At 34.4% G+C, this 72,089-nt stretch overlaps 5 protein-coding genes and 1 long non-coding RNA gene across 8 annotated transcripts in view; 1 reads left to right on the forward strand and 5 right to left on the reverse strand.

Moving 5' to 3' along the window:
• Nucleotides 1-3,641: 3,641 nt before the first annotated feature.
• Nucleotides 3,642-21,586, forward strand: LOC126914797 (clarin-2). Its single transcript, XM_050719223.1, has 6 exons — nucleotides 3,642-4,624; nucleotides 4,696-7,119; nucleotides 10,085-10,351; nucleotides 19,008-19,196; nucleotides 19,372-19,507; nucleotides 20,219-21,586. The coding sequence occupies exons 3-6, from the start codon at nucleotides 10,129-10,131 to the stop codon at nucleotides 20,355-20,357; spliced, it is 687 nt and encodes a 228-aa protein (XP_050575180.1). The 5' UTR covers nucleotides 3,642-4,624; nucleotides 4,696-7,119; nucleotides 10,085-10,128; the 3' UTR covers nucleotides 20,358-21,586.
• On the reverse strand, nucleotides 10,562-15,617 carry LOC126915049 (uncharacterized). 2 transcript variants are annotated; one of them, XR_007710006.1, is made up of 3 exons: nucleotides 14,030-15,617; nucleotides 12,453-12,575; nucleotides 10,562-12,377 (listed from the first exon to the last, which is right to left on the reverse strand). It is a non-coding gene; the product is annotated as an uncharacterized LOC126915049 (long non-coding RNA). The 2 variants fall into 2 exon arrangements; XR_007710005.1 differs by lacking the exon at nucleotides 14,030-15,617 and having other exon boundaries at nucleotides 10,562-11,334; nucleotides 12,170-12,377; nucleotides 12,453-12,865.
• On the reverse strand, nucleotides 21,492-26,784 carry LOC126914378 (eukaryotic translation initiation factor 3 subunit A). The gene is made up of 5 exons (XM_050718244.1): nucleotides 26,581-26,784; nucleotides 23,256-25,925; nucleotides 22,949-23,172; nucleotides 22,653-22,867; nucleotides 21,492-22,565 (listed from the first exon to the last, which is right to left on the reverse strand). Exons 1-5 carry the CDS (start codon nucleotides 26,627-26,629, stop codon nucleotides 22,469-22,471), a joined length of 3,255 nt encoding a protein of 1,084 aa, XP_050574201.1. The 5' UTR covers nucleotides 26,630-26,784; the 3' UTR covers nucleotides 21,492-22,468.
• Nucleotides 26,785-27,089: 305 nt separating this feature from the next.
• Nucleotides 27,090-28,746, reverse strand: LOC126914672 (DENN domain-containing protein 10-like). Of its 2 annotated transcripts, none has more exons than XM_050718924.1 (4): nucleotides 28,193-28,746; nucleotides 27,674-28,105; nucleotides 27,487-27,604; nucleotides 27,090-27,424 (listed from the first exon to the last, which is right to left on the reverse strand). In XM_050718924.1, exons 1-4 carry the CDS (start codon nucleotides 28,427-28,429, stop codon nucleotides 27,153-27,155), a joined length of 1,059 nt encoding a protein of 352 aa, XP_050574881.1. In that variant the 5' UTR covers nucleotides 28,430-28,746; the 3' UTR covers nucleotides 27,090-27,152. The 2 variants fall into 2 exon arrangements, with proteins under 2 accessions (XP_050574881.1, XP_050574871.1); XM_050718914.1 differs by having other exon boundaries at nucleotides 27,674-28,120.
• Nucleotides 28,747-28,870: 124 nt separating this feature from the next.
• Nucleotides 28,871-52,464, reverse strand: LOC126914414 (zwittermicin A synthase ZmaJ). Its single transcript, XM_050718351.1, has 13 exons — nucleotides 51,386-52,464; nucleotides 45,872-46,007; nucleotides 44,917-45,192; nucleotides 43,519-43,674; nucleotides 42,856-43,082; nucleotides 40,500-40,562; nucleotides 37,651-37,861; nucleotides 37,241-37,408; nucleotides 32,773-32,969; nucleotides 32,344-32,539; nucleotides 31,049-31,409; nucleotides 30,168-30,618; nucleotides 28,871-29,600 (listed from the first exon to the last, which is right to left on the reverse strand). The coding sequence occupies exons 2-13, from the start codon at nucleotides 46,005-46,007 to the stop codon at nucleotides 29,460-29,462; spliced, it is 2,583 nt and encodes an 860-aa protein (XP_050574308.1). The 5' UTR covers nucleotides 51,386-52,464; the 3' UTR covers nucleotides 28,871-29,459.
• Nucleotides 52,465-65,140: 12,676 nt separating this feature from the next.
• The window catches only part of LOC126914545 (uncharacterized), a 16,912-nt gene continuing 9,963 nt past the window's right edge, over nucleotides 65,141-72,089 (reverse strand). Inside the window, exons 6-8 of the mRNA XM_050718621.1 lie at nucleotides 71,060-71,209; nucleotides 69,453-69,891; nucleotides 65,141-68,989 (exon numbers count right to left, since the gene is read on the reverse strand). Coding sequence (XP_050574578.1) covers nucleotides 68,753-68,989; nucleotides 69,453-69,891; nucleotides 71,060-71,209 — 826 coding nt within the window. The 3' untranslated portion in view covers nucleotides 65,141-68,752. The remainder of the gene's footprint in view (nucleotides 68,990-69,452; nucleotides 69,892-71,059; nucleotides 71,210-72,089) is intronic.

Genomic DNA, 72,089 nt, shown 5'->3' on the forward strand with positions numbered 1-72,089 from the left:
TATAAGTATCTCGTGAGAAGAATTTCGTAATGGAATTATATCTCGAAGAACCGTACAGAAATTACATATACTACACGTACATACTCGCAACTACCTTTCTCTCATCGTTCCCCTCTCTCCTCTTTTTTTATCCTAACAAGATGGTTGTCCTCTGGTCTAGTCAAACGGATCTCATCGAATCACGATAAGAGAAACCTTAAGCCATGTATTATTCGTCTATTTTCATTCGATCGAATTAAGGACCTACGTTTCGGGTAAAATTGAGCATATTTTATGGTTATTCCTGTTATGCTACCATGAAGTATTTTACGCCGTATAATCAAGAAAATATGTGTTTATCGCTCGAGGATAAAGTATAAGTACTGAAACTTCCTTAAGCATCCTTCCTCTACAATATATTTATGCTAATTTATACATGTAAATTTTACATTAAGATACGTGAGAAAAACTAGCCTCAATTATAGATATTTTTCAAACGTGCCTATAAATTAAGAATAAAAATAAATGGATTGTCATGTGAATCGGTCGATGGCCGTAATTTCATTATCTACGTACAAAGTCATGTTACGCGAGTTGCTAGTGAACAGGACAAGAAACACTGGCCAGTTGTCGGAGATGGTGGGGGGATGGTTACGTGTCCTAGTTTCGCGGACTACGGTGGACCACGATGCATCTTTGTCCGATGCCCCGAAGCAAATGGTCGGTATATGTCGAAAGAGTTACGTCAGGCGGGAAGAAAAATCCGCGAACCGGACCGGTTGTAACGACGAGTCAATCTGTTGGAGAGGAAAAAAATTCCAAGATATCGTGCGCGAGATAGAATCGCGTTACGTTCAGAAAGACATACCGAAGATAGCTATCTCGAACCTTGTTCGATGTGTACGTCAGTAAAAAGAGAAATTCTTCTGGCAGAAAGAACGGGTTACTGAGAAAATACCGTACGGACACGCAATTACGTGCGCGTGAAATTCGACGAACGATAATTAAAAGATATTTCATTTTTTTCTACTATTTTGATATTATATTCTATCTACATTTTTAATGTAGCGTATTTATGCTTAATAATTCCTATGATTTATTATAATTTACTATAGCTATTATGGTTTTTTAAAAATTTTGTTTTTGAACGTTATAACTGAATATCCGTCAGAACGTAATCTCTGCACTTTCTCCTTTGCTCTGATTATTTTGTCTATAAACACGGTTAAGGTATGTGCAAGAAGAACATCTGCCATTTATTTCTCTCTAAAGTTGTCTATATACACTCTGGTGCTGTTCGGTTAATGAAAGTGTTAAAAAAGGAACGAGAGAAAGTAGAATGAAAATATCGAGGCGGTGTTTTTCTCTAACCATTTCGTCTCCAACTTGTACATTTTATCTCTTTCTTTTCCTTTTTTATTTTTATGTTTGCGAAGAAACGATCGAAAACAATGTCTCAATACGAAGCAGCGCTGGGCATTGTCACAATAGAATTACACTCTGATCCGTTCCATCTCATGCAAGACTGTCACGACCAGACAGATTCGGATCGTCGGCGACTCTCTCTTTGTTAAGTCTTTCTCTATTTTTCTCTGCTTTTCGTTTGTTCCTTTCCTACGAGCGATGATATTTCACACGAGGCTATGTATACGTAGTCATGTAGCTGCATCAACGACACGGTCTAACGGCATTCAGTCGACCTCATCATCCCGCTTCTCCACATTCAGTCGCACACATTCTTGCATTTTTCTTTGCTCTTATATTACTTTTACCAATTTCTGCTTCTTTTCTCTCCGTTCCATCCGCATTCCCTTTGTTCTCTCGCTTTTTTGCCACTTTTCGCTCTTCTTTCCTGTCAGCTTTTCTCTGATCGTTCCTTTCTCTCTCTTTTTCTCCCAAAGTTCGCTATTTTCCTCTCATATCCGCGATCCCTTCGTCCGCTCCGTCTATTTTCTCTTTGTACGCTTGGTTCTTCCATATTTCTGCCCGCGACAGAAACTAAGGGCATCCATTAAACCTGACTGGTCTTTCAATAACGGAGATTAATTTCGATTGTTTCATCTTCTCGGTCACGTGGTTAATCACCTGAAGTCTCTCCAGTGATGTACCGACGTATTGTCCAATTAGTGCGTTTAAAGACCGATTGGCGACGCGCGAGTAGACCCACACTAGATTTCAGAGGGGCAAATATCTGTTAAGGAATTTATTACTTGTGTTCTTGCAAACCGCAAATGACATTTATGCCATATTCTGTGACATTAATGCTTATGCAAATTATTACTATGTATGCAGAAGCGCTAGATCCATTTAATAGTTACAATCTTAATATTTCACGACCGAGGGCACATTAAGGATATTTATGAAAATTTATATTTTTATGAAAACGAGCAAAGTAGTAAGCAAAGATTTATTTGACGTACCGCGAGTATTATGACAAGTGCTTTGTTTTAGATACCGTATGTATGTAGCATGTGTGTTCTATGCATTCTTGCATCTTCAAATTTCCTATGAATTTATTTATTTTATTTGTGATACAATGGAAGGAAGACGTACTAGAAGGATGCATTAATCGTCACGTAATTACGTACGTTTTCCCGTCGATGAAAAGGAAAACGTCCATCGAAGTATTCATTTATCCTTGTTAATATATCTCCTATTACCCGCTCTTAAGATAGATTCTGCGGGTCGTTATCGTTTTTCATTAACATAACAGGTACATATTAATGTCAGCGATGTCGCGTCAAGGTTCCGATTACGAAAATCACCGTGGCCAATGATCATCGAGACCAGTTTCAACGTAACTTGTTTTCCTTTACAGCTGTGGAAACACCGTTTGGTAATCCACGGATTCTCCAGAAATTTATCTGCGTTTTTCGTTGTTTAGTCTCGTACAGGCAATCAACATGATATTGTTATAATTTATATGTCGATAGGCTATGAATTTTTGAGTTTGATTATTAAAGATTTTCTGTTTTAAAGATTTGCAATTTTTATTTAAAAAAAGCTAAAAAGAGGAAGGTTTATGCTGCGTTTATTAGCGTTATCTCACAAATACAGAGATGATATGAATTTCGAAAGGAAAGTCGCCACCATGTGGATTACGTGTTTGACAGGTTTAAGAGGGAAATCTTTTGTGGTGGAAATAACACAAAACAATTAAAAAGTTTTTCACACATCTTTTGTTAAAAAAATATTAGAATATTAAAAATTCCTTACGACTTCTTCGCTTGGAATTTTTCTACTATTTTGATAATTGTATTCTTGATAGTTAAATTTGAATCTGCATCCGAAAATTTGAATGTGAATTTAAATTTAGGATAATCGTATGCTCTACTCTATTTCGTAGGTAGAGCTTGTCGCTCTAAATGGTAGATGGCACAACGAAACCTCTAATTTTTTCCACGATCAGTATGTCAGAACACGTGACACGAAATCTCACAAGGTGTCAGATTTATCTTATATCTCGTCTACTAATGATTCGCGTGCAAATAACGAACAACGCAAGTCGATATCGCATCACTCGTGTGCGTTCGGCCTTGAACGAATCACTACCGGTTTTTTGTTGACGATCGCGCACGATTCTGCGCGAATTAATTGGAACAATCTCCGAGTCCGACCGCTGTACGTACATAATTTTGGCGGGACAGGAACGGACGGTAATGGAGGAACCCTTAAACAATTTGTAAAAAACGATGCGCGGACGTGTGAATGTAATATATTACGTTCGTGCAACTGCTGCTCCAGTTACGTCAAGAGCGTTACCCGACGGCGTTGTTCATGAATGCCAACGTAAACTCATTTTGAGAACATTGAAAAATAACTGAGAGAATGAAGAGAGTGGGGAAAACGCGACATGATTAAGCAATGCTCGGACATTGGAAATGGATCGTGTGTTTGTTTGTTGAAACTTTTCTTTTTTTTTTTGCGGATTTACTGCTGAGGAATTGCTTGAAATTTTTAGCGAAAGAATTATTATACTGTAATAGGCGAATTACGCTATTTAACGAAATTCATTATTTGACTATAGGAAATACAGAATTTCATTTTGTAGCATTATGTACAGAGGTCGACACTAAGTTCCGGTAGAAGAAATCTTTGATCGGAGAAAATTTCAGGAGTCTTAGGACTTTCAGGAGGTTTGGAACGTAAATGTTAAGCTAGGTTAGGATAAGATAAGTTACAGAATGAAACAGGGATGGATGATTCAATATTTAAGAGGGAAAGCGGAAACAAAAATATTTAAAGAATAAGATGACATGGAAGTTGGTAAATTATACAACACGGAAGAGTTCATGCAGCAAAATTCTCTGTTCTAATTATCTTCTCTTTTAGGTCGTAAAAAGAGGAATAAGACCACGGTACAATGAAAAGATACATGCAATGCAATTTAAATTTAAAGAATCCTAACTTATTGTTAGTTTTATTAGAGATTTAAGATAAAGGGATTTGGAAGGAAAAATTTCTGTTTGAAACTTTTGGTTTACAAAAAAAAAAAAAAGAACAAGATTGGAATACGATAGAAAAAAATGTTCATACGAAATTTTTAATCGTAAAGGACTTAAATGCAAGATTCTAATTTAGATATACTTAAGATTCAAGACGAAAGAATTTGCAGGGAAAAATCTCTCTTTTGTCCGTCTCCATTGTATGTATATATATATATATATACATGTTGTTTTCGAGCGCGCGACTTACGTGGAACCGCATTGTTTACAGTTGACACAACGTGAAACGGTGAGAGGAAGAAAAGATCACGCTGCACGTCGTCGCCGTCGAGAAATCTGGACTCCGAGCGGTATTCGAGAAGAATTCCGAAGCATCGTGGATACAAAATCGCTTGACATTCTGCACAATAACTTGCGGTAAAAAAAAAAGAAAAAAAGAAAAAAACGAAAGAAATAAAAAGAGAAAAGAAAGAAACAATTCGGTCTAAAACGTGAAACACGATATATGGCTTGACAAAATTTCAGACTCGTACATGTGCTGATCGTCTGTCGCAGATTTATTACAAGATCGAAGAAACGACCAGAGTCCAGAGTCTCGGAGTGTTTTCCCCTCTCTTCTAATTCCGGCATAGTCCTTAGCTTATCTGCGAGTCTGTACTTATTGCCACTCGTGGCACCTCTCTGATGCAAGAAGTGTATCGGATAAACGGAGAGAGAAAGAGAGAAAGAAAGAGAGAAAGAGAAAGAGGCGTTTGTTAAGCTTTTTACGATTTTCACCGGAACGAACGTGGTCCAATTAATGCGATTACTATGCGCCGGAAGCTTCGCGTTGTCGTAACGGGCACGTTCAAATTTTAATTCGAAAAGAGAATCTTAATAGCTCTTTGGGATTTTAACCTCGTGCTTGGTAAAGAACGCTTCGTGTAGCTAAGTGGTCGTTAAAAGATAGAAAGGTAGAGGAAAGAAAAGGAAAAAGGAAGGGGATCGAGGGAGGAGAGCGAAGGATTCAAGGATATGACATGAAAAGCAGCGCGAGAATATTCATGAAAAAAGAGGATACTAAGGGACCGTTAACTTTAGAAGGATCTCCCTTTACTATTCAAAGCAGCTTGGAGGGAAACATACGCGGGAAAACAACGGCAACGCCACGCTTCACTCTTACATGCAAATTACAACGTTTCTAAGTTAACTGGAAACTGACGGTGGTCAGAGGGTTGGAAACTTTCAGACACGTATATGCGAGCACACTTAATTGACAATTAAGCGGCAAAGAAGCGGAGAGGGGGCGACTTTCTCATTTGGAATACCCGCAGCGTGGAGCAGAGGATCTTACGGGAAAACAATCTCTCCCGCACACGGAACGGACGGTCCCAGTGAAAAATTCAATTGCTGGCTTGAATCACGTCCCTTGATAAAGAATCGCCGGAAAGGAATTTCCGTTCGGGCGCCAGAAGGGTTCCTTTTTATCCCTCTCCCTCTCTCTCTCTCTCTTTCTCTTTCTCTTTCTTACTTCTCTTTCTTCGACTGCTGAAAGAATAACCAGCTCCAGTTTCCTTCATCCGACGAAACGGATCCACCTAAAATTTTTATCGATAGACCATCGAATATCTCTTTGTTCAAAAGAAAAGTAATCTCGATCTTGAAGAACGTTTGAAGAAACCAAGAAAGCGATCGATCATTCAGACACTTGTTACGCGGTTCATCAAAAGGTTAACAACTGTGGCGAGAGAGAAGTCACGAAGAGCTAGAAAGAAACGCAACTAAGTTCCACTTCGATCTTGCGAGGAATTATAGAAAAACTAGCTGTTACAGTACTGTCCTTGTATAATTTAGAAAAAAAAAGAGGAAAAGGAAAGGACTGTGTCTAGTAACAAGACTAGTAATAGACAAGTAGTAAACAGAGTATGAGACACTAGCTTATTAATTATCAAACAGCAAAATTGAATCGAGCAACAAATCTAGCGACGATCGTCGAACAATTTAAAAAATATTAAGATTCTGCCCATCAAAGTACTTCCTCTAATAACAGAACTAACAGCAGTTAAATAGTAAACGAAGTATAAGATGATATTTCATTAATTTAGTACGATAGTCGATAGAGAAATTCAGTCGAGCAACGACTCTAGAGAACTCGTTGAAGAATTTTAATAACGTAACGATCCTGTCGTAGTCGACTAGTAGACGAAATATAAGAAACTATTTCATTAGTACTTAATCAACCGTATACTGGATAGAGGAATTGAATTGTACAGCAGGTATATCGACGTTTGTCGACGAGTTTTATTAAGTTAAGGACAGTGTCCGACGAAAGGGACACTTTTTTTCAAAACGGTGGAAAGGAAGTCACGAAACACGGCGAACCACTACGGTATCCACTACACGGGCTCGTACGCTTATAGCAACGGAGCACCGAGCGTGTACAACAGCTATCCGACGAACGGCGGGTTCGTGCAGTCTCATCTCCATGAAGACTATCGGCCGATTTACTTTTACGTAGCACAGCCCTATACTATCCCGTACACGTTCGCCAAGAGACCGAGGCCATCGTCGCTGCTGAGGCCAGGCAAACCTCGGAGCAACTGTCGCGTCAAGTTTTCCAAGAGGCTCGGCAACGGCGACTTCTCGCAGAAGGTCAAGCAGGGCGAGTTCTCGAGAAGCCTCAGCCAGGTGCACTTTGTCGAGAGCCAGGGGCAAGGTATTTATCATCGTATTTTTCTTCATCTAGATATATACATCGTAGGTGACATTTAGAGAATCAATAACGAGAGTCAAAAGTGAGCGATACACCGTAGAAAAATGATGTTCGTGTAATACTGGTTTACGTATGATCTTTTTTACTATTAATTTGTAATCCTGCGTACTGTACATCCGATCTGTTAATCCATTTTCAATTTATGTGTGCCACGTTCATGTGTTTCTAACTTATCAAATTTTATTTATAATAAAAGTTTTTAAATAAATTTTATGCCTTCAAGGTGCATGTCGAACCTTTGGCTCTCGCTGCACATCGCACGTGTGTTTTGAAAATATCGCACAACTTAGGATAATTCTGTTCTATCCTAAGACGTATAGACTAAGAGAGCGATTCTCCGTTCTCTCCTCATTTTGCTAAAATTTAAGGTACGTGTCCTTTTTACCAGAACGATGTGTTTAATACAAGTCACTTTTGCGACGTTTCCAGATAGGTTTCCGCTTTTCTCGAAAAGCGCGTTTCAGCTGATTTGTGTTTGAAATACACGCGCGAATGTAACGCGTTAACATTTCGTTGTTCGACTTAATTGAATATTGTACCGTGTTTTATCGCGTCACTCGATAGATTATATTCAAAAGTTGTTCATAATTTGTTTACGATCAAATTTCTGTCTTTATATTCTCGCAATTCAAAGTTTAATAACATCTCTATTTGCAGTAATCGAGTTCAGCTTGACCTGTTTGCAATGTGCTAAGCTTTAGATATACTATCTTTCTAAATATGACAAAAACCGTTGAAACGATCAATTTATGCTTCACAAAACCATTTTGAGAGTGTCTTGACAAAATGACCGAGCTGCTGAGCGAAAGGAAAGCGAGAGAAGGACGAACTTTAATGCTCGAAATAATTGGAGAATTAAAATAATTGCTACGTTGATGTTGTCGTTTAATAAGCTGTCGGATACGCTGTGTGAATTCGATGTTTGATAGGTTGCTTGTTATTCACTGGCCTTGCTTCCTTTCATCCTTTTCCCTTTAGAATAGCGTGCGGATTAAATATCGTTAGATAAGCATTCTATAAATTTGTATTATCGAAAGAATAACGTATCCTATTTATTCTATACTGTTCGCTTTGATGAGTACTATTTGTTTCTGAAATTCGACTTCACTCTCTATATTCTTTTCCCAAACACTTTTCATCTGCTTCGTACAATCCTATCGCTCCGAGAATTCCGACAAAACAGTAATTCATCGGACGGATGAAAAAGGTTTCTGGAAAAGTAGCGTAATATTTGGTCTAGGCGCTTTCACACCAGCAGTATTTTTCTAGCAGACCGGATAATTGTTGCGAAAGCGGCATAGTTTCTGTGGCATAATTTAAATAGTTGTTGTCGTCAAGTAGACTACCGATACCCACGCGTCGACCGTCTTGTCCACGATTAAAGCGTCAACACGCTGCTTTTGCCGAAAAGAGAAACCGCCACCAGAGAAAGGAACATTGTCCAAATATAAGGCGTCATTCCAATCAACCTACGAACACAGAGGACATCGTATTTGGACGAGAAATATTCGCTGTCTCCGAATGGTTCTCGCGTTTACTCGCAAAAGGAAACAAGTTGTACGCACCAGCTAGTTACGAGTTAGCAGAGACAGCGAATAGGACAACATTTTTCCACGCACCTCCTAGGTTTGTGTTACGATATAAAGCACACGAGAACGCAAGGAGTTCAGACTCTTTTATTCGCTTTGATGAGTAGAGATAACTTTAGAGGCTTTCACGCGTGTTGCAGGTTCTAAGTTTTTCACCGAGACCTGTAATTTCAGACAGTTTCGAAGATCTTAGCAATGCGGAGAAATCCAGAAGGTTGAAAAGCTTTCCGTGATATTTGAGATTTCAGAGGGTCTCGAAGATTTGAAGAGTTTGAAGAAAATGTAGAAATTGAGAATGTTATAAAAATCATTTAAAGATCGATTAAAGGTTCGAGATACATATACGGCATTCTAGATCGGAGATTTTGGGATATTTTGAAGTTTCGAGTGCGCTCCAGCTTCGAAACTTTCTAGTGGTAGTTGAGGTTTCAGAGGGTTTCAAAGATTCCAGTAGTATAGGGTAATTGAGTATGTTCTAAAGGGTCTGAGGTTTCGCGAGGATTTCGAGAGTATCAGTGGTTCTAGATGCTAGAGAAAATTTAGGGACTACTAAGCACTTTAAAAAATCGATAACAGTTTTGAAATTTGTATTATAGAGAAATATCGTTCAAAGTCGACTATATCATAGTCCTACAAATATCCTAGTAGACGCAGGATCCGGTCGAATAACACGCGAAAGCGGAAATAATATGAATGTAAAAATAAGAAATAGATACAGAGTAAAATTTGTCACGCGCATGTACTACACCAATTTTTAACTAAACACGTTCAAATTTTATTTTCTTGAAAATGAAGCTTTAAAGATTTTATTTCGCATTTTTGACTTATTTTTACACGCACAATGACCATCTGTCGATTACTTAATCCTATCTAATTTTCAAACTCGATTTTATTGAAAAGTAAGCCGAAAATGAAAAAGTTTTATTCTATATTTTTCCCTTATTTTTACACAAGGAACCACGGTGTGATTACTCGTTATTCAATCGGAGCCTGTGTATGTCGATCCCGTAATTTCTATTACGCTCTACCACCGACATTTATTTCCAAATACTTCTATACTTTCCTCTTATAAATCCCGTTTATTTCAACTTCGTTGAACTACAATGATTTTATAGTTAACACAACGCATACTTATCATGTACGAAGCTTCATGTGCCGGAGTTTAATTACACGACGGAATGCACCGTACACAAACTTGTTTCCTGTCACAGTATATAAACTTCATTGAAGTTTCATGGGCTGGCCGCTCTCAGAATGAAAGGAATGCGAGCCGCGCATCCGGTATGACTTGCCACTTCTTTCGTTCCTCCTCTGTCCAGTGATCTCAAACTATCCGAAGACTGGCTTGCCCCGTGATCCAAGGATGACGTCGATGTTCCGAAGGGGCACGATCTTTGCTACGTTCTTCTTGTCGTTACTGGGCGGTGGGCTGGTTTGTGCTGCTCTGGTGACGCAACATTGGGTCGAGGCGCGACCCTTAAGAACTCCAAATCCTCAAGAAAGCGCTGGCAGAGTTCACTTCGGCCTTCTTCAAGGAAAAAAGGAACTAAACGTCGCTTATGGCTGGAGGACATATCATATCTCTGGTAAGTTCTTCCAATAGTTTTTGAATGATGTACATCGACTATACATATAGTTATAAGTATTTGGATACTCTTTGATATCTAACTGTTAACTGGCAGGTATCATTGGGCTATTGGGCACCGTGATAATTTAGGTTTAAATTATTTAATTTTGGAGTTTTTAATTGAATTGGATCTTGTTACTAGTCAACGCCTCAGAATAGTCATCCAATCTTCTTTGAATGGCAACCATCACGTTCATACGAGAGAGAGGTAAATTATGTCTACAAGTGTAGGAAAAATCTGTGTTATAATTATTAGTAAAGTATTACTACGTAGCTTTAATGAAAAAATTCTATAAAGAAATAAATACATACTATAAATGCAGGAACATTTGTGACGTTGTCTAAAGAGCCACTATATATGGAAAATTAATGTGACACTTACTAGTAAAGTATTTCAGTATAGTCTTATTGAGACAGATAGGCAATGAAAATTTGTGCGATGAAATTTTTAGTGAAATGACAAGAGTATATATGTTTATATACTATTATTCTATAAAAATAATTACTCCAAAATTAAACGCAACAAGTCTCTGGGAAATACTTTGCGGTTATGAAGGTGGTCAGCTTCATTAAACTATTCGACTTTAGCCAACATCCACCACATGGCTTCTAACCATCGGAACCACTTTCTGTTAGATAAAGCGTCACGGTTAATGGATCGGATTTTACCTTCATCCCTGAATTGTTAACACTCTCCATTCAAGGATACCATCGTTTTCTCTTCCTACTACGTATCTTCGTTTTTTTTTTCTCACAACGTGTTATATTTGCTCCACCGAGCATATAGCTATTATGTTGCTTATACGACAGCAAATGCATTACCGAGTGGTAATTAAACGCTTGAACTCCTTTCCGTGCATTTAGTGGTTTCTGCAGTCTTTCATACATTGTACTTTAAACCGAAGCTTCCAGGTACAGAGGCTATTATGTACTCTACGGTTTCTGTAATCATTAAACCATTTACAGTTGCGTTCCACTAATGGATAGCTGCGTTTTGGTATTAATAATTATCTTAATAGCTTTCAATATCGTCGTTCTACAAAATGTTTCATGCATTTCATTTTTGGAGGTCGAAGGTGAAGAAAATATCCTGCCTCTTATGGAAGAACAATTTCAAAATCCACAATATATCGTCGACTAATTCTACGTCTTGTTAAAACTATCTCTTCATTTGATTTTCAGACTAACTATGTATGTATGCTTTTGCCATCTTTCTGAATATTTAAAAAGTGATGTATCTATATGTAGAATAATGTTAGATAATTTAAGTAAATATTGAATTATCAGTATATAAATTATACATCAGTATTTAAAATCTAGGAATATATATTAATATTTTTGAAATTATAAATATCATTCAATTATTATACAAACACATAGCATGAGCCCATATTTCATCTGTAAATCGAATTAAAGGGTAATTTAAGTAATATAGAACTAGTCAACAGTGTATGGAATTCTAGAATTGCTTCACTGTGAGAAACAAAAAGTGTAGCTCATCACATTTGTCCCATACTATTTTTTTTTTTTAAATTAAAATATTTTCTTTTATCCATTGAGTGACAAATTGAAAAAATCAACAAAACCAGCTATCATAAGTTTCCCCTATGATTTTCGCTTATTTTTTCATAATCGAATAACCGAAGGGTTTTTCAAGCATCTAGAATGCGAGCTCGTATTGGATGTACGTGATTGCTTGCCACAAAGATTACCAGGAAACATCGGTGCTATTTGCACAATTCAATTTACGATGAGGTTTATGATTTAAAACACTGACCACGTAGTTTTTCAACACGACCGTGTACTGGACACGGACACTGATCTGTTAAATTATTCAATCTGTTCACCGTTGGCTAATCTGAGTTTCTGACGAGTTTCTCACCAACAACGCGTTTTACATAACTTTCATTCGACGCAAGGAGGGTGATCTTATCTTTGAAAGAACAACCAAGCACGACAGTCTGTCTCTATTATCTGTGTGCTACCTACAATGACACCAATCGATAATCAATTGTGATTGCAGCAGTATAAATTTATCTATGTATTTATCTTTATCTTACCTCGGTCGGTATGACTTTATTACTAAACCACTTCTCTAAAACGTTCCAGACAATTGCGCCGAGAAGATTGGAAAATTCTGTACGTAATTTATATCCTGCAGCTGTCATCCTTGTGTCCTTATCCTGTTGATAAAACATAGATATGTACTAAGAAGAGCAAAAAATCCTGTATTCGAGTCATGTTTAGAAATCATGGATAGCTTAATAGACTTATAGAATAGATTGAAATGTACACATAACATTTAATTTTTGAAAAATGTCGTATTTGTGCTTTTTTCTCTGATAAGCTAAATCGTTCGCATTATTGAAGATCTCGTAGTCCATGAAATCTACGTTGTCTGCTACGATGTAACACATGTTTTACTACATCTTTTAAAATGGTTAAAATAAATTACATATATGGATTAAAGAATGTTTAGTAAAGTGAACAACTTATTGTTGTAATTAAAATAAAATGTGCAAAAGTTAAATGTTATAGCGTATGATATATTTCAATCTGTTGCGATTGAAAAGTGAGTGTATAAAATTCGGGTGACAATGCGTTCTAAAAAATTTAGTAACGTGGGTCATCGATGACCATCATTGCCAATGGACGCGTTAACGAATCGGAGCCTCGATCGTGTAACACGGTCGAACGAAACTAATTCGGGCACGCCGATTATCAAATAGTAGATTTATGGGAGATACGCGCGACTCTGCCGTTCACCATCTCCCACAGAAATCGCGTGCAGGTACAGTTATGCCGAATGAGATTCTCCTGGTCTGGCCAACTATCCGGCAGAATTTATGGTCCCAGTATCACATTGGGTACCTGAAGCACCGGAGAATCTCCCTCCATGCGGTTCTCCGCGACGATAACTCGTCCACTGGATATTATTCCAGGTTATACACATTGGTCGAGCTGGTGGAATCAAAATCTGATGTACTCCTTAGAAAATAAGCCGTTCACCAGAAACGATAATACGACGTAGCATGTACATACAGCGATAGTAATTTGCTAGCGGTTAAATATAATTCACAAGTGAATTTCTGGACTAGTTAAATTCAGATATAGTATGCAGGACAGCCTATTTTTATCTATAAGTGGTAATGAAGTAGAAGCTTAGAAGTTACATATTGAACAAAGCAAATTAATTAATATGTTTCTATTGATACTTCTTCTCCAGACTCAACGGACGTTATCTGTCCTTCCAATTGAATATAAATTCTGAAGTACTAGCATTTATAGAATGAAATGGGTCAGTCTGTCTAGACTCCCTTTTGAACATTCATTTTCAATATTTTTACCATAGAGATAAATAAATATGTGTGAAGTGAATTCATACTTTGAATGCTGAGAGAGAGAGAGAGAGAGAGAGATGACAGCATTTTAAAAAGTTGTAAATATATGAACCAGCCAATATTGATTGTAATAAATCTGACATGAAATTCCAAATATTTATTAACAAACAAAAAAGGTACAAAAACTAGCTAAACATAAACTGTGGTACACATTTTGACACAGTTTACTATAACAATAAATGTGTAACATCCATATTCATGTACATATACATACAAGAATATCTATCTATACATACATATGAGAAATATGCTGGAAATGCGAGGAATTCTTGATTCGTTATCTATCCATGATTTTTTCCCAGTTTCACGGCCGAATTCGAATAACAAGAGTGTTCATAATGCTCGCGTGTCTTGTCATCCTGATACTGAAATCGTTATTGCCGGAGGAAACTGTTATCGTGCCATAAGCGGCGGTACAATGCCGGTCGGGCACTCGAGCGAAAACATCCGTTCCCCCCTAGCATCTTACCCTCAACGTGGAATCAGCCGGTATATTCGCGTAATCCATGGGGTACGCTGTCCGCCAGCTGAAACATTTGAATAACAATTTTACGGGCTCACCGTGTATAACGGTTCGTCTCACGCACTTCGGTCTCGGCATAATTTTCGCGGCAGACCGGACGCAAAAACCTGCCCAGTACCGGCGAAATGGTATATCCTCGTTACTTTGCCTGTTTATGGCCTAAATTGGTTCCTATTAGATGGTAGATAGTCGCTTACTTATTTTTTATGTAAAGCTATACCTATTTGTATTTTAGGCTTTCTAAATTTGTATTTTTATATTGCAATCTATAAAGGAACATATATATTGTATATTTGCATTTTAGGTTAGAAAGTTTGACGTAGAGGTTAGGGGTCTAAAGGGAGTAAGGGATTTTAATAGAAACTTGAATTAGATAAACAAGATCTAAAATTAGTCAGCTGAAGAGAAATAGTGAATGTAAATTTCCTTTCAAATTTAACCTGGTTACAGTAATCAGAAAATAGTCCTGCTGGTAGCCATTGTTCTGCAACATCAGATAATATAAAGGTATGGTGATATTTTTTTTTTTATCTAGTTACATCTATATCTGAAATTTTCATTATCTTTTTTTCTACAAGTTTCGTATTGGACGCTCGATCTACAGATCCAATTTCCTCGTAGCATTTCCCGCCCGCCTCGACATATTCGTTTTTCCCAGCAACCATTTCATATTGCATTCTCGATCTGGAAGTGCAGTATCTTCTTTTGCCCAGTTTCTGTTCGTTCACAAAATTTCCACCGTGTAATAAGAACTTGATATTCTGGTCTCGATCCTCGAAGAAGTCTGATCTGTAGAGCAGCTAATGAAGACTGAAGGATATCCTTGAAAAATATCCAGAGCATCCTGATATATTTCGTCTAGTGAATTGTTATACGTATAGAATACAGGATAATGTTGTTTAATATTTTTGATCACAGATCATTTGTAGTTAACTTTCGTTTAATGCTTTTGATTATAAATAATTTATAATACTTTTACGTTGAGAAGGTTCTAGAAATGCTTTGTGTTACGATGACCGATAAGTTTGATGTTCAATGTACACAGTACATATCTATGGAAATCGGAGAATGTAGCAGAACGGTAATTGCACTCTCATGGCCAAGCAGTTTGACCCAGTGGCAGCTAAGTGTAGAGTATCAACCACATCGCAATTCTTATTACAGATGATTCTCTCTTCTTTTCTTTATCACCTTCTCGCATTACGATTCAGTAATGACCAGCTACGTATCGAATAACAATCTCCTGTTGAAACTGTACATTGTGGACAATTTCTCATTCAAGATAGTGACGTCTACATTTATACGAATCTTTGGATCTATCTTTGCATTATATACAAGAGATTGTACAATATTCAAAGAGATATATACAATGTGTAAGAAATATAAGTGTAACGAGAATCGTAACACGATCTTAACTTCCAGATCGCGGGAGGTTCGTAAGAAAACGTTGATGCAAATGCGGCCATGATCATGAAAAATCCAAGATTAAATTTTTGTTTATTGGAATGTATTCCGCCCATTACAAGCGACGAAAGTCTCGAAGGAACCATAGATCGAAAACGATTCTTTCTCTCGATCAAATCTGAATCTTCGAGTAACATGAATGATATAAATCTTCAAATAGCTCGAATAATTCGAATTTCAGTTAAGCCAAATAATCTAAATCCTTAAGCAACTTGAATAATCCGAATTTTCAAATGACTTGACTAATCTGAGTAATACTTCAACGTTACTGCCCAATTCCGCGTATATGCGTGTGAAAGCAGTTATATAGATGGAGCCAGCGTGGAATCAGGTTCAGCCGTCTCTCCCCCGATAAGAACAATGACATTGTTGGCACGCGTCATGAGAAACGTTTCTCTTTCATATGGAATGGTCCCAAAGGGACACACGAGAAACACGTACCGGTTCGATCATGTATGTAGCGATAGTCGCATGGCGTGCACGATCAACCATCATGTATAGTTACTATTTAGCCTGAAACGTGAGGTCAATAACAGCCTCTTCGTTTTATTGTACCTGCAACGGGGCAGCCATTGGTATGCGTGACGCAATGAAATTGGCGTAATCATTTATTAATTCCCCCTCCGTTCCTCTTCGGCTATATAGTTCATTGATAATCAAGAAAAGAATTAATCGCGCTGATGCACGCGACTAGCATATTCTCTTTGATCATTCGTCGAACGTGCGCTTAATGACAAAGGCCAATGGCATTTATTATTTTTTGAATGGTATTTATCTCCTTCTTTCTTTTTGTCAATCGTAGGTAATAAATTTTTCAGCTGAATTCTAACCTCTTTGTGAATCGTAGGTTCTTTATTGGTGGCGGAATTCACGAGATGTTAATTGCTGGAATCTGGTACTTGGAAGTAGAATGAAGAATTTGATGTAAAGTAGATTCCTTCAAACGGAGGAATTTTAAATCGATAACGACCTTTTAATACTACAATATTTGGAAGCGTAGAGTTCTTCTTAAAACATATTAATAACTTTTATTTTAATATATATTTCTGTATACGATATAGATTGGTAATTCTGATGTTAAATAATCTATCTATTAATTTCTATTTTATATCAATAATTTATTAACGTCTACGTTATGTTGATAACGTATTAGTTCCATTAGTTTCAGTTATTATATATATTAGTTATTAGTTTCAGTGTAGTATTAAATGATCTTTTTCTCTATGTCGATTCTCTAATCTTTTAAAAATTTTTTAAAAATTTGTCGGATGATATAGCAAGATAAAATGAAGAACACATTTTATTCATTTGTCAAATAAAAATTCTTCAGAATGAAAGAGAAGAACGCAAGGAGAAAAAATTCTTTCTTGTCGCTGTATGATTAATGGTTTGGTGTCAGCGGTTATTTAAATTACTTAACAGTAGAACAGACAGCCGTAAGAGTCTCGAACTGTCTGACACGGTTTTAATTCGTTTCCGATGGAGATTTCATCAGCGGTAAAAAGTTTTGCGACACCCACGCGCAAAAGAAGCGGTTGAATAAAGAAATACGGCCCGAGGGAAAGATTCCGTGCGCGAGAGTAGCCGCGACGGTTGTAACAATAGGAGCAGAAACTGGTTTCTGAGTGTGCAAAAATCCACGACCGAGCCTCGTGGTCGACTTTCACGTGCTCGGGCTACGTCGTATCATCGACTGTTCCCCGGATGCTGACCACGGGGAATATTAAGATCCTTTTCCTGGAAAACTTTCACGGCCAACGAAAGTCTTGGATCACATTTCATCTAGTTATAATTATCTTTATAAATTCCTTTTTTTAGAGCTGTTCTAAGATTGGTACTTTAAGATTAAATGAAATGTACGGTACATTTCGTCTTTTCTCGTTCCTTATGTTTGATAATCTTGGATCTGATTTTAAAGACACTGAAGGTCCTAGATTATATATTTCCTTGCTTTCGTCTGGTCATGATAATCTCTGTACGCTTCTCTTTTTGTGTGTGTTCTACAAGGTTGATACTCTGATCTATCAACTTTCAATTTCTTCCCTTGAAATTATATAATTTACATATTTTAATTGATCTCCTACGGATGTCGATTTTTTATAGACATAAAAAATATATTTCTGAAATATGAAATATATTAATATACAATATTAAATATATTTCTTGAATTAAAAGGAATCCTCCTTTATGAATAGTGTAAATTTCTTTTCATGATTCCAAATCGAATTCATTATATTTAATGGATTAATGGTATGGTTGAACAAAGTGTATTTTAATAATTACGGATTTAGCTCTCAAGCAACCAAAGGTTACCAAAAATTACTTCAATATTATTATTATAATTATTATTATTATTATTATTAGATTAGATTGTTTTAGAAAGAAGATATTTATTTGAATTGTTCTTTTCACCTACATACCTACAAAAATCTTTTTCTTGTGGCTGAACAAGATTATTAAGGCAAACTACTGTAATTGAAGAATTTATTCTTTATTAAGGTAAAACATGGTCATTTTGTGTGCTGGAACTGAGTGCTGAGAGTAAACGTCGAACACAAGGAAGGGTGCAGCTCTTGAGAAATTCCTCGGATGTCCTTTCGTGGACGCAAGTTGTTAACTTAGCGATTCACTGAGAACCCCGCCCGCGGCTAATTAAATAGTCCGTTATTTGCGATGCAATATAACTTGAACTAGCTAAAGCAAGAGTATTTACTGCACGCTTAATTATTCATTACGTACCACGATAGCTTCAGTTTGCACGTCAATCCAAAGTGGGATTCGGTTTGCTGAGAAAAATTGAGCTCTGAAATGCATGGAGACTTTTTCAACGATAATAATGGACCCCGTACATTAATAATATGCTAATGAAACGTTGATTAATGATAATAAGAGTTTATTATAGCAATTATAATTGATTTGTTTAGTTTTTAACATACTTTGCTCTAATTTGATCGGCTCAATTTTATTAACTATTCTCAATTTAATTATTTCTCTTTTCTAGCGAGATTAAACACTTTTTTTAGTCTACAGACTTTTTGCGTGTTATTTTGTTATTTTTAATTATAATTTGATAATATAGAAAATATCGCAGTATTTAAATGCAAATGACTGAAATATAAATGCGAGATAACGAGGCCCGCATCGTTGATTTTTACTGCTGCCACTAAGAACGTTGAAACGCTATTATTAAAGTTATCGCATAAAAATAATCGTTTGTTTCGTTTCAGTACCTCAAATGATCAAGCAAGATCCGACGGTGATGTCCTGGGGACTGTGGATCAGCACTCTAACAACGACCTCAGCTGCACTTGTCACCGCTGGCCTGGCTGCTTTACTCGCCGTTCTGAACACAGCCACTTCTCCTAGATCTAAGATCCTTTCTGATCCTGGAGTATATTTTATAAATATCTTAACACGTACGTCGATGAAAGTATTTAATTTCAAATACTTAGTACAGATAGATTACTTTAAAGTTCAAATAGAAAAGAAGCAATCTTTTTAAAAAATTAAAAAATTGGCTAAAATTCATTGGATCAATTATATTATAATACGTAAAATTCGAAATACAAAGCTAATTGATATTTGATTCAGTACTAATGTGCATGGCGAGTACGAGCACTTGGCTGGCGCAGTATTACACGAAGCTATACTTCAACGTGCTTCCAAAGGAGGATATTGATAATATGTGGACCAGCGAAGGTTCTGCCGAGCTTGGTTATTCATTTTGGTAAGAGACTTTTCATTCTTCTGCTCGATAGCATGGTTGCATTCACAATAGAAATCCTCGGTCAAGCCTCATCGATGATCTCGCATTTTCGTAGTTGTTTGCAAGTTTTATGCGCGCCATTCGATATTGTGAATGTTTTTCGATTTCCAGTAAAAGTCCAACCTTTTCAAATAACGAGCAGTGAATGCAAAGCGTGAAACTTGCAGCTTTGTAGAATACTATTCAATTTAAGTTAATTTATAATTTGTAGTGTAAAGTATCGTATCTTTTAAACGTTCAAATTATTTTACTTTTATCATTCGAAAGATAAAGGAAAGAGATATGATTATTATCAGACTACGAATGTTTATGCATTTATGAAAAATTTAAATATGCAAAAATTTACACAATATATAAATCAATAATATATACACAATACTTTATCTAAGTGGCATTTTTTAAATTGTATTCATAAAAAATATAAATTTGCATCAAGATCTATGATCTATTTATTATTTCTGCATGTATTAATGCGTTAAGGAAAGTGTCCTTGAGAATTTAACTGATTTTAGATATGTAGTTATATCCGATGTAACTTTCCTCCTTTTAATCACTGTTAAGTTACAACAGTCAAAGCGTAGAAAAAATGAAATACAGAAAATTATTTAGGTTTCTGGAGGTATATTTGAAATTTAACCTCTGAATTTTCTCATTACATTGCTCTTCTTTCAGGCTGGTTGTTTGTGCTGGTGTGGTGCATTTAATCAGCATAGCATTGGTAGGCTGGGGCTCAGGACGAGACAAAATCGAACGCCTGGAGACAATTCCCGCACTGGAGGAAAAGACCGCCGCGGCAATAATGCTGTATTGAATCCCAAGGCTCTTGAGACGAGGACTCAAAGACAGAAGAGATCCATTACAAAAATTACACAGAGTGCTGCTCATATTTGTTAGCATGTGTCGAGGCAACAGGAGTCGATTAAGCAGAGAGCTGGCTACGATATTTCTGCTATTCGAGAAAAGACAAGTTCCTAGATGTTTGTTAGCATACTTAGCATCGTAATGTAAAAAAAAAAAAAAAGGAAGAGCAAGCACGTTAACGGCATTACCACTTAAATCGTGTTAAAGCTTCAGTGTGAAATTTGAAGAATGTTAAAAAAAAAACCTTCGATTTATATAATACAATTATTGTCCGATATTCGGATCATGAATTTGTTGAAACATTTAACAATAAATGAAACGCGAATTTCATCGCGCGAAATAAAATTTCACTAAACCGAGCGCAAAGGTGGAAACACGATTTTTGTAACGATCTGATCAGAATGTAGTTTCCGGCTGAACGCTTTTATTTAAAAAAATATGACCACGAGCTTTTCAGACCGCTGAAATTATCGAGAGTGGAAACCAGGCCATGTAATTGATCGTTTCTACACGGAGTTACGAGCTTGCACCGTAATATTGCGTGATTCGAAACATTTTGAACAGTTGAGTACGCGTGTGACAAAGTGTATACTATACATGATGAACTGTATCTATATTTTCGTGTAACAATTTCGAGAAATATCAGATATAAATATATACGTATACCTATGCGACAGTGTATCGCGATTTGTTTTATTATAATAACAGTATATTTCGGCCATCGTCATTGAATCACGTCGGTCGACGTCTTCTCTAAATATCTTCACTGTTTTTTCTAATCTTCCTTGCGTTTGAAATATCTAGTTTTATACGCGCATTTATTAATGCTTAAATTAATCTTTCCCCTTTTTAGAAACTTCTAGCCCTTTTCTTGCGTACAGTATGATTAACAATTAGAATTATAAGAAGGGTAGTATATATATTTCTTGCCGTTTAGGTAAATGAAACAGAAAATGAATAATAAATAGTGTGTTCATGTTTTCTATCTGTACGTTTGTCGGCAGCGATAAAAAAAGTCAACTTAACTCAAGATTTCATGAATATTCTGTTCATTAAGTTTCATAGGTTGTAAATAGAAACGGAGTTTGATACTCTGTAGTGATTTATTTATTACGTAGTATCTTAATTATTAACTATATCATAAATGTAATAAAACAATTAAAAAGACAATACGGATAAGATGCGTAGATCTTCATTTATACCACAATAAAGAGGTCTGTCTTTATGTTTTATGTCTCAAAACTTTGTTGCATTATTATATAATGCTAAATATCGTTGCTTCGGATGAGCACCGAAGATTACTTTACGCAGACCTTTTAACCCTTTGCGGACGAGTGTCAGCAAATAGCCGCCCGAATTTGTTCACAATTCCGGACAGTTATTTTGAAGTGGACGTCTATTTTTCTGAGCGATAATCTTAAGCATATTTATGCATGGGTATAGTAAGCTAAACAGTATTATGTTTTTGATGAAAGAAAATTATAGATCTTTAGAAATCTTATCTTCCCTTTAACGCAAATTCGCGATGCAGGATGATGGTCGAGTCAGAATGAATTTCAATCTTTCAATGGCATTACCAGATGAATCAGAAAGCTTTTTATATATCATTTATAATACCTTATACACGATGCCTAAAAGTTCCAGAAAGAACATGTTCATTATTTTGAACCTGACAAGATAGAAGACGAAGACAGTGCTTCAGACAGAGGAAATGAACACCGTTCAACAATAAATCGGCTCAGACGTTTCAATATCTCTAGTAATAGTGATACTGATGATGAACTAAATATTGATAAAAATAACACAATCCTCAACAATGATTAACGCAAACGTTCAATGTGTATATTTTCTCAACTGTGTGCGCAAACGCCTCTCGTCCACAGCGACGCTCACTCTTTGAGCGACAATCCGCAAAGAGTTAAAATCATACGATTTGTTATTTCTTTCGTCTTTTTCCAAGGTATCACGCCATGTATACCGGTTTTATAAAAAAATTGATGTAACAGTTAGGATACAAGAGAATTTCGTTAATGTTTTGAGACTTTAAACCTCTGCCATCTATTAACGCCGGCTCACCTGTGACCATCCATCGTCTTCAGGCGGTCGTCTTCTCTCATCGTGTTTTGGTGGAAGTCTATCATCTTTAGTATCATCTCGCCTATTAATTTAAAAATATTTAATAACATACCAATTTCAAAATTAAAGCTTATAAAATTAATTTTTGAATTAATGAAAATATAGTCACTTTTCATCACGTCTCGGAAAGTCTCGAGGCGAATTTTGTATTGTATCGCTTTTGTCGCGCCAATTTTGACTACGCGTTCCACCACCGCCACCACCACCACCGCCACCGCCACCACCGCTGCCACCGCCACCACCTCCACCACCTCCACGACGATCAGGCATTCTGCCACGATTACGAGGTCCATCGGATAACGGATCACGTGGAATGTCACGCATCTGTAAAATATTGTTAAGTAAGTTGAAAGTATGTTTTATTTATAATTCGATAAAGCTTTTATACAATTATTTTATACTTACTGGACGTCCATCCATTCCACGATCTTTATCTATTCGATCCCTTGTATCATCCTTATCGTAATCGTCTCTTCTCCATCTCTCGATTGTATCTTTCTTCGGTTTATCGTCATCCCTTCGCCACTTATTATCTTGTCCCTCTCTCGCGTCCCGTCTTTTCCAGCGAGTGGATTCTTCCTTCATACCGTCATCTTTTGCATCAACAGGACGACGCCATGACATTTCGACTTTAATCAAATAAAATGTAGTTAATATCATATAATCATGTAGTCCTTAAAACATTTTTGAACAATAAAGTGTAGAAACGCACCTGGCCTTTCTGGTATACGATGACGTTCTCCACCTCCTCTCCATCTGGTTATTTCCTTGTCCCTTTGTCTCTCCTCTTCTAACTTTCGTTCTATTTCAGCTTCTCTAGCCCTAGTAATCTCTGCCTGTTTTTCAATTTTAGCTAGACGTTCAGCTTCCCTTGCTTGTTCCTCTGCGCGTCTCAATTTCTCTTCCTCCTCTCTCTTAGCTCTTTCCTCCTCCAAACGTCGTTTTTCTTCTTCCTGCTTAATACGCAATTCCTCTAGACGTCTTCTCTCAATAGCTTCAGCTCGTTCCTTCTCCCATTTCGCTTTTCTTTCAGCCTTACGCTCCATCTTACGTTTCAACAATCTGCTAACTCTTTCCTCGTTCAATACTTTCTCAAATTCTTTCAACTTCTCTAAATAAATACTCTTACGCTCGGCCAAAATTTTCGCTAAGAAAATATCGTGATCCTCCTTCATCCTCGCCATACGTTCACGAGTAGCAACAGCTTGCTGTCTCTCCTCAATGGCCGCAGCAATTCGTTCAGCTTCCTGTTGTTCCCAGCGTTGTTTAGCTAATTCCATTTTTTCTTCAACCGCTTTCTCTAGTAGTGGTATTTCTTCTAAACGTTTAGCACGTTCCAGGTAATCTATTTTCTTCTCCTGTGACTTCAATTTCTGTTGCATCTCTCTACGTTCTTTCTGCAATTCTTCTGCTTCTCGAGCTGCAATTTGTTCTGCATCTAGTTTCTTGATTTCATCCTCATCCAATTTCTTCAGTACCTTCTGACCATGACTAGTTTGTGATATCTGTTGCATCTTCTCCTTCAAATGTCTATCCTTGATCTGTTGGATCTCACTCTGTTGTCGCTTCCTCTCACGCTCTTCTCTCTCTTGTTCGAGTCTCTTCTGCTCTGCTAACATTTGCTGCCTCTGGAGTTCTTCTTGTCTTCGCATTTCCTCTTCCTCGCGGACTGTATTAATATGTTCAATATATTCTTTTCTTTCTTCTATAATCTTGTGTCTTCCTAAGATTCTCTGGTGTTCTTTCATTTTGGTTTCATGATAATGGCTTACCATGGCGGAACGCAATTTCTCTCGCTCTATCTTCTTCTTATTCGGATTAATAATATTGATCGCTCGATGCAGCACGGTGGCCATATTTATAAGTTGACAACGAATCTGTTCAGAAGGCATTGCTTGTAACACAGGACCATCGGGATGATCTTCTCTCTGAGCTTCTGACAAATCAACTCCAAAGTGCACACACTTCTTTCCGTGACTAATCCTTATCTGCATATCATTGTATCTTACACAATCCACCAGCAGACGTTCTAGGTGAAAGTCTGTTGTAAATTTGGCGAGTTCCAAAAGCCTAGCGAATTGTATCGTTTGATAAACCTGAGATATTTGATGAACCAGACGTACAAGCGTTACATCTTGTAAAGCTGGAACATACTGAATCAATGGACTATTTTCGTCTGCTTGTAGCGTTTGAATGACAGAATCTACTCGGCTACATAGCTCCAGAGGATGAAATTCGACCTCGAGCCATGAATACAATTCTTGCAATTGCGGTGATGCTAAATTAACGATGTTCAAACGAACGATGTCCTTAAGTAAAGAAACTCTCGTTGGTGGCTGAGTGAGTCCTAGAAGTGTAGCAAGTTTCTGAGCTTTCTCTAACGGGCTCTTGTCTGTCTCTATAAAACGATCAAATTCAGGGTGCGCTGATGGCAGTGGGATAGATAGGGTGGCCAATAACACACGATTAGCCATTCTCTGCTGTTCCTCCAAAGACATATTCTTTTTCATTTCGCGGGAGAGTTGCAGCAATTTAAACAATGCGGCAGCATGGAATAGATAGTTACCTGCCTTCCAGAAAACCATGGCTAATTTCTGGTAATAGTTGGCCATGGTTTTTGGTACTGGAAGTTTCTTAGATAAATTCATCATACCATGTACATCTTCAGAGGATTTGAATGCTTCTTGCCACAGCTCCATTTGTATTGCTGAATCAAGTTGATTCAGTCGTGTTTCCAAATTCAGCTGTTGCGTTTCCGCCCTGTTCATAGAAACGTTTGAAACTAGTGCCGGTAGTTTACAAATCTCCTCCAAGTGTTTTCGTAGTTTTTCACACAATTTACGAAATTCAGTCTTACGATTATATTCAAGACAAAACTGGAAGGCCATACGTGCAATATCATGATATAACGTTTCAACATGAGCATTGGTTCTTAATAATTCTAAGCATTGGCAATAAGATTCCCATAGAAATTTCACCCATGGTGTCAGAATAGTGCGATCGCTTCGGTCTTGTGCATCTTCACCACTGACCGCAGACAACAGTATGCTTTCAGGCGTGGCTAAGTTATCAAGATCATCTATATCTATAACAGCCTGTTGACTCTGCTTCCGTGCTTGATTCGTTTTTTCTTCTGCCATGCGTAAATATCCACGTATGACATTTTCTAAACTTCCAACATTTACCGATTGAAACATATTTCGATACTGAAATAGGCCCTCCTTTGCTATGTGCGATTTTTTCAGCTCCACACATAAGTCCAGGTATTTGAACATTATCGGTTCCAATACCGATTCTGACCAATTGTATGTCCATTTTTTATTGCGGAAGACTTCTTGCAAAGTATCTAATGCTCGGGCTGGTTTGCCTACTTCAATGAATTCTGTCAAAAAAGAAAGGAAACATATGTTTTTAAATTTTTTCAAAAATAATTAATCATATTGCTTTATAATAATTCACCGTGACATTTTCATTATAAGCATATTAAAGAATATTTGTCTAAGAATAATTTATAGCTAGTGTTTATGTAACAGAACAAATAAAGTGATACAATAATGTCAAAGTTAGGTCAGTGTCACTATCATGAAAAGACATATTTAAAGAACATTTACCACATAAAGTTTTTCATGTTCACATAAAAAAACATATACTAGACAACTTTATTTAACATAAACTAATAATCTTTGCATTTCAACAAACATATATAAAAGAATAGAATATTATATTTCATTCGGAATCATAGTATACTTTTTATTTAGTACTCTAACCTTTCGCAACTATTCCGTTCTAAGTGCATATGTTTGGGCAAAATTAATATTTTAAAAAAGTCAAATGAGACGTGACTTTAGCCATATTGAATGTTATATGACAAGTAGTAAACGCCACTGATGGCGATTAACCAATATTGTAAAAATATGGTTAAGTAAAATGATATGGATCGCAAAATCTTTGGACGAACGGAACGGAAGAATTTTTGCAGCTCTGGATTAAATAGGTATCGGCCATAGTCATTCTTGTTACGAAATAGTTATACGAACCGTTTGCTCTTTTCAGAGCATTCTCAGGTCTCTGTCCATATCGCGCCATTTTTTCACGGAATATAGTCGATTTCAAACCATATACGCTATCATAGGATTCGAAAAATTTCTGCGGGAAACTTAGGATATATTTTCTTTTAATTACGCGACGTTTATCACGGCGTACCTCGACCGCGTGTGCCGGATGAAAGGCGGAAACTACGGAAAAATGGCTTCCTGTAATATGCGAGTCAAGACAATTCAACTAAATTTTCCAACACTTTAAAACTAAACAATATCTATAATTAAATTATTACAAAAAGCATCCCAGTTAGTTTATCGTTTTTTCTCATGAAAATTATGAACTTTTCGTTGCTGGTTTTTCATTAATTCCGATTATTAGTAAATAGTAAGTAGATTTGGCACTAGATGTCGTGAAGATCTATTTTGAATGTTGTCTCTGAATTGAATGACCATTCTATTAGAATTAGAATATTTTAAATAATTTTTTGAATCGTAATCAAGATAAATTAAGTGGTGGAAATTATTTATTGGATTATATTACAGTTACGTATTTACAAAAATGTATAAAATTACAATAAAAACAAATTTTCAGCTACAGCCAAGTTAATTAGAAAATTTTCTACTGCTGACGGTAGATTCTTTTCTTTCAGCGTTTGCGCTGATACCATTTTTCTTCCGTCAGGTCCTTGAACTACCGCCAATGATTTCAACTGATTTAACAGGTCTTGAGTTTTGTCATTTATCTCGGATATTATTTGGCTTTCTACGTAGGATTGATTTTCACTTAGTTGGATCATGAATAGAGCTATTTCTTTATGCGTTTTTGTCATTGTTAGGCTTTCTAGAAAAATTGATAGGATTAATGTTTATTAAATTAACGATATTTTAAATATCTTTATTTACCTTTTGCATGTGATGCAACTGTAATTTCTCTAGCTGGAATATTTACAAGTAGATCAAATAAATCTGTTCTTGATGAAATGGAACTGTTTCTACAGCCAGCAATGTAGTGCGAAAGACCCTGGAAAATATTTCATTATTAGGGTTATGAGATAATTTTAAATAATGAAATACAGCTTGTTCAACATACTTTTAGTTCTGCCAGTTCATCATCGATTAGATCAACCCAAGGAAACAAATTATCAGTGACTTTACGATGCTTCATTAATGCAGGAAATATTCCAATCCATTTTAAAAGTTGTTCCAAGCTATGATGATAGACTACAATCCGTTTTTTTAAAAGAAGAGCAGTGTATATCAAGATTGTTTCCAATTCAAATGTTTTAATCATTTCTCTGACATTTGTGTTGTTCGTAAAGCAATGGCTATTAAAGTTATCAGAAACAAACGTTCCATTTTCTTGAGTAGAACATGATCCTTTTGTAAATACAGAGAGATATAACTGTAGTATTTCTGTTGGCTTGCCAGTCTTGCAATACATTTTGCTGAGGACTCTTGAAAGAACCTCATATTTCCTTGGATTAAAGTCTTTGGCGAATAAAACCAATGCAAATTGCTTTACCTGTTCCAAAGATAACTTTGAAGTATTTTTATTATATTCGTATATAATTATTGTAATGTTACCGTTTAAAAAAAGCATGTAACTTACTTTTGGTAATTTATCCGAATCAAATACTTCACTACAGTGTATGTAGAACCAATCGTATTTGTGTCTTGAGAATACAAATACTTGAGGGGAGTTGTGTTCTACTTCTAAGTTACATTTCCTTGCAACAACTGTTTTTTGAGATTCTGAAACGATTGGATAAGACCAGGTCCATAATATATCACTGTTGGAATCTTTCTCAATTATGCTACATGAGAGTAAATCCGTAAGAGGTGCCATTTCGAAATTATGTTGTTGACAGATGAATCCATCAAACTATGTTAAAACGAATAGATGCTAATCCGAACCAACAATTTTTATTGAAAAATGTTAATGTCATATTATTATTTATACTTAGATACAAGTGTTCATGCTATGTACTTGTATAAAAATTGGTCTTGTCAAGTTTGACGTTTCGTGAGGTTATGTTTTACAAAAGGGGTGTGTTAATAAGACACAAGTATAGACTGTCAAGTGCTGCCTTTTGCGGTAGAATATGAAAATACAAATATTTAAAAAAATTTAAATTGGCCAGTTTGCAATTTTCTAACTCAGTGAAAGGAAAGTTCTTTATTAGTAACGAAATTTGATTTACAGTGAATAGTGAATGTTTATGGTGCTTATAATGTTACTTTCATATCTAAATCGACTTTGGGGATTTAGGAGAAGAACATCAAAAGGTATACGAACTTTCTTTATTCAATCATTTAGTAATTTACTTATTTCATACGTATCATAATTTACATAACCTATATATCTCGGCGTCTAATATAACATAAAAATACATAACATAAAATTTGAATAATTATTTCAAATATTCGAATCTGTGTCATATTATGATTTTTATGTAGAAAATTCAGTGAGCAGTCGGAAAATATATGTATCTAATCCTAATAATCTATTAGGTATATACGTATATATGTATATACTCTACTCTATGTACAAAAATATTAATAATGTTTTGCGGTATATATATATTTTAATTATGTATCAATCCTATTCTATTACTATAATTTATATAAGAATTAATAATAATAATCATATACTAAACACAAAACAATCACAGGAATGAAACTATTTTAGACAGAATTACTTTCTAAAGAATAGCAAATATACAGTAGCTTATACAATTGGAGTATATTAATACCTAATGTCATATCTGAGGGTATATCGATATAAATACAGACATGCTTATTAACTTCGTTGGTACAAGCGTCATACTCTCGTGCAATTCGAAACGCTAATATTTCCGGTTGGTTTCCAGGGTACATTAAGCGATCATTTTCAACGAGCAAATTGCCAGTTGACTGTCCGGCGCTTTTTCAAAGGGCTTCGTACCGTCTGGGGCAATGTACCTGTTTACTTGGTAAGTCAGCATTGTTTCATATCCAAACACGTCTATACCGAGTTGCTGTAATAAACAAAATAATGATAAGACTAATATTCTTAAAATATTGACAAAATCCAGTATAAAATTAGTGATTAAATCTATTGAAAAAAGTTAACTGGAAAGAAAAATACAAATAAGTTTAAAAGTTTGATTGATCCGAGTAAAATTTCCGAAACGTTGCTTTAAATATATGAAATAATATTTTAGAATCAAACCTAAAATTAGTATTTTTATTTGGACAAAGTTAATACAAAAAAAAAAAGGAGGAGGGAGAGATGATTCTGTTATTCCGTTAACCGTTGCTTCTGGCGGGAATTTGAAAAAAGTTCAAAAGTTAGATGGTCTAGAAGGAAAGTTTCTCAGGTTGCTTTAAAAATAATAAGAGAGGAGATTAAGACGTTCGAAGATGCTCGATATAACACTAGCAATAATGTGTTCTTCAATTGTAATTCAATTTTCATGCTCTATTCGTATAGAAATTGTGTGATAGAAGTATGTCTCTTTTGTTACAATTTCGTTAAAGACTTTAAACTATAAGATAGTATCCTTTTTAATAAATTAATTGTATATTTAACATACTATTAATACCTGTGTTAGTGGACTGGTGTTGGTGGTGAAAATCCCAGCATATTCTTTTCTCTTAGCCAATTGTAAACAATATTCTTCCATCTCTTTCATCAAAATTACATTTTCAGCTGGATTTAGGTCATCGCTCGTTGCCATCATAAAATTATGAATAATCTGACCCGTTCCTTTTGGCAATTTCCTTTCTCTAATGGGTGCTTCAAGATATTCCAAGAAGTCGAAAACGATCGTTAATTTGGAATCGAGAATTAACTCAGGCTCGTCCCAGAGATCGAAGTTTAATGCTACGCCGATCGTTCTGCCATTTTGTGACGATTTTACTGCGAAACTTAAATTCTTTTCTACCAATGGTTTCCAAAGCAACTCCATCATTATACGGTAATCTTCCTTTGCTATATCTTCCATTAACCACTGTTCTAAGTCTGCTTTGTTGTAGAAACTTTCTGTAATAATTCTGTGGGACAAAAAAATTATCATTCTCTATGATAAAATTTATATATTTTAGATGACAGAACTATTTCTATACTTATTCGTGACTATCTCTTTCATTCTATAAGTATCACAAATGATTTTCATCTCTGTAATTTTATTTAAATCTTCATATTCCATCCCATAAGAAGCATATTTTATTTTATTTAGACTCTTACTTTATTAATTTGTCTTAAATCTTAAGTCTCCATTATGAATATGACAAACGACTTTATTTATATCTCAGATTCCCATCGCATAAACATGACTCTTCTCTGTACTAAATCTAAATCTTAGATCGTCTCCACATAAATAAATAATTCGCATCTCTATAATTTCACTTTTAATGATTCATCTCTCGCTTCAAATTCCTCACAAAAAAAATTTCAAATGTAAATTCAACGAATTCTACGTACTTTGTCACATCCTCTTTATGAGAATCGTTCAACATCTCAAAGACACGTTCTTCCTCGTTAAGACCATTATCGATCGGTTCGCCATCCGTGCTGGTTTTCATTCGGTTGAGCACCTCACCCAAATTCTTCGCCGTGATAAACTCTGTGATTCCTATCTCGTAACCTTGATCTTGTAGCTTTGTTACCGTGTAAATCGAGTTCAAGGAGTTTCCGCCAATCTCGTAGAAATTTGCATCGATCCTAACGTCTGCGCGACTTCCTCCACCGATTACAGACGCCACCGTTGGAAATAGAACTTTTGCCTTTGCTAAGTCTGCTTCAGGTACGTTGGTGTAGTCGCAGTTCATGTATTGCTCATTCTCTATATATAATATTCATATAATAATATATATTATTAATAACTCTGAATTCCTATCTTTGTTGTTATAATATACAGGGTGGTTGGTAACTGGTGGTACAAGCGGAAAGGAGGTGATTCTACGCGAAAAAAGAAGTCGAAAATATAGAATAAAAATTTTTCGTTTGAGGTTTTGTTTTCGAGAAAATCGACTTTGAATTTTCGCTCGGTACGCCTGCACTTTATTGTAGCCTTTCATACTTTAAAACAATCGAATACGTTAGAAAGTGTTCGTAGAAATTTAATTAGAAGAGCAAAAGTATGTGTTCGGCAGAATGGGCAACATTTTCAGCAATTTTTGTAATAATAAACTTTGTGATTACTTCGTATTATTTCATTATGTATTTCTAATTTTCCGTTACAGCAAAAACAAACTTAAACTGCGATAATATCCATCGAGACAACGATCTACAGTAAGATCCGTTATAACGAGACGCGATAAAGTGCACGCGTACCGAGCGAAAATTCAAAGTCGATTTTCTCGAAAACAAAGCCTCAAACGAAAAATTTTTATTCTATATTTTCGACTTCTTTTTTCGCGTATAATCACCCCCTTTCCGCTTGTACCACCAGTTACCAACCACCCTGTATATTTGACTATTAATTGTTATCAACGGTTCATATGTGACCAAAATAATTCCTATCAGAATACTTGAAATCCTTATTACATTAATGTTACATTATTGAAATGTCGCAACATTTAACAATGCTTCTTGTAATGAGAAATATTTCACTTGAAGCGTATTTCCAAGTTCATTCTTACTTGTACCTCGAATAGCAGGTAATTTACAATTGATTATAATAATTTGATCATCGCAATGTGTACCGAAATTCAGATTATTTTATGTGATAAATGTTTTGATAAAATGAACAGATAAATTGAAAGTTATACAAGTACCGTTATTGAGATGAGAAGATTCGTATTGCTTGAGCAGTGTTTGACGATCAGTCTTCCCGTTTGTTAAAAGAGGAATATTATCCAGGATGATGACTCGTGGTAACATGTATACCGGTAGATTGGCTTGCAGAAACGTTTCAATTTTTACAGTGCAAGTGGACGAATCGTTTGTAACAGTTACGAAAGCAAGTAGTGCCTGAAAATTGTTTAATATTTTTCATGTACATGTAATTTCATATAATATTATTCTATGCATTATTTTATACCTTTGATTTTTTATTATGTTCGATACAACTATCTTGTAATTGTATGTACTATGTTTTACGTTATATGTATAATCGTTATTCGATGCATTATTTGTAGGATATCTATAATATAATATATAACAATATTATATCAGAGATATTAAAACAATTTTATTAATGGTACCTGAGACAATTCACCGGGTTTGTAACAGAGGACAACCACTTCGTCGACACCAGGTGCCTTTGATACTGCTTTCTCCACTTCCGTGAGGTCTACACGGTGTCCTCTAACTTTAATTTGCGAGTCTACGCGTCCTTCGTACACGATCACTCCTTTCGATATTCTTGCATAATCTCCAGTGCAATAAATCCTCGAGTGTTCTGTTCAAATAAAAAACTAGATATTAATTTTTATATTATGCTAACAAAGCTTAAAACGAATTTTCGGTATAACAACATATGTCGCAAATCTTTCCATATAATAAACATCAGTTGCTACAATGTTAGTTGATAGAATTCTACGTTTTTAGAGAAGGATCGTCTTTTCGATTAAATCTTTTCATACAAGTAATTTGATATAATTAAATCTTTTCTCGATAAGAAAAGAATCATCGCTTTGAGAATATAAATACCAGGTGTGTTCTGAACATAATGCACGGCGATGCGTCGAGATTAAAATCGCGGAAATGTTAAAAATCTTGATGTTGTACAATATTTTTTTACCTTTTTTTTCTTTCGGTATTTCTCATCTCATTTCCATACCATCCATGGTAATCCATCCGATACAACTACACGTGGTTATCGATCACGTGTCACGTGTAATGAGACGCGTCGAGGATAAATAAATTTTCACTACAATGCGGTGATTCATGCCTATCGGCGATTCGAATGAAAACAACAGGGGATTTCTACGGTGTTTGCGAGAATTATTTCCCTGGTGAAATAAGGTCGAACGTTATATTCTTAACGAGATTATGGTAGTTGGCTGGCAGAGAAAAAAAGAAGCAAGATAGAAGCTCGTCTGTACACTCCAAGATGCACGCTCGCAATTTGTTTCTCTCGTTTGCATGGAAAAAGTTAGAAATATCGATCAAATTCTCGATGATATTTCTTCTCATCCCTTATTTCGTTTTTCAGACTTCTTCACTCCCTTTTATTTCTTTAGTTTTTAATCATTGTTCATTCTTTAGACTGAAATTTGATCGAAGAACTACGGAAACGAGAAAACTAAGAAAGATTGAAAAATAAGAAGTAAATAGAATTTTCTATAGTCGATAAATGGCTGAATCTAGATATAAATATAAGATTACGAATTCTCGAAATATAACACGTTTACCCTTTTCTATCGACGTTTTATTCTTCTCTGATTTTTCTAATTTATATGTTGATATATCGACAAATTTTCATTTTCATATCTTTATCCTATTTGAGAAGATGCTAACGAAACGACTCCTTCCGCTCTTAGAGGATTCGAAAACAATTCCAGATCATCAATTCGGTTTTTGGAAGCAACATTCTACGATAGAGCAAATTCATCGTTTAACTCGTAAAATCAGCCAAGATTTAGAAAAGAAAAAATATTGCTCTGCGGTATTCCTGGACATTCAGCAGGCGTTCGACACCCACTACTCCATCTTAATATCATATCTAACCAATAGGTTGTTCATGATTTAAATACTTAGACGCTATAACGCAAATTTCCAATAGAAGCTGGCATACCACAAGGCAGTGTCCTCGGACTTCTGCTGTTCACCATCTACACTGTCAATTTACCAATCTTAACAGAAATAATCACAGCGACGTTTGCTGATGATACAGCTTTATTAGCATCTCACTCAGACCCGATAATTGCTTCTTCAACTCTCCAGCAAGGTCTCGACTCTATGGAAAAGTGGTTTCACAAATGAAAATAAATGAAATATAAATTAATATTAAAAATGCTTCAAAATAAATGAAAATAAATCCAGTCACATAATCTTCACACTGCGAAAACAATCCTGCCCACAGGTGAGCATAAATAATATTCCAATTCCGAACAAAGATTCAGTTAGATTCTGGACATGATTCTGGACAGAAGAATGACATGGAAACCACACATCGTAGATAAATCCAAGCAACTTAAATTAAAATTTAAAAAATTCTACTGGCTCTTTGGCAGATTTTCTAACTTAAGCGTGCAGAATAAAATAACGCTATATAAAGTCACATTAAAACATGTTTGAAGCTATGGGATCCAACTATGGGGAACAGCGAGTAATTTCAACATAGAAATTCTTCAACGATTCCAATCAAAAACTCTAAGATCCTTAATAGATGCACCTTGGTATGCCACCGACATCGCTACCTTAAGATATCTACAGTTAAAGAAGAAATATCCAAATTCAGTAATAGGTATAACATAAGAATTAACAACCACCTAAACTCACTAGTTACTCAATTACTTGACACGACGGATCAGATCCGCAGGATAAAAGGACATTACCCTCTAGATTTAAATATCAGATTCAGCTAGAATCAAACATACGATAATTATTTATTATTCACGTTATAGTACCACGCCAGAATAATTTACTTATAATCTTCAATGAGAATTGATTGTAAACTACTTCCAAATAAAAAAAAATATCTTTATCATTGAATGGCGCGCACATAAGACAAACAAAGCAAGTTAAGTACCTAGGACTTCTCTTAGACACACAACTTACATGGAAGCAACATACTAAATCAATTATCGACAAAATACGGATAAAAAAAAGACAAAAGTACTGGTTAACTAGTCGAAGTACTAAACTCAGCATAGAAAATAAATGAAAAATATACAAGACGATAATAAAACCAATTTGGACGTACGGAATATCACCATGGGGGACAGCAGTAATGAGTCACATAAATAAAATAGAGTCGCTATAATCGAAGATACTGAGAACAATAGTCAACGGCCCATGGTACGTCAGAAACGAGGATATACGCAAAGACTTAAAAATACCAATGGTCAAAGAAGAAATCGGCAGATACGCAGAAAAATACAAGGGAAGAACGGCAACGCATCCAAACCAGCTGGCTGCTGAAGCGAACAAAACTCTCATAGAAAGAAGACTAAAAAGAAAACACCCCACTGACCTCACTAAAGAAATAAACTAGTCAAACTCGAAGATGGTATCTCGTTGGGGATAGCCATCCACATGTTATTTAGCAATTAAGTTAGAAAAATTTGCCAAATGTCCAGCTGGGCAAATTGTAAAGTACAAATTAAATAATAATAATAAAAAAAATATCTTTATCCTCATAGGAAAAAAATGTAACCCTTTGCACCCGAGAGGCTATTTTTCCTCATGTTGGTGTTCCGTGTGGCAACTTGAGAGGAGAACGAGAGGCAATAGCCCCTGTTTATGCTGGATTTCGACCTCTCCAATTGATGAGAGCGCAGTATTGGTTCGTAAATAGATTCATTCTTTATATTGAGTGTTATGAAGCGTGAAGTGTTACACTTTAAGATGGAGATGAAATATTTATGCTCAAAATCTTCCGAAACTATGGTTCTGGCAACGTCTCTGACGTTAGTTCAGATTCGACGATCGTGGCACAAGTATTCTAATTTCGTAAATTCAGAAGCTGCAAAAAAATGGATTTGGAAATTTGTTTAATTAATTCATATATTCTGTAAAAAAGCGAAAGAACGAAAGACCACTTAACCAGCTGCGATTTATAAAAACTTTAGTGGACCAGTTGAAAGGAGATATTCGACAACCGCGAGATCGAGCTTCCACGTCGACTGCTAACTGTGATGGAATTCGGTTAAATGGGAAGCTCCATGTAATTTTAACAGGAAGAAAAACAGGATCGGTAAGGCGTGTTCTCACCGAAACAAAGCAGGAGAAAGACACGAAACAACTTATAATTACGATACTTGTCCCGACAAGCCAAGAATGCATCTGACCAGATGTTTCATAAATTATCGTAAAAAAATATAGAAAAAATATTAAAAAATAATATGTTCAAAGATGTAAATATATGTCGGAGATGTAGGGACATCGGGCCTTTCTTTAGAAAGTTCCCCAATACTTGGGCTCGAGGTGACATAACTGGTCGCCGAACGTAGCCACGGTCACGGGATGAACGAAATGTCTTACAGAGGAGGTACCGATGTTGAGGATACGCTGTATAAACAGCCTAGCTACGGCGATTGGGAATTTGTCGATATTTCCGATCGATATGTATTTGACATGTGTGACTGTATCTGTCTTTTATTTGCAATCCCCTTGGAGAGTTTTCTGTGATTGACTTAGAGGGGGTCTGAAAGTAACCCAGCGTCTGAGTTAACGTGTCTGCGTGCTACAAAATGTATTCCATTGTACAAAGAGTTTACCCGTTGACCGTGGATTCGTTATTGAGCCCAGGAACATTGTCAATAGCTTTTGTTATATTTATTAATTATTTCACGCCCAAAATTTCTAACGAAACCCGATATATATATAGATTATTAAAATATAATGTCTTTTTAAGTTCATTTTTGTATAAAATCATTTTATATTACCTACAACACGCTCGTCACATACGCGCAAAATCATCTCGAGTTGCTGCTACGCCCGACCGAAAAGGCCGTCGAGTGCATAGGGTTAAAAAGTTTATGAAGTAAACCGTGAAATGTTTACCTAGATCGATGGCATGAGGATTGTCCTGAAACTTGCGGGACTCATTGTCGCGGATGTACCCTGTTGCAAGGTTCTTTCCGGCGACTACCAGTTCTCCGACTTCGCCCTGCGGTACCAGCCGCATCTCTTTGTTCACGATATAAATAACGCAATTGTCCAATGGCTTGCCTGTAATCAAAAATCCGTTCCACTCTATTCGTTTGCTTTCGAAATTTGAACTTATCGATTGAAAACTTGCGAAATTTGCAAATCATTTCAATACCGTGAACAGTTATTCGAATTTACTGTTCATACGGCTAGGTAATTAGTTGTTTGGAAAATTCTTTGAACTTATTTCTATAATTATTACTATTCGCCTCATATTTGATTACCATACTCTGTTTTTAAAAAAGTAGCAATTTTTCAATTACCAATTGGCACTTTCTGCGTATTCTGTAGTTGCTTCCGATTGGTCAACAGATGATAGGTAACGTCTCCCATGATCTCCGTGCTTCCATAGAAATTTGCCAAGATTTTACTATCGTCGCCGAAAGTTGCAAAGAATTGGTCCGCCAGCGAAACTGGCAACATTTCTCCAGAGCATACCCAAAGTCTTAGAGAACGTAGCACACTGTCCTTGTTCTGAAACCAGTCAATGGTGTTAAGGCAATACTTGCTAACTAATATGACCAATCTCCGTCATTTAAAGCGTAATGAAGGCAATCTTAAAGCGTGTTAATTGTTTAATCAGGCATCGATCCAAGGGCAATGTTAATACGTGGTTTGTGTCTCAATCATCGAGTCTTAATTGTTATTTGATCGTAAATTAGTTCTATATTTATCCTCGATTGGTATTATTAAGTCTTAATAGATCGAGTTACGATCGAACAATTGAAAAGCTTCCTCGTCGGTGATTTCGATGACCTTGAGCTATACTCGGATTGTTAACACAATTGGGTTACTTAATCGTGGAATATTCAACTTTAATGTATCAATACAGGCGATTAATGATTTACATCTTGTAAAACATAGAATCTAATTTATTATGAAATACGACGATTATTACGAAGGGTGATTAATTTATATACACGTGTATAACGGAATAATGTATTTTAAAACAGGCTGACTTAGGGAAGTGATTAGCTTCAGAAATTTTCCTACCACGTGATGTTCACATAAGAAAAATCATTTGGATCGACACTTGGTTATAAATACACCGAGTCGATTACTTGAACTCGATCAGTCAAATATTAGGTCGTCCGAAAAGTTTCTTTCGTTTCATAAGGTGATAATAGATGAACAACAATTTCTGTTTTATATCATTTTATTGAATCAAGTATGATCCATTTCGTTCTTTTTCTGTTATTACGTTCATGTGTAATTCGATGAACTAATATAAAACAAAAAACATTGTGCGTGTATTATTTCCTTATAAAACGAAAGAAACATTTCGGACAACCTAATACTTAGATACATAGAAAAACGTAGAAATACGCGAAATTGTAAAATATTTTACACATTTTACAGATCGAATAGACACACGAGCGTTGTCTGGAAATTAATGCTCGTTTTGAAATAACAACGATACAAATGCATCTTCGTCTGTAATTTTACTATATATACTAAACTATTTTCTAATACAATTACCAGCCCTATCTCAATATTTATCGTAACGTCGCGCGAGTTTTTGTATAACTTTGTCATACGTTTCCACCGTCGCTTCGCATAACCATCGTCTTACGCAATCCTTTAAATCATCGTTTCTCGCGAAGCATTATCGAACAAACAGCTCTAAGTTTTGCAAAAAAAAGAAACTGCAATGAATATCATTTGCAATGAAATCGCAGACACGTTCTCGAGCTCGTCTGTAAATAGAGACGGTTAGTCTGAATGTTTACTATCAGCTACAGTTTCTCTGTCCCTATTGAATTCCCACACTTCTTACCGATAACTCATCCATAACTCTGTTATCGTTAATTGCTGTAATTCGGCGGTGAGTGCTTTTTGCAAGAATTTTTACAGCTTCCGAGAAGCGCAAAAGCGTCATCGGCGGGATCTTTAAGAATAGAACTACCGATAGTTAACACGAAGCTAAAACCAGTGAAAATGACTGGTCTTTAAAAAATACGTAATAATAGAATATTTTTATATTTATTGATTTATTACTTTCTTATATTCCATGTTACGTAGTACATTTCTGATATTATTAATTCATCCGGGACTAAGGGATTAAACGAGGATTAACACACTTATAAAATTGTATAGCCAGTCATTTTGACTGATGTGGTATTTTTAGCGTTAGCATCTAGCGATCTGATAACCGATATCATCATATTGAATGGTACGCAGTAAAAATTGTAAAAACGTGTGGGAAGTTGTACAAAACGAGGAAACTGGTTAATTAGGGTTCGATAAACAGATTGCAGGACCCTTTCACATTTTGACAAGCACCGGTCATTTTGACTGACATTGATACGAGTAGCCTTGATACAAAATTATTTCGAGTCTGAATACATAAAAAAGAAAATAAAATTCATTATATCATTTTTTTAGTTATCCTTGCGGAAGTCATTGCATCATTGCGGAAAAAACTATAACACAAAGTAGAAATTTGAAAATAAAATTGTAAAATCAGTCAATTTGACTGGCGTGCTAGTTTTAGTGTTAACTCCCGTCGTCGGTTTAAACGTACGATACAGCGGCAATATTATTAAAATAGGCAAACAGAAAACTTTGCACGACTTATGTCAATACATGAATGAAGCTACGTGACCTTCTATAAGTACATTCCATCGTTTAACACGGCTTCTACATTTAAACTGTTAGTACTTTCCGCACTAACCTCGTACAATCTGAACGATTAAGTTAATCTGCGTCGGTTAATCAATTTTCATGCTTTTATCCCCGTCGTTAGATTATCCTCTTTTTTTTTCTTTTTCTCGTAATAATGAATATGAGAAACGATGGTGAAACACACGGATTTCGACGTAACGTTTGCCGTTCGTGAATAGCGGATCTAATGCATAAAGATTGCGTCTATTGAAAGGGACGTGTTGGTATCTGGAACGTTAATCTGTTGAAGGTGCTTAGAAATAGCCTGATACAGAAGCACTTAACAATGTTTACGTCATTTATATCTATAATCGAAACAAGTGGGAAGGATATTTATCATACAAGATCTACGATATACAATGTACGTTCTGTGATCTACGATCTATGATCTATGATCTACGATCTGAGAACCTGAGCGCGTGGTTACTATTTCCGATTATTATCTTACCCGTAGATTCAAGTACATCAACATAGAGTACAGTAGCGATGGGACCAGCACCAATCGTTGAATCTGAAATAATTATCGTAGATAAAGATTATAGAATAAAAAAAGTTTATGTTGCGGAATAAAAATCTTTTTAACACTAAACGTACCAGCGGCGGTCAAATTGACCGCCCTCGAACTTCTATACAAATTTAACCATATTTAAACTTTATCATATCGCTTCATAGTTTCTGACTTTTCCTAAAACATGCACACAATATATTTTTCGGTATTTACTTTTAGTTTGCTCTTTTATTTCCTGAGAAAAATTTGTACTCTGCTTTGGCTACCGTGAGCGGTCATTTTGATCGTCCGACAAAATATCTTCGTTATTCTTAAAATAAATACAATCAGTACAAATAAAAGGCTATCCTAAGGTCAAATGACAAACAAAATCGATAATAACAAATAATAATAGCTTAACCCGTAATTTTGTCATAAAAATATAATTTATCCCTCGATCAAGATAGACATCAGCTGTCAAGACGTATCAACTCAGGCCTATAATAATCTTAAGGAACCGCCATAAAATTTAGCATTTTTTACAGTCCATTGTTACAAACATTTTAAAAGTCGAGAAGTTTCTTAGGGTTATTGCTCATTGCGATAAAACACGGGAAAAGCTTCCCCAACTCCACCCTCGAGTAACCGTTGGTGGAGAACGGCCAATACTCATCAATATTTTTGTATAAATATCGCCGTCACAGGCCATATTCTTATTTGCTATTGTCCTTTCGACTAGAATACATCTCAGTTTGTTAATCAATTAGCCGACATCTAAACTTGCTATCTCTAAAACTCAGACAGAAAGCATCTCAGAGCGTTTTGCGTAAAGTTGTTATAAAAGGGAAAGTAAAGCATATCAAATTTGACAATAATTTTGTATTCCGTACGTGGTATTATTCTGTGATAAATATTTACCCTAGAAATGTCAAGACTTTAACAAAATAGTTATAAAAAAGAAATTACGGATATAGAAGAAGACTGTTCAGTGTGCGATGAACAAGAAACTTCAGCAACTGAAAACGACATGGAAACACATGAAAAGTTATTTAAAACCGAATCAGAGTTGAATATTATAAATAAGTCCAAGGCAAAAAGGAAAGAAATTATCGTTGACAAGAAAGGGTGAGACTGACGTAGAGAACCAACGTATCGAAACTAGACTCGATGGGACAGTTTGGAGAGAAATAGATGCAAGTCCCAAACTTGGCAGAACATCAGTCCATAATATTTTTAGGGATATGCTAAACGGCAAATTATGAAAGGACAAGTAAAGACGGCATTTATCTCATCATTGATCACCGTACAAAGGATCATATAATAAAATGTACGAAAGAAGAAGAATTTAGAGTATTGGGGACTAAGAGGGAGCTAGATGCAACAAAACTAGATGCATTTATTGCTCTGCTATGTGCTATATAAAAAATTTAGATGTCTCATATTTGTGGAATAAAATTTGGAGACCTGCATTTTTTTTCAAAAACAATGAGCAGAAATGACTTTGCTGAAATTATGAGGTTTATACGATTTGATAAGAAGAGGGAAAGAAGCCAACGTTTACGAACCAATAAATTTGCAATGGTATCTACAGTATGGGGCCAACTTACAGAGAATTGACAAAATTGTTATAAACCTGGTGCATACATTACTTTTATAAAGAATTATAATACTTTTAAATACTTTTAAAGAATAAAAAATTTAAAGAAATACTTTTAAAGAATCGCAGGAAAAAGACCATGCAATAAAACTATCAACAAGTTCAGATTCATTACTACAAAAAACTTGTCAAGTAAAAAGTTGTAAAGGTTACAAAATTAGGAAAATTTGTTTAAGATGCGGGAAATATTTATGCGGCAAATGTACATTTGATAATAAGATAATTTGTAAAAAATGCGGCAAAGTTGAATAAGATATATCTCTATATAAATAAAAGCGTAATTCTATTTAAGTCTATAATTGAAATTAAACAAAAGTAAATTTGGACGAAATTTTATAAAAGTTCATCATTTTATATACATTTAATTATAAATTAACCATTATTTAAGTTAAATCATACAAATTATTACTTCTTTAATCACCGATCATTTTGACTGCACACGGTAGGAATAGGTATACACGAAGTGTCGGTAGGTTTAGTGTTAACGGTAAATGAAAATAATTTTTCGAGATTAAAAAATGAGATTTCCTTTCTTTTTTTTTCCTTTTCTCAAAGATTTTTCTTTTCCGTGAATTTCTTTGTCTTCTTTATTTCTGTTCTTTTGTTTGTTAATAACAAATTTCCAACTATTTTGTTTTAGACATAACCGTAGGTGCTCACCTTGTACTTTTCTAATATTGAGACGAATCTCTCTGGATCCCTGGTAATATGTTTGGGGACAATTACTATGGTTCTTCCTTGCAACAGGGGTCCCCAAATTTCTGACACGCTATCCACGAAAGTCAAAGATGTCTTAAAAATACAATGTTGCTCGTCGGTGGCATAGGGCAGCTCGCGCCATTGCCACTGCAGTCGGTTTAACACAACCGCGTGTGGCAAAAGCACTCCTTCAATCATGAAATCAAGAAAAGTAGAAAGCCGTAAAAACGAGATTTAAGAACAAGATGGGGAAAGTGAAAAAGAAACGAGAAAAAAAAAAAGAATAATTCCAATGTTACGTAATTACTATAATGTACTATAATTCTTCGCATCAACGTACAAAGCTGGCTAATGTATCTTTTGTATAGTTCATTATATTTATTGCGTTATTAGGCTGTGGATATTTATACAAATTATACAAGTGTTATATCTATACTATTATGCAAGTATTACATAAACCACTATATTTTGGATATTTTATATATTCTTTCGTATTACGTGCATACTGTGTAATCTTCCATTTTCAAGTTTCCTATAAATAAACGCATAGAAATCCGCGCTCTAATTATTATATACGTAAAATCTGAAATTTGTCACTATTATATATAAATAAATGAATAGTACCCTTAGGCGTGCCCGTGCTACCAGAAGTATATAAAACGATAGCAGTGCTTTCAGGGTCCTCGTTATACTCCAAATCCTCTTTCTCCTCAGCTTCAGATTGTTTCAACAACTGTTCATACGTTATCGTATTTGTTCCCTCATAAATCGATGCATCAGCTTGAAAAAATATATTTATATATAAGATATATAACTTTATAACATAATAAAACTTTATATATATATATATATATATAAAGATTTTTGTAAGATATAAGAAAAGATTCTTAAAAAGGACAGTGACAATTTCTCGGTCGTGCCGGTACCGATAAAGTTCCTAATTAGAATTTCGATGCGGCCCTCAGCTAAACAGCTGAACTATTTACGTGGTGAAACGGGCGAATAAATACGATAAATGTCAATGAAACCGTGGCCGCGTTAAGCTTCCGGAAGTTGTGACTTGTAGTCAGAGAAAATCGAACGTTCGTAGGAGCGGTTCTTTGTCGACCTTAAAAGTCTAGCACGCCAATCTGCATAGATAGCAAGGTCCTTCCGTTTACTGCTCGAAGGAAAAATCGTTTTACAGCGTTATACTCTCTAGCAGATCTAGTTCGACACACGTCTTTTTCTCTCACGTTTTACTTTGCTTCGTTTCCTTTCTTTTTGCTTCTCTTTTTTACTCGGATATTTGTACAATTACCGCGAAACGTAGTGTAATTAGGAAAGACAAAGAAACAGGATCTTTTCTCTTCTTTTTTCTTCGTAACCCTGGCGAGAACACAATGTGTTTCGAAACATACAGCGTAGATTTCTCTTTGGGAGAAATTTTTGTTAAACCAAGTCATCGACCGGCACGTTCCACGTCTGCTGGAGAATAGTTCGATGCAAATGACACGAAGTTCTTAAAGCAAATTAACGCGTTATTTGTGTCACGCAGAAATCAAAAAGCAATTGTTTGATTTTGAAAAAATCGATTAGCTTACGCCCGTCTAATAAACCGTGGAAATTAGTAATCGAGTCGTTAAATAATCATCTGGATATTTTGCCATTTGCAACTACTATGAGAGTGAAACTATGAGAGTAATAAAAAAAAAAAAAAAAAATAAATAAAGAAACGTGATTTCTTTTTTTGCTAACATTAGCAAACAGAGTGTCTTTGAATGAATGATACAAAGTATAAATACAAATATAGCCATAAATACAAATTTATTACTCACACTTTGTTTCGGCTATGCACATAATTATTAATGGTACCAGAAAAATATGCTTATAGCAAGGGATAAAACTAGGTGAAATTTTAGTTCATTAAACAGAGTGGCAATACATATCGTGAAACATCGAAAATACTGAAACCGGTTTAGTAGATCAACAGCCTGTTTATGGAGAGGAGGAAGACAAGCGAGCAAGTGTTATCGTATTTACCTTCTTGTTCTATCACCACTGCGAAAGGTTTCGCTTCTTGCAGAACATGTTTCACCCTGGCCATCGGAAACTCTGCGTCCAAGGGCAGATACGCCATACCGGCCTTCAATATGGCAATTAATACTGTTGGCAGTCGATGCGACGGCTTCATACATACTGCTACGAATGATTTCGATAAATTCTCTGGCTTTTCCAATCTTTGGAATACTCTGGCGAATTTGTTAGTCAGCTCGTTCAATTCATCGTAAAGCATAGTGTACTCGTGTCCATCGTCATCTGCGTTGCAAAATAAAAGTATAATACGTGTAATGGTATTTCGCGTTTGTCTGAATTTAAAACCGCTCGATTTTAGATTCGAATCTCAGGATGTAGTCTTTGGCAGATAGATGCGTGGAAAATTTGTTATATTCCATGTTTGATCAAAATCCAAAGCATTCGATTATTGTTGTTTGAACGATTCTAAGATGTTTGGATAGACGCGACGAGGATAAATAGGAAAATATTTATTCGCGCGTAAATCCAACTAATTGTATTATACAAATATAAAAATTATTATAAAGTAAGTTTAATTGAATTTGATATAAGAATTTTCTCTATTTATATGCTCGTTATTATAGGGTTTTCTCCCTCTATGGTAAATTAAATTTACCCCTATGGGGTAAATTAAATTATGTACGTTTAACGACGAGTTATTTTATATATGCGATTAATTTTCATTTTCGAGAATACTTATAATTATCAATGAGAATTGATCGTAAAATTCTACCACATAAAAAAATTCTTTTTCGAGACGTTATTTAACTTTGTGGAATTTTCAAATTGCGAAACGATCGTGTTAGTGTGTTAGGAATTTTTCCACTTGTTTCTTTCACCCAGTCACCTGTTTGTATTTTCCTTTTTTATTTCTTTTTTACTTCCTCTTTTATTTCCCGTTAAGAATATCAATGACAAGTACCTTCGTAGCGGATTGCCAGCTGACTGGAATAATTTGCCGCCGCTTGACTGAATAATTTATGAAGTAAATCCTTCTCCTTGCCGGCGTTGCTGATCTGTCGGCCTTTTAATACCGACTGTTGCAAAATAGTGCCCATCTGTGGGTGTAAATTTTATGACTTTCAATCGGCTCTCGATATCTAATGAATCTTTTCTAGTTGTTACTTTAAACAACTTTACTTTTTACTAATAAAATTCTTTTCTACAAAAATTCCAGAAAAAAATCTCATCTAAAGTAAAAGTTCATTATCTTTCTTTACGTATAGCTTTAAACAATTATTTTTCTATAATTTCTATGATTTCTAATGATAGATAAATTTACATTTGGAGGAATCACTTTCACTGTTTCAGAATGAAAATTCTTACAAAATATCTATGTAAATTTCTATTTCCATGAATGCAACTAAAAGAATGAAACTTAAGTAGACATTTGTCTTACCTAGCAGTTTACTATATTTTCGATATTTTATGTATTTGCGTATTACGTGCATTTGCAAGTATTTTTGCAACTCTCAATTTTCCATAAATACATCAACGTTCACATTCAGAGTTATAATATGGACGTAATGCATGTTTTATCGGTTAATGGGAAGAGACGGAGAGTCTGGTGAGTCGTTCAGGATAAAAATGTTCATCGGAGCTATTATCTGTGATTCATCGATAGCTATGAGAATTTGAAATTCCGAACGACAGACGGAACGTGTTAGATTAAGTTCAGTCGTAGAGAACTTGCCGATGTTTCCTCAATTAGCCGATATATCGATAACAATTGCGAAAAAATTCCTATTAACAGGAAGCGATTAAAGTAGTTGCGATTCTCTAGATTCTAAATCAGCAAACCGTTTTATCTATTTCAGTTCTTATTCTAACGAACTTATTTTGCTGCCTTTTAGACGATAGCCCGCTAAGATTATTGTTCCTATTATTATCGCAAAACTGACAATAATAACGGGCGGTCTGTTCTATTCTACGTGAGAAAATAAGTCAGAAATATGCAACATAATTTTCTCATATGACGTTTTGTTCCTGAGAATATCGAGTTTGAATATTTCTCAGGTATATTTATACCTGGTTAAGTATCGACACGAGTAAACAGTCAACAGGAGGTTATTATACAAAAATGAGTCAAGAGCGTATAAATAATATTTTTCCGTTCAAAGCCTCGTTTTTAAGTAAACAAAGTTGGAATATGCTTAGTTAACACTTAGCCAACCCAATAGAGAGATCTCTCCTCTGCAAAGAACATTGCTGTGTGACCGAACGGGGATATCTCCCTTTTTGACTTTAGCAAAGCGTTTTTTGTTTGTTGTTGTTATTATCAGTTATTGTTTACCTGGAATTGTTCATAATTGATTGTGCCACGTATAAAGTACAGTATATAATAAAATACACCAATTTAGTGGTGTTAAAATTAATTAAAGAGTTACACTATCGGTAAATCGAACGATACCACACAGTAAAAAAATATTAAAATGCATTATGAATTTTTAATTTCACGCTCAAGTTGTGTCGTTTATCTTTAGTTATCTTTAATGTTTTTAATTTTACCTATATTTTTTTATACTTTTAATTTAATGTTTTGTATAAACAATATGTGAAATCGTTAAATATACCGCAAAATATAATTAATCACTTAAATAATTTTTAGACTTCTTTGTTTTTTAACTAGTACGCGGTGGAAACATATAGCTACGTTGGCTAAATGTTAACACCGATCTGATACATATAGCCATCTTGAAAACTATTTTTTTCGAAAGCAAAGCATCTCGCGAAGAAAATGTATTCTACACGTTTTGCTTATTTTCACGTGTAGATTAAGTTTGTAACGAATTACAACAATAGTCCTGTCGATTATTTACTCTCGTTCAGTTCGAAATTAGTTTGAACGTGTTAAATTGTCATGCTCAATCTTTTTGGAAATGAAGCGTCATATGAAAACATTTTGTTCTGTATTTCCGCCTTATTTTTCCCCGTACGATCGTCCGTATCCAATTGTATCATCAGTTACGGACCACCCTGTATAGTGCAAGACGTAAATGTTAACATAAATTAACATTTATTGTGTTAATATAATAATATATTAATCAAAATAAAAATTTATAGAATTTTCTTATTTTTGTTTGTTAAATAGTATAATACAAAACTAGGCACAAAGCTAAACTCTACGATTAAGAAAGAAACACGTGCTATTTCGCTACTGATATTTTAGAAATCATGATTAGCATTTTTTTTTTTTTTTAGAAAACACTAAGATGTTATCAAACACGGAATCTATTATTATCTTACACGTGAGTTGGTAAGAATGAAGTAATCTGTGCCAGGTTACCCCACTCACCGATTTCGTCACGTTGGTAGAATAAAGAAAATTAATAATTAACTGATCGTATTCAATAGCGACGGTAAATCTGTAGCCTTCGCTGTTACAAAATAATTGAGTTGTACGCGTGAAAGTGCTTTAGTTAATCAATTTGATGCACTGATCGACTCGAAACGAGAAGGTGAAACGTTCTACTCCGATAACTAAATAGCGACAATTAACAGTTTTCGGGGGATCTGTCTTTGACGCGTTTTAGATTTCTGGCTACAGGTTTTAGATTTTTAGATCTTAAATTACCGATTATAGGTGTATTGGTACCACTCACTGTGAATTTCCTTTGAGCTACCGAAGTAGATTTTTTAAGTAATGTAGTATCGCGAGGAAAAAACCTGGTTAGAAACTAAGCAAAACAATGTCGTCCGTTCTTCGGCTGTTAGTTTACATAGGAGAAAAACCTATTGACTAAAGTCACCTAGTCCTTGCGGCACGAAAACAGGACCGGATTAGGAAAAGGACAAAATGACGTTGATCGAGAAGTGAGAACGTTTTATCGAGAGGTCAGAGTTAGTCGAGAAGCCGAAGAGTAGAGTTGTAGAGTTGAGAGAGTCAGCGGAGTTGCCTGAGCTGCTAGCGTTGTTGAGAGATTGAGTTGTTAGAGTTATAGAGTCGCGAGAGTGATTTGAGTAGAATAAGATTTTTGCGTTTAGTTCAAGTTGAACATTTATCGTTCTCTGTCCAATTAATCTCTGTTATTTTTATTTATCTTAAATAAATAGTATTAGGAGAATTTTACAAATCTAAATTATCCTAATCCTATCCTTTCCGATACTACAGTAACTTTTTTCTCTTAGTTTTCGTTGATGTAGTTTCGTCCTTTTGTTTCCAATATTTTGAAACATTTCATCTCTTCTCTAACAAGTTTTCCTACTAGTTTTTTTTTTTTTTTTTTAAATCGATACTTACATCGTAATTCATAAAAATACTTGATTAATCTATTTTTTAATAACTTTAAATAACTTCTTAATAATTTTTTCACACAATACCTTCGTTATTCTCACCAATCTTTGTAAATATTTCTTCCACTTCCTTTACGCTCTTGTAAGTTATTATGCTCATCGAGCAAATAAATATTTGAGGAAGATTCCTGTCATTAAAAAGTTAGAATCGATCCTATAATATATCAATAAATTCTGCAAGACCGAAGCCACTCAATATGTATGTACGTGTATTGTACCAAAGGTATTTTGTAACCTTCTTATTTGTATCCTTTATACCAGCTGCTTGCTTCCAACTGCCAATTTTCTAAATTACGATTAATTTCTATATCGCGAAGTTGACTTTCACCGATCGTTGCAAATGACGTATGCCATTACCTCTCAGTGGCAATTTTCTACGTCCTGATTTCGTTGTTCTAACATTTGTATCGTTATTTTCTGCGTTCTTATCTTACGCGTTGAAAACTGAATATAACGATTAATATAATGATTTAAAAAAAAAAAAAAAAAAAAGGAAGTCAGTCGTCAAAGTGCAACTAGTCGAAAACGTGATTGTCATAGTTTTCACGGTGATATTGCAAGTGACGATACGACAGAGAAACGCATGAAACGCTTATATAAGTCTGCTACATTTTGTAATAACTAGAAAGAAACGAAAAGTTGTTCCAGCGATTGAAAGTATCCGGCTATATTTCATGATTTATTATGTCTAGGAATCTAGGTTTTTTGTCATCAATTTTTGATGTCGAAAGTATCGAAAATATGCAAGCATATTGAAGCAAATAGTCAGCAACTATCATTATTTTTAATTCGACTGACATTTTGTTGGATTTTAAGCGATGCGTAAGATCTTCCATTTTATTATTTCGTTTTAGATTATCCTTTTTAATTTGTACTGTTACATTTTACACGACAAAGATGGTTAGTATTATATAATCAAGTAAAATACAAATTCAAATGATATAATATAAAATCACGTAATTTTTAATCGTAAATTAATGTCAATGCCTTTAAACATTTTATTAATAATCCACAATGCATAATTGTAGCGTTACGGTATAATTGGAGGTTTACAGCAGATCCTATAAAATAAGTGGTTAAGGTATTGACATTTATTTGACGTTAAGTGGATAATAATCGAATCTGGAAACGTTGATTGAACGATAATCGTTTATGTGATTTTCAATCAAATGAAATTGCTAGTGGAAGAAAAACGTTTCATGTAGTGTCTATAAGAGTAAAATGATTTTCGGGAACTTCGGAAAATGTTAAATTTTGTCTATTTTAGTTATCGATAAATATTATTAATATTGAAATATTGCCTGTAATATCGCTAAGACAACGATGACACAAATTTAATTAAACGCAGACTGATTTTACAACACCTACATTGATTTCAAGTAATATTTTTTCTTTAAAAATTCATTTTGTTGACATATTTTTGTCAGACTTATTAATTTTCTTAATAGATTTTGCTGTAAGATTTTCAAGATTCGTATAATTTTTTCCGATTTTTTATTATCATACTTTAAATACTTAAGAACCTAATTACTTAATCGTGAGTGAATGATCAATTTATTTCATGTTATTCTTCAGTCACGAGACTACAACGATGTTTTAACACTACTACATATATATTGTGAGATATCAATGATTCATAAAAAAAGAGAGAATATAAATTAATTTCTCTAAATCTTCTTATAATTTTAAATTATTGTTATTATACGAAACCAAGAATTAAAAACGAATGGAAATATATTGTAAACTCGTTTCTCCAGATCTTGTTGCGTTTCTAAATTAGTATTAAACTGGTATTAAATAAATTCTAAATTGGTATTAAACTAAACCAAGGATTAGAAAAGGACTAAAGTAATAGTAGATTCATTTTTCCAGATCTTTTTATGTTTCTCAACTGTTGGTATTAATCTAAAGCAAGAATTAAAAACGAACCAAAACAATTGCTCTATCCTCCTGTCATTTCCCATGGCTAATCGCCAACTTTCACTAGACTTTGCACATTCATTCTCATTAGAAAATCGACCTGTACAGATACATGTACGTTTATACAAGTGGTTTGCTACGATGTTTTCCATGAAACATCGTTTATACGATGCTACTGACTAATTCACCGTAGAACAAGATGCAGTTTTTCGCGTTCGCTCACCTCAGAACTGCTGTCTCACGTGGTTTGACCTTTCCGCGTCTCGCCTTTGATATCGTTTCCTGTTCTTCGTCAGAGATCCGGCGACCAACTCGACCAAAACTCGGACAGGTGCTCGGTATTATTAAAGAACCAGCAGCAGTACACTCGAAACTTCGATAGAATTTAGGAAGCAGCGGACTTTCACTCTTGCCCGCTTGACTTCTCAACGAGAGTTCACGTTACGGGTAGATATGATATCGTAGATACGACGATATTTAACGGATTCTTCGAATTCCCCAAGATTCTCTTCTTTTTATTCTTTTTCTTACCGAGTCTTCCACGTATTCACACTTTCTTACTAATTGTAAGCTCTTATCTTCTCTGTTTAGTGGCGACGTTTTCCTTATTTCTTCCTCCCGCTGGAAATTTTCGTAATGTTTGTTCGTCACGATTCTTCTTCTTTTTTTTGATTTGTCACGTATTTTGAAATTGTTGAACGTATAATATCTTCGACTTTTCTGTCTCCTTTTAGTTTCAGATCGTTCTTCTTTTCTTCTAACGAGATTATTCCTTTACGTAGTTTTCACGGTATTACAGCAGTGTTTTCCACGTATGTTATGTTTCACTTTTCTGTATTTCTCTACTTACGATTGTTTCCTCATTTGCGGTTATTCTTCCTTTCTCTTTACAATTTTCCCGCTTTTTTTCTCCCTTGTTACGCGCGATCACTTCTTTTCTCTTTCTTCTTTCTCTTCGTTTCACGATTGTCTATTACATCTGAATGAAAACGATAGAAAATATATGTTACTTTAATATCTTCTAGGCAATAAAATCGATCGAATGCCAATCTAAAATAATATCCTCTGCCTTAATATGCCCTTGTTAAATGCCGATTTAAATTTTAGTTTAGTTTTATTTAGTTAATTTTTAGTTTATAAACTTGTATTTTAAAACACACGTCGTTTAGTAACGGAGGTGGACGATTGATACACTCGTTGCACTTGAAAATTCGCGAGGGTACACTGATTGAGAGAGTGGTACTAGTTCGGGTGGCGATAACTCAATGACCTTATACGGGGCTCGATCATCACCGGTCCGATTACTCGGTGAGAATGTCTCCTCCCGTTGACGTAGCATGTGCTTTTATATAGAACCGGTTACGAGGACCCTGAATTGTTCGTTGTCCCCCATCCTGCCACCACCATCTACCTCTCTGCATCTTTTGTGTCGGCTGTATACCACCGTTGTCTGCCAAGGAAGTGTTACTTCCTCGGTAATATCCCATCGATAAAGAACTCCGATTCGTGTATGATATGTTCCAATAGCTGTACTTATAGCGCTATAGTTGTGACATTATGTTATATACAGTGCAGTGGTATAATACAAGCTTTACAATGTTACAGTGGTTACTATGTACGTTGCAGTAATAGTTACAGTATTATATTATGTACAGTATAACAGTATCGATGCAATTATAATAGTATTAGATATATGTAGTGGTTTTGCATAGTCGTAATATATATTTGTATATAGTAGTTTCATATGAATAGTATAACTATTGAAATGGTAATACATGTACAAGTGATAGCATGGTACTCCGAATATCATAGTGGCATAGTAGTATAGTATTATGTTGCTACATGTAGCAGTAACGTAGTTACTACTAACAGCAGTCATATTATAGTTGTGCTACATATAAAATTTCAGCAGTGTAGTACAACCATAACAATTATACGATATAGTAATATTCTATATGGTAATATGCGTATGAATTTATTGATAGTAGTAATATGTAAGTATAGTTATAGCAGTATATAGTAGTATAATTATAGTAACTTTTTTACATTTCCTAGTGTGTGTATGTGTATGTATGTAATAGGATGTCCAAAACTGGAGACTATGAGATATGGTATGCAATAGTAATCGAGTACAACGTAATTAAGTTCTAGAAGCGTAGATCGTAGACTTTGTAATTTTAATGCAACGTGTAAGTAGGTTCTCTCGTTCTATTCATTTTTCTTCTTTTTGTTGTCTGACTTTTTTCTAGGATAGCGATGTATAATTGATACATTCAATTATGATGACGTTCCTGACGATTAAATGACGCTATGCCATAGACTGTAGACATTGTTATTAGCAAGATCAGAAGCAAGTATTGGAATAGTAAAAGTGAAATTAATGATCATAATTAATTTTTACAGGGCTTCTCATCTGTGACGTGATAATATACTATTTCTTTCCTATAACGATGATACGAGGCTGATACATATTTCTGATGAGAAGGCAGTTCAAAGTTTGCTCAAAGTAGCCACCGAGTCTCTCTCCGAATTATTTTAAATTGATTCAAAGTTTGCATCATAGGATCATATCAAGATTGCACAGACGGATAAAAGTTTCTTTCCGAGTTATTTTGAATTTCTCGAAAGTTTCTATCAGATTTATTTTAAATTGATTCAAAGTTTGCATAAAATTGTTCAAAATTTAGTTATAATTACTCAAATAATTAGTTTTTACTTGGCATACAATTTTTTAGCATTGCCGTAAGATTTATTTATTTAAAATTAGCTTCGTTTAAAATTGTTTAATCCAGAGTTTGCACAGAATTATTCGAAATTGGTTGAAAGTGGGAAACAAAGGGAGAGAATAACATTAACTAACTAAGCTAATCAAATCGTTTGCCACTTGATTGAACCAGTTACTAAGTAATTATTTATACACGATCGGAAACTGCAGATATGTAGACAACCCTGACAATTGAATAAGGGCGAGCCGATTCGTTCTATCGTAAGCTCGAACGAGCTCGCGGCACAATATCCAATAATCCTTGAATTAAGAATTATACTTAATTACACGTTTCTACGTAACTTTATCACGGATAAACGCGTTTGTCACGACGACCTCAAGAAAATCAGTGGATCGTAAAATTATTTCACTTTGTCGTTCTATTAAACTTCTACTATATATCACAGTTGACTGTAAGCATTTCTAAGCAAAGGATGATCGTTCTACACATGTACACATATACGGTATGCTATACAGTATGGTATACTATAATGAGATACGTAAAACAAATTAATAGTGTTATAGAAGAGTTGATTGTATATTGTATTTGCGCACTTTGTCTTTCACAATGTTATCTAGGTCATTCATGTTGTTGAACATTTTTCAATCCATGGCATTTGTCATTTTAAAACGTTTAATAACACGTGAATCATTGATGACCACCGTGATTAACGTCATTGATGATCAACGTGTTATTAACTTCTTCAAGTTCTAGTAATACATGCACTTAACGCTAACTTTGTACTTGATTTTTCATTTTATATTTTCAAAACGTTATCTTCATAATTTTAAGTAATAGTTTACAACTATAGTATAGTGTTTGTGTATTATACTACTTTCTTTTACTTATCATATTCTTGTACGAGTATTATTTTAATGTTACTTATATATCTACTCATATACTTTTATAATATGATTACTATTTTACTTTATTATCTAAACTTGTAATACAAAGCCTAACTTAACCCTTAGCGAAAACCTAACACAAGAATAATAATAATAAATAATAATAATAATACCAATATTATTTCACTTTCATCCATTGGCTTGGCAATTAAGTGATTGCGGATTTTGTCAATATCACCTAATGATAAAAGCTGCAATCACTTAGTTACCAACCCAATAGATATCACTTTAAGTATATCAATTTAAAATTGAAAATTAATCGAGAAATTTTTTCACGCCACTGTAGATTATGTGTGGTATCGACCATAAAAATCCCAAAATTATGACAAGTATTTCATAGTAATTCAGAATTTAAATACAGGTATCGTATGAATATTTCCTGTTAATATACAGCATTGTAGAAAATAGAAATCAGATATATAACGAACATGTTAACCATGATAATCGACCGAACGAGTAAAAACAACATTAAGCATGATTTATCATGTTAGAATCATGTAATGTCATCTTATAAAAAATGATAATAACATAAAGATACGCACTTACGGGAATGAGAATATGAAAGATACAGGTACTTCTTGCTTGTCAGTTTGCACTGGATAATTTTAGTGTATCGTTAATTTTATTTCAGTGTAAGTTGGTGGTCAGGTTGCAACATGTGCGTTTAAGGAGACGGCTATAACACAAACTTACGACTATAAGAACGTAAACAAAAGTATCATGACCACTTAGAAACATTTGTTCCAAGGCTTTATTGCTTGCTTACTGTTTATTACGGCCGAATGCCCCCCCGCCGATCAAAAGTCTATCACACCCTTTCTTTATCTTTACCATAGCAAAATATATTATCAATGAAAAGTTTAGAATCACTTTATGTTTCATAGAAATTGATAAATTAAACAGATTGCAAGTTAGAGTTATTATTTTAAAGAAAAATCTATCAGAATAACAATTACTATTATTATTTGTGGTATTGTATAAAAAAATTAAGTTAACTTTTTTAAAAACATTTTTCTTAACATAATTATTCGTAGTTCACATCTATTCGTAATTTTGTATATAATTTTTCAGATGAGCATTCAATAAATTTTATTATTATATGGAGAACTAAATTATCTGTTGTCTTGTTAATAATAAATTAGCGACTAAAAGTTTGAAATTAATTTATCTCCTACAGAGAAATTTAGTATTTAAGAAAAGTTTTCAGCTTAAAATTTCTTTATCTTGGAATATTTTTTGACCGAAACTCTATCAAAATAAAGAAAATCGTTATTAATACCCGTGTGATATTAATAAACTATAGAGTAAAATTTTAGGATTCTTTTCTTGAAGATTTGAATTTAAACATTAAGTGGTATCCTAGAATTCTGTTCTCTTAAGCTACTTTCTAGTTAAAAATCTAAATTCAAATGAATTGTTTTCGATATCTATGAAGTTAATTTCTATATAATAACTAGCGATTTAGCGTAGCTATAACTGAGAAACTGACTTAAAATTTTTAATTGGTCGTGAGTGGATACAATTTTGTTACGGTAAATCACAGCTTTACTAGATCCGAAGGGGAGCCAAGGAGAATTATTTATGAAATATTGCTCGTTGCATAATCTCAAGGAGACGGCGCATAACATTGTTAATGTCCTTTTAATTATTGTATAATGTCCATTACCTATGACTAATTGTTTCATTCTTTAAAATTTCCTACTTGGCATCTCCCTAGTGATTCGTGCAAACGTAATGCCATTTCATTTTCTATGTAAATCCTTTCCCCTTATCACGCGATAAAATCTGAAAGCAATTCTCTGTTCTATACAATGTTTCTATTTTTCCGTCAATTATAGATACGTATGTGAATCGATTTAACCAAAGAACAGGTTGTGCGAAATTATGACGATAAAATATGTTACTATGTTAGTCCAAGAATATCTAAAGAGAATTCTTGGTTACAGAAAATTCCAATTTCCAGTCAATTATATATTATACAAATCTATATTATCTACATCGTACATTTTATCATTACCACCTAATAACAAAATCGGCAATCATTCAGTTGCCAACCTAATAGATACCTGTTTGATGGAAGAACGATGTAGGTAATATAGATTTACAATCAATGTTACAGAGAGTAGGAAAATATTATGTTAGATATTTTAAACACGATCGTATAATAAAATCTCCAAAAATTGCAATTATCGGATATCTCGCAATATCCAACCAATTGTATACCTATCTAGCAGATGATGTAGAGAGAGAGATATTAGGATGATATTTTAAGTTTGATTGTGTAATAAAACCTAACAGAAATTCTTTATTCTAAACATTAGAATGTTTAGCCAATTATACGAATACCTGTGCTACAAAGTAACAATATAGTAGCTTAAATTTATGATAGAGGAGAAAGAATAATATATGTAGTCGTTCGATCGAGATAGAACAATTTGTCAAAGTATGTAAGCAGGCACAGGCTTACATTTACTATTAGTTGCAACGCCAGCAACGATTAATCAACCGCTTGATATATATATTATCAGTGACGCATAATCGCGCGTGACGCTATGGCTCGCGTTTGACTTTGCGTTTTTTAAAGCTGAAATCCATTTTTCTGATTCGCAACTGGAACTTCCAGATTGCATTGGGAATCACCCACCCGTACGATTTTTGTCACACGATCTGTAACGAACAGCTTCGTGAAACTTTAACGACGTATCGTCCCATCTGATTGCACTATTACACTTCTTGTCGTGTTTGTTCGTGTTTTTCCTCGTTTCGATCACGAGCGAAGCTGTGCGACGTAAATTGCCACCGTATTTTTCGAGTTTGAATCTGGAGGTGTAAAGAAGACTTGCAAGACAAATCGATGCGATTCTAAATTCACGCTTGCACTTACCATCGCTCCGTGCATAATAATCCAATTGGAAACGCGTGTAACGCAACGCAATGTTAGTTACGTATTACGAAACCAGCAGGAAAACTTACAAATGAATTTTAAATGGCTTAGTTTGTGATCATAATCCTATATTCGCTGTTTAAATATTGTTTCATATTTACTGTTTCGTGTACTACTCTTATTGAAAATTGTTGTGGGTATAATTAGTCAGATATTTCAAATATTAGACGTATATCGTTCAGCTATCTTTGCCCTTCGATGTTCTCCAGAACAATTTTAACTTCTATTTAGAATGTAACTATTTTAACTGTCAAAGTGATGGATTTCAGATTTTTTGTTTTTTGTAACTATTAAAATTATTTTTAATCGACGAAACACAGAATACAAAGAATGAACACAGGAATATAAGTAATTATAATAATCTATACATAGTGTATTTAATTACAAATATTCTATAGGTCTTTGGTTCTAATGCTAAATCGAATGTATTAATTAAAAGTTTGTCTTACGTGTTGTATGTTGGTCTCTTATTATTTCAATTGTCTAAATAGAAGAATGTTATCAAACGTGAACGACACTACCAAGAACATTATACAGTAGGTAGGAAATTGTTCTTTTTATCTTGCAATCATCGTTTTGAGAGGCTAATAGTCATTTGGGTTAGTTAAGATATATCTAAATCTGTGACAGATATTTTTTAAGATACTATCATATTTCTTCCACCTGATTCCTCCAACAATTTTCCACATTAGATATATTTATTAAATTGTTATCTGATCGTTAATTTTCATTGCTGTCAGCTGATCTCCCAAAGGATAGCCATCTTTTTAAAAGGATGTTCGGCTGCACGAACAATGCTGAGAAATTCTATAAAGCTACATGAATTCCGAATGTGAATTTTAATATCGAAGTAATTATTTCTAATCTAAATGATTAATTCTTATTTATATAAATAATATATGATATAAATATTAAAATAAAGTTCAATTCTTATTAAATTTAATCAGAGAGATTATTATTGTTGGTTAATTCAAATACAGTTAGTATTCTCCAAAAAGGATGATCGCAGAGTAATTTTTATTATATTTGAAAAAATACGCGGAAACGATGGAAAATGACGGGGATATGGATGAATGCTTAGAAATTCAAGGTCGGTTCTCGTGGCTCGTCGTGTTCAGCTTCAATTAGTTTAATTCAAATTTAACGACGTAATGGTAACATGGTCGGGGCGAATGGTAACTTCTAACTTATCTAACGGTAGCTAATTAGATAATCGTTTCGAGTGGCGCATATTAATTGCGTCTTATTCCATGAATAGCTGCTTTTGTTATTGTCTTGTCTCTTTATGTTCCTGTTAGAATAACAAATTACATACATCATCGATCATTCGTTATATATTATTCGCGATTGTCAGAATTTTTATCGGGGATTTATTTGTTATTAAAAACTTTCTTTCCTTTTGCGTATCATCTGCATTCTGTATATTTTTACGTATTAATATTTTCCATAAATTTATAAACATCCACGTTTGATACACGGCGGATTAATGGGAATATTTATATATTTATGAAAAATTTATAGCTATAAAAATTTACAGAATAAATACGACATGCAATGGAAATATGGAAAAATAAAGTGTTTACAAACGAAACAAATCTCTGGTTGTTCTATTTATTTTGCATAAATATTCGTTTGGTTACTCGTATTCAGTTATCGTCATAATGTTTCTAACAACGATGACTCGAGTAATTGGAATAATACAATCTAATTTGTCATTCCGGAAAGATCGAAAGGCGAAAACACTTGTTTCCCCAGTGGCTTACTAAAATTCGAAGAATTCCACGGTATTCTAAGAATTTTTCGTGTATGATGTATCCATTCACGATTGTGACATTAAATCTAACAATGAGTACATACATACTACATTTTACTTCGCATATCGAGTTGCGTAGGTTATCGGTGCAGGTGTATGCGATAGTTTGTTTATGCTGGGAAATCGATCAACGTGCATTATTGTACAATTTTCATTTTATTACGCTCCTTGGGAATTATTTATATAATTATTCACGCAATAACATAGTAATCTGCAAAAAGGTACAACAGTGTATACCGTCGTTATTGAGTATATTTTTAGCTTTATCCAGATTAATATATTGATATAGCATTATTAGCATGAAGTGATTAATGATATTTCTTATAGATTTTTTATAAATATTTTATCATATTAAAAAAGAAATTAAAGTGTACTGTTTTGACCTGTATATAATTTTGAAATTATATTTATAAGAATATTTTACCATCATCCTATGTGTGACGTCTTAATATTATGTTTTACTTAATTTCACTGTACACTGTATACTTAATTAATTAAAAAAATCAGATCGAAATATACGGAAAAAAGCGGAACATGATCTATAGTGAGCCTTCTGCTTCGGTCTTCAATGGCAGGAAATGTGTTAATTTTATATTTATACATATGTATACGTATATCTATTTTATATTTATACCATCTCTAAAAAAGTATTCAAGGAACACTAGTAATTGACTTAAATTATCCCTCCTACGGTTTTTGATTTAAAGGACTAATTACGTAATCAGAGTTGACGTATTTGATATTGGAACTGTGTTAGAATTGATTGGATATCGATGCAGCAGCAGGTATGCTGATTGTTGCTAAAATTGTGCAAACTACCAGCAGTACCATACAATCAAGCAAATTACAGCATGAAATAGGAGGAGATTTTTTGTGTTTTTATTAAAAATCAAGTCATTTTTCTATGTAAAACATTCTGAAATTAAATGTTTTTAAATATAACATTTCTGCTTGTATAGTGACGTATGCATGAACGTTATTTACTTTCCACCGATAATGCTTCTGCATTTTTATCAAACGCAAGCGATCATTTTTTTCATTACCTATTGCGATATTGATGTGACATTCAATTGGAGGCACAGTACTATTCATTCATACGTAATATGCTATTTTAATAATTAAAATTGCGACTTTATTAAAAGGAATAGATGACGCGTTATTCGCTACATAAGATACATAAGATAAATATACGTAGAAAAAATATAAATTATATGTTTATTCGATAACTGCTACTATTATAATTATGGTACTTGTACTATATTTATCATAATTTCCTTTTGATATAATTAATACTTTTATTCCTTCTATCTATTGATCTCAATTCTTTTTCTACTAATCGATACTGCTTTGATCGTATTTAATGTATTTATTCCCATTTTTATTTAGTAATCGATAGCATTCCATTAGTTTGCTTATACTGTATTTACCATAAATTTCTTTGAACAGTTAGCATTATTACTATTATGATTATGATGGTTTTAGTGTAATCATTTGTAGCAGTATCGATTCTTTATAGCAGCATATTTCTCTAGAATTTTCTGAAGTTTTTCGATATAATTGCCACAGTGTTCAATATTTACATGTAATCTTCTTTTCACGATCGCTAACTCTTCTTATCGCGATGTTTCCAGCGCATTTACTTGTAACTTTTTCGATATTTGTTATTTTTGTTAACAATGCCACTTTCAGTATGTTCATCCGTAATTATTTCCCACAGTTAACACAATCTATCAATTATATTTTTTCGTTATTCCCTTTCGAGATTTAATATTTTTTTCAAAACTATATTCGCCAATGTTACCTGTGTATTTTTTGAAGTCACGCTGTTTTCAGTTTCTTATTTACGATTCTTTCAGCATAAATATCACCTACCCGTATATTTTGCTTTACGAGTTATCGCATTGTTACTCTTAAGGGAATCCCATGCGGTTGGTGGAAATAGGAAATCCCGTCGTAGATATGCAACTACGCATGACATTTTCCTGTTACACTCACGCGACATACTATTCATTGGTGTTGCGCTTGTCACAACTTCTTGGATTTCAGAGATCATTGCCTGATCGTTGAATGAACCAGTCGATAGGCGGTGAACGATCTTGTACACTCTAGAGAAATACAGTACACTTTAGAGAAATACCAGATCGATATACCGTTATATGTATATGAATGAAGCAATCCGAAAAACATAAGTTTATTGTCGCTTTATTTCGCCTACGTTTTTAAATTCTTATCAAGATTTTCAAAGCTTGATTTTATCTAATTTTCATTCTATTAGTATTTGTATGCTTACTTTAGGATCTTTGAAAATTTTGTTTAAATGTCTGAACTACTCAGTGATATTTGTATGAAATATTATACATAATATATTTAGTATTTAATTTCATTATATGTAATATCTATAATATTTAATTTATAAATATTTATTAATATAATGTATAATGTACAATATATATGTCGGGTTTTCGTTAGAATTTTGGGCGCGTGATAATTCTTCATTTGAATTAGCCATCGTGTTGCACAACAGAGATTGTATTTACACGTATAAATATAATTTTTACAAAGTTTAACGAATAATTAGTTTAACGAACAATAAGTTTAACGAATGCTATTGACAATGTTCTTGGGTTCAATAACAAATCCACGGTCAACGGGAAAACTCTTTGTACAATAGAACATATTTTGTAACACACAGTCACGTTAGCTCAGACGCTGGGTTACTTTCATACTGACTGCCAAGACGATATCAGTAAACTCTCCAAGGTGATCGCAATAATAAAAGACTGATACGGTCATGTTTGTCAATTACATATTGATCGGGGATATCAACAAAATTCCAAGCGCCGTTACTAGGCAGACCCGCGTAAAGCCAACATTGCTCTTGGCCGAGGCTTGTTTGTTAATACAGCGTGTCCCTCAACATCGGTACTTCCTCTGTTAGGTAAAATGTTCATCCCGTGACCGTGGCTACGTTCGGCGACCTGTTATGTCACCTCGAGCCCAAGTATGGGGGTTTTTCCTAAAGAAAAGCCTGATGTCCCTACATCTCCGACATATATATATATATATATGTATGTATTTTATTATTATTTATTTATTATTGCTTAGTCCGTGTCTTTCGGTTTTGGACGAACTTTCGGTTTTACATCTCTTATACCTATTTCGCCTCTTGTATATCTACCTCCCCTCTTATCCACTCTATTATATTGCACTGCCTTAATTATTCTATCTCTAAAAACTAAAAACTAATGACTAAAAACTATTGCAATTTTTCGGCTTTTGCCTCCTTCTTGTCGTTCCTCCCCGTCTTGTATTGCTCTTCTCTTCTCTATTATTGCTTTTAGTTCTGTTAGTCTTTCTCCAGTCTCATTTAGTGTTTTTCTATGTCCTTTGGTCCTCCTGTTATTTCACATTCTTCCATTACATGTCTCAGGTTTTCTTCTTTCCTTTTACATAGTCTGCATCTTTTTCTCCCTCTTCTTTCCAGTATTCCCTTGCTTTGGTCTCGTGTCCACATCTGAATCTTGCTAATATTTTTCTGTCATTCCACTTCATCCTCCCTTCTAAATACTTTGGTAACTCTTCTTTGGCAATTTTTCTGTAATGGATGTTATATTTGGGTTCCCTTATCCTTTCCCCCCTCTCTTCTGCTTTTCTCTTTCCTCTTTCTTCTATAATTTCGTCTGCTGATATCCTTTCTTGCTCTTCTCTTGCTTCCATCTGTGTCCCTCCATTTCTCACCTCTTCTAGCTCCTCCTTTCTCCTTCTTGTTCTTTTCCTTTCTTGGAAATTTCCTCAGTTTCTCTCTCTTTCCTTTATGCACTCCTTTACTAGTTCCTTTTTTAATTCTAAGGCTTTCTCTTTATACCTTGCTGCTCTTTTTAATGCTTTTTCTTTGATTTCTGTTAGCTTGCATTCTTCTATCAATATATAATTTCGTGTTGTCATATCTAAACCTAAGATCCATTTCACATATCTTCTTTTATTTTATCCAGTCTTTCTTCCATGTTCCAGCTCCATACCTCTGCTCCAAACAGCACCACGCTCTCTACATATGTATATACATATTATAGATGTTACATATATAGTAATTCATTGATATATAGGTATATTAAATAAGGAAAGAAACTAGAAACGTGTCGAAAAAAGTGTTGCAAAGGAAAGATAAAAAATGCAAGAATGTTTTAGTTCTATTAATATGTACACCAATGATACTTTTTCTTCGCTTGACTTCAAGAACCAGTTGTTACACTGCCACTAAATACACGTGCCAATAATGTTACGCTGTAATTATTGCACTAGATATATTTCGTTGGAAGCTCAAGTTGATCAGTTCCACTGATCTTTTAGACCTTACGATTTTACAATCGCAGCCTCTAATGAAGGCGCCATTTAAATAGTATAAACGGTAAAAAGTGAAACAAGAAAAATGAAACACAGAATTTCATACGAATCGATTTATTTTATCAGTTTCAAAAAGTTGCCATTTTTGATGATATTATTGTTGCGTGTGAAAGTTGTCCTAATTTAATTTATTTTCGTTCGTTCTCACGATATCCCAACATTCCTTTCTCCACTATAATTCGCGATAACTATTTCCAAGAAAAGGTGCAGCATCCAAGCATGAATAATTACGCGGGAAAGAGAAGCGTTGTCTAAGTGCGTAGTATTCGGCGCAGTGAGGAGGATGAGGTCGATAAAATTGACCTTGGCGTTTCTTTTCAACTTCGCAGAGATTATCAGTTGCGAAACAAGATATCAGAGTAACACTTCCGGCACGAGGAAGCTTACACGTAAAAGCTATGGGGCGAGTGTTGCCGCGGATGTGATAAATTAAGATTGTAAAATAGGGTTATGCCCAGCGTGGAGAGAGATCAACTATTGTTCTCGCCACTTGACCCAATCAGACGTTCAATCAAAGTTATGTAACACGCAAAATACTCGACGATCATCGGTCGCGTTGATCAAAACAACGACGAGTAAGCCACGTCATTTATTCAGCGTTTAAATCAACCCACGAATTTCATCATTTTTTTACAACATTCAATTTTTCATTCTAATTTTGTATGGTTGCAAAGAAAATTCTGCAAAAATTCAAGGAAAATCACGAGAGACACAGCACTGGCATTTTTATCTATTTGATTTTACACAAGATGCGATTCCTTTTGAATTTTCGCATAGAGCGCAGAAAGAGGAAAGGGAAAGGAATTATTGGAATTTTTATGGTTTTAAAGACGACATGGTACTTTGCCAATTTTTTCGATAGAACGAAAAAGCTACGAGTGCACTGTGGATTTTTATAGACTTAAATTTAAAATTTTAGCGCACATAATATGCAGAAAGGTAAATGATATTCGAAGTGCTCGTTGTAACATTTAATAAGGAAAATTAATTTTTATGCAATTTCCGTTTCATTAATAACGTCAATGAAGATATGAAATTACACAAGAATTCGCAATCTGGTCACGAGAAGTGGGATGTTGGAATTTAGGTAGTTTTAAAGAAGATGTGGTATTCTATTCAAATGTTTGAACAGTGTAAAAAGATCATGAACTTCTTATCAGAACTTTTTAATGCTTTTCTAATTTTTTGATAGTACAGGATACAATCGTTGAAATATTTCAAAGATTCGAGGAATTTCTTCCTTAAAGAGACGACTTCATTCAGCTTCAACGGTAACTGCATCGATTCTCACGGCAGGTGCCATTTAAGCTTGTATTATCTCTTACATATTTAATTCATTTGCTTATACAGAAATTTCCGTAATCGTACGATGTTAAAATTGAAATATTCTTTCGAGCGTTTACATACAAGTCATATTGCCATCGTGAATGTAAATTTACACAGGACTCTGTGGTGAAATCCAAACGGAACTATTAAGCACTATGAAACATCGTTTCCCCAAAGTTTGAAATTTATTAAATTGTAAGCAACTGCTGCGTATGAGCATAATAATTTATTAACAGTCGGTAGTTCTCAGGAGAAAACTTAACAATTTTGTGATAAGTAATAAGAGCAATCGTTTTTACTTACATATATTAAATTCATTATTTCTATAATAGTTCCTTTTATTCATGCATACTTCTCTGATACCTATATCGAAGATGTACCATATGGTACTGGTCTTTATTTTGATGATTCAAATACCTATAATAAGAATAATAATACTCTAGTTACTTGACATTTGTTTATTCGTATAACAACGAATCTAGTGAGAAAGATGGTACTTGGTATTCAAATATTTCTTGGTAATGTTTATCGTTAATTCATATATTTTAATAATATTCGTTTATTATTGCTACAAATCATTTAAAGTGTCCGGACACTTAACACGTTTACTACGGCGTTCACTTTTTTAAAAGACTATCGTATTTCGCGGTACGGGACAAATAGGCTACCTAATGCGCTTTCGTATTTGGCGATACGGGGCAACGGTGACTCGTAACAATTTTGATCGAATGACCATACTGTCTTTTTTGTAATTCCGCACCTCTTTTGACATATGTTTCGTATTGCACTCCCATATTTGACAGATTTATGAAATATACTATAATATAATAAAGTGGCCATTTGTTGATAACGAGCAACGTTGTTCCATTCTTAGCGGTACCTGACAAACAAGCCCCGTACAACAAATCGTTACAATCGTTAAATTTTTCGCACTAATTGGATGATTTATGATTTACAACAATATTATGTTACTTTACTCTGCGGAGACTCGGTTAATTTTTGTATCGTTGATAAACGTTGAAAAATGAAGGAAATAGTAGTTACGCAAATAGGAAAAGTTTAATGAAAAAGGGACTACCCAGAAGGAAAGTTCGTTACGGGTCCTATATGTCCTATACCGCAGTGAACGTGTTAATGAGCAATCGAGTAACTAGAGTCTAGTGACTAGAGCCTAGTAACTAAGGTTTAGTAACTAGAGCCTAGTAACTAAAGTTTAGTTTCTGGTTGATATTATTTGTCAATTAATATTTTTAACATTTTCGTCTAATATTTTTTTTAGCTTTTTCTCGTTTTTTCTCTTTTTTTTTTAAAGTTAGTTTAAAGACACCAAATAGTGGTTTAAACTCGTTTCTATATATGCCAACATAGCGATTTTTCAACAATTTCCAATAATTCTGCAGTGAGAGGATTAAAGGATAAACTATTCTTTTGTAAGAAAGTATTCTCAGTGTGTACTCATTCCAATTTTCTTTCGAAATAAAGAGAGAGAAAGAGAGAGAGAGAAAGAGAGAGAGAGGGAGAGAGAGATAAGAAGGTAAAAGCAAACAGGCAACTTGTTGACATTTTGCTGATATTTGAGGTTTTCCATCGATTCGATGGAGATTGAGGTTGCTTGTTGAAAGTTTCCGCGAAATATGACGCGCTAGGTTGAATAGAGGACCAGCCAGTCGTACACTTGTTCCAATCGAAATTGAATCTTTTTCCAACGAGTGAAACTAAATTGAAAGTGACTAGATCGGAAATTGAAGGCATTTTGGTCGATTCGAACGAATTCGGACCGATTTAAATGTATTTGAACTGAGTGAAGCGAGTTTAAGTTGGTTTGCATCGATTGCAAATGGAAATGACGACTGTTGTCAAACCATTCCGAATCTCAAACAAATCAATCGAATAGAGAATCAATCGAAATTCGATCGAACAAGTCAGTCTAACATCGATTTAATCGAACAAATCATTTCAAATCAAGAAAAATCGAGACGAGCTTGTTAATCCTAAACCTACCTTAACACGTTAAACGGAGAATATTTCGATTTACGAAGTCGATTCCTATATTCCGCATTGAAGAATACTAAAAACAACTTTTTTCACTTGGTTTTCCTTAAAAAGTGGCTACAACACACGTCAGATTTCTGAGAAATAAAAAAAAAGTACTGTCCACACGCATCGACATCGTTACTAAAGAGTTTCTTCCACTTTGATACACATATCGACATCATACTAAATATGTTAACTGCGTTAACGTACAGTGCCGCGAATAATTATAAGCTCAAGCCCATTTTTAGATTTTTCATAATATTAAAACAAAAATTGACAAAGTTTTTTTATATAATTTCATATTGTCATATAAAACTGGACATACGACATGTAAAATTTGTCTTCTTTAGAAATCTGTAGAAAATTAAACTTTCTCTTAAAATCACGTTTTCGACTATGAAAAAATATAAACTTGATGTTAACTTTGTTACGTTCTCATTCAATATTTAGTGGATTTGTCTTTATTTTCTATTACTTCTGTTATCCATTAACCTGTAGCGGCGCATGATTTAGAGGACAAATCAAATCATGTTATTGTTCTGTCCCGGAGCATCAAGACCGTTAGAATACGAGTAACGTAAACTCCGGGCAGAACAATGTCGCCGCTACGGGCAACCGTCGGGTCAGAACAAATTCAAATTTTTCCGACTCTCCTTCGACCAATATAAATAAACAGACACGTTCGCGGCCGGCAGAATGTAATACAATATCGAGCGAATATACACAAAAATCATCAGCACTAACGGGTATCTCCGCAAATTGTATATTGTGTACGTAGAGCTATTTAAGGACCAGAAATACATATAACAAGCTGTGACAGCAATAATTGCTTTCGTCATTTCGCACTATCCTTGACCTGATAAACCTCCACAAACCTATTTAAAGCTTCGTTTTGAATAACCGGCCATACTTGTTAGAGTTCCCCACAGGTTCTCGATAGGGTTCAGATCAAGACTCAATGCTGGCCATGGTAATAATTCCAAAATCTGGGAAACAATTTTTTGTAGCGGTGGCTGTATAAATGGGAGCATTGTATTGTTGAAAAATTGTCTCCTTGTTTGCTATTTCGGTTATGAAATTTCGTCGTGAGACGACTCTTCATATTCTATAGCGTTCGATCGATCTGTTAGAAAAACAATTTCATTGAACATATCCAGACATGATCAGTGGTTTCTTGCAGACATTGAAGAAATAACGAAGAAAGGATGAACAATGTGTTTGAGTCTATCGTCACTCGCAGCACTGTAAATCATTTCTAAAATAATTCAATCCGATTCAAAGCGATTAGAGGCGACTCAAGATCAATCAAAACTAAAAAGATACCGCGTTACCGAAATATTCGATTCGTTTAAGTGTGTGACTAGCTTTAGTTTTTGAGATTGCCTGCCATCGAAAAATCCCGTCAGACGCTTTTCTCTGAAATGGTGCTTCTGTTACTGTCCCTCCTCTGCAACGTACGTTGATGTCTTTGGGTACGGACAGGTGGTTCCCTATCGCTACCAACTCTTCTCAGACTAGTGTCTCTTTCGATACGAGCGTTTTTCGGTGCCACTGGACCACGAATATTTGTGTAGACCACGTAAACGGCTAGGATCCCGACCACGAACATGGCCACACCGACGCCGCTTACCGTGCCAACCTATATCGTTATATCATATAATCAATAACAATTTCATTCTTTTATTTTAATTATCACAATCTATCGGAATATTATTCTACGATATCCCATAATTTGTGTCTGATTTCTCATTAGGGAAACTTGCAATTTAATTATCTACAATAAGTTGTATACAAGGCTGTATATTAGGTCGACGATAGACATGTGCCATTTTAGGTATCCATTTTCTATTACGTGTCTATTTGGAATTACTTAGGTCGGAATAACTTCAAAGTAACAAGCCACTTGTATTCAAGTAAATAAAACTCAATTTAGATTAGTCAAATTCAAGTTACTTGACTGATCTGAACGAGGCTTGACTCAATAACATGCACAGTCATCTGCCAAGTGTGAAAAATTTGAACAACGACTGCACAAATAATGAAACCCTAAATGAGAATTGCAGAACAACTGATGTAGGTTAATAACTGAACAAATGACTAACCATGGTCCACCACTCGGTGTTATCTATCTCAGAAACGAGAACCTGAGCAGTCTCGTCGTCGTTCTCGTGCAACATCTTGATCTCCTTCGGTGTGGTAGCACAACCAGTCTTCGTCCCTTTTTCCTTACTGATCAACTTCCTGAACGCTTTAGGCATTACATCCTCATCATCCTCGTTATCGTCATCCTTATCATCATCCTTTTCATCATCGTCGTCTTTGTCGCCATCGTTGTCATCGTCGTCGCCCCAATGTAATTTCACCTTGTTCTTGCCGACGACGATCGTGCCTATTGTCTGTAGATCCGAGGCCTTTACTTTCATCGACAGCTCGAGAGAAGCAGCGCTTGATTGCGATTCCTTCGCGTGACCCGCGATTACGTTTGACACAACGTTGTTCCAGTCGACGGCGTTCACCTGGCTCTTGCACTTCTTCTTCTTGCTACAAGCGAGTCAAACGGTTCATTCAATTTTTATCTCGACAAAGCGTTCAGGTTAAATCGCTTTTGAGATATTATCGATGCAAAATGAAAACAGATAGGTTTGGAATGTTAATCTTTCAATGTGGCAATTATAGTAAAAAATTATTATAATTAATTTATTAATATATATAATTTATTATTAATTAATTATAAATAGACGTCGATAGATCTCCGTATAACGAACGGAAATAATTTCTGTCGTGGTATTCGTAGCACGTCGTTGAGATTTCGCTAATTAACGCTTGATTCTATCAAACTCGATTATTATCCTGCCAATTAATTAATCTAATTACACGTTGTTCCATGTACGATAGATCATGTTTTTACAGGAGAATGAAAAGAATGACAAAATAAACTTTGACAAGCTACCTAACGCTTGAATCTTGTTTCAAGATTATCAAACTGATCTTAATTTATACCAATTTGCATTGCATGAAAATTGCTCTGTAAAATGAGCAAATTGATGGTAACGATTAATACCTTATGGATTAAGTTCGACATTAAGATCAAACTCTGATACTTTAATTTGGCTCTAAATATAGCGAAAGATTTAAATACGAGTTTTAGATTAGAATGCTTATACCAATGTTATTATGAATATGTTATATGTTGTTATATGTTATATATTATTAATATGTTATATGTTGTATACTACTGACGAAACATGTGGGATCATCAGGTATCTCATAATATTAAATTAGATGAGAATGTTATGTTGTTTTTCGTCAAAGATCTATCGAAATAAAAGAAATTACTATTGGTGTCTCATCAATTTTGAATCAGCTATATTGTATTAATCTCTATAGACAATGTTATAGCAGATAATTTCTCACAAAGAAAATCCTAAGTAATATTGAATATTTTAATTGTAAATAATATGTATCATTTATTGATCATTGCCGTTCATACATACATACGTGACGTAAATTAATAATCGTAAATAACAGGTACGACATAACGACGTTTCCACTGTTGAAGATGTAAGTATAAGCATATTTTGATTATCTTGGCTGGCTTTTTGCTTCTTACATAGTTAGATGCTGCGAATTTATGCCATGGGTGACTGTGTATTTTGCAATTTTTTCGCGGGAACAGACGATTAACGAGTAATCAAATGGTCATGCTCACCACAGCGTGTCTAACGCTTTCGCATACACCTTTATCGCGTCCTCAAGCCATCTAACTTCCCTCAGTTCCTCCGAGTCGTACTTCCCGCTATCTTTGCTCGACCACCATTTCGACTTCTCTACCCTTGCTTCTAATCCTGGGAATTCGTTCCTAAAAAGCAAAGAAAAGTTCACGGAATTTTTCTACCATATATTTTTATGTATTTTCATATAAAATCTACGTATACGTATATTATAATACATACAATTATGTATTATAGTACGTACTGTTAGCTTGAGTAATAAGTTCACTCACGAGTTCCTAAAAGAGCATGTTACTATAATTTTCACATAAGATCTACCGAGTCCTCTTTAGTGTTATTATTTCTTTATTGACCTACATATATCTACCATTAAAAAATTCAGAGACGTATATTTTATATCTTTACATTCTTCGAATGTTTTTATAGCATTCTTCTGAAGGCTACAAAAACTCACCAGTGAAATGTGAACGAATATATTGCTCAACCCAATATATAGATTTAAATATAGTAGGTTAATATATTATATAGATTTAGATATAGATATGTTCAATATATATTTACACTGTTATTATCTGTTTAACAAATACAAAATTCGAAGCAATTGTAATTATAAGCATCTCTTATATATATATATAATTATGTTTGTAATTATAATTTCATATAATTTCTTAAATATAATATAAAAAATATAGAGTAATATACATATATAAGAAATGCTTATAATTATAGTTTCTTCGAATATTTTATTTGTTTTACTTGAAAAATTGTTTATATGAAAGTTGTCTGATTTCATGAGAGAAACTTAATAGAATATTTCTGTATACATGTGTATATATATTTTCTTATCTTTTATTTATTATTATTATGATTAGTTATTTATTTATTATTTTTATGAGGCCACATTTTAAAATAGGGATTCAAATGTATAAATGAAGCCCTGTTTGGATATTTGGTACATTTGATTTGCTACGTACAGAGACTTTTGTTTAATAGTTCGTGTTTAATAGA

This window comes from Bombus affinis, chromosome 1, assembly GCF_024516045.1.
Source record: "Bombus affinis isolate iyBomAffi1 chromosome 1, iyBomAffi1.2, whole genome shotgun sequence".
NCBI classification, from domain to species: Eukaryota; Metazoa; Arthropoda; class Insecta; order Hymenoptera; family Apidae; genus Bombus; species Bombus affinis.

Excerpts from the sequence above, each read along its gene's own strand:
- LOC126914378 (XM_050718244.1), bottom strand. The coding sequence starts at position 26,629 with ATGGCGCGATATGGACAGAGACCTGAGAATGCTCTGAAAAGAGCAAAC. Across the intron at positions 23,173-23,255 it reads TCGTATACCAGAAAGGCCAG|TCGAAATGTCATGGCGTCGT; the intron begins GTGCGTTTCTAC and ends ATTTGATTAAAG. Across the intron at positions 22,566-22,652 it reads TTTCCGAGACGTGATGAAAA|GCGAGATGATACTAAAGATG; the intron begins GTGACTATATTT and ends TTAAATTAATAG.
- LOC126914797 (XM_050719223.1), top strand. The coding sequence starts at position 10,129 with ATGACGTCGATGTTCCGAAGGGGCACGATCTTTGCTACGTTCTTCTTG. Across the intron at positions 10,352-19,007 it reads GAGGACATATCATATCTCTG|TACCTCAAATGATCAAGCAA; the intron begins GTAAGTTCTTCC and ends GTTTCGTTTCAG. Across the intron at positions 19,508-20,218 it reads GAGCTTGGTTATTCATTTTG|GCTGGTTGTTTGTGCTGGTG; the intron begins GTAAGAGACTTT and ends CTCTTCTTTCAG.
- LOC126914414 (XM_050718351.1), bottom strand. The coding sequence starts at position 46,007 with ATGGGCACTATTTTGCAACAGTCGGTATTAAAAGGCCGACAGATCAGC. Across the intron at positions 43,675-44,916 it reads AGTGGTGATAGAACAAGAAG|CTGATGCATCGATTTATGAG; the intron begins GTAAATACGATA and ends TATTTTTTCAAG. Across the intron at positions 30,619-31,048 it reads CATAAAGAGGATGTGACAAA|AATTATTACAGAAAGTTTCT; the intron begins GTACGTAGAATT and ends TTTGTCCCACAG.
- LOC126914672 (XM_050718914.1), bottom strand. The coding sequence starts at position 28,429 with ATGGCACCTCTTACGGATTTACTCTCATGTAGCATAATTGAGAAAGAT. Across the intron at positions 28,121-28,192 it reads ATTCGGATAAATTACCAAAA|TTATCTTTGGAACAGGTAAA; the intron begins GTAAGTTACATG and ends AATACTTCAAAG. Across the intron at positions 27,605-27,673 it reads ATGAACTGGCAGAACTAAAA|GGTCTTTCGCACTACATTGC; the intron begins GTATGTTGAACA and ends AATATTTTCCAG.